Source organism: Aethalodelphis obliquidens, unplaced genomic scaffold, assembly GCF_003676395.1.
Source record: "Aethalodelphis obliquidens isolate GAN/ISIS:26980383/991018 unplaced genomic scaffold, ASM367639v1 scaffold42, whole genome shotgun sequence".
Lineage (NCBI taxonomy): Eukaryota > Metazoa > Chordata > Mammalia > Artiodactyla > Delphinidae > Aethalodelphis > Aethalodelphis obliquidens.
In genome coordinates, this window is record NW_020837986.1 from 13,823,936 (window position 1) to 13,896,024 (window position 72,089).

The window sequence follows — 72,089 nt, forward strand, 5'->3', positions numbered from 1 at the left end:
CCATTTTATTGGCATCTAGTGGCTTGTAGTAATCTCTCATGATCCTTTGTTTTTCTGCAGTGTCAGTTGTAACTTCTCCTTTTTCATTTCTAATTCTATTGATTTGAGTCTTCCCCCTTTTTTTCTTGGTGAGTCTGGCTAGTGATTTATCAATTTCGTTTATCTTCTCAAAACAGCTTTTAGTCTTACTGATCTTTGCTATCATTTCCTTCATTTCTTTTTCATTTATTTCTGATTTGATCTTTATGATTTCTTTCCTTCTGCTAACTTTGGGGGTTTTTTGTTCTTCTTTCTCTACTCTCTTTAGTTGTAAGGTTAGATTGTTTATTTGAGATGTTTCTTGTTTCTTGAGGTAAGATTATATTGCTATAAACTTCCCTCTTAGAACTGCTTTTGCTGCATCCCATAGGTTTTGGCTCGTCGTGTTTTCATTTTCATTTGTTCCTAGGTATTTTTGATTTCCTCTGCAATCTCTTGGTTATTTAGTAGTGTATTTTTTAGCTTCCATGTGTTTGTATATTTGACCGATTTTTTCCTGTAATTTCTATCTAGTCTCATAGTGTTGTGGTCCAAAAGTATACTTGATACAATGTCAATTTTCTTAAATTTACCAAGGCTTGATTTGTGACCCAAGATATTATCTATCCTGGAGACTGTTCCATGAGCACTTAACAAGAAAGTGTATTCTGTTGTTTTGGGATGGAATGTCCTATAAATATCAATTAAGTCCATCTTGTTTCATGTGTCATTTAAAGCTTGTGTTTCCTTAGTTATTTTCATTTTGGATGATCTGTCCTTTGGTAAAAGTGGGGTGTTAAAGTCTCCTACTATGATTGTGTTACTGTTGGTTTCCCCTTTTATGGCTGTTAGTATTTGCCTCATGTATTGAGGTGCTCCTGTGTTGGGTGCATAAATATTTACAATTGTTATGTCTTCTTGGATTGATCCCTTGATCATTATGTAGTGTCCATCTTTGTCTCTGGTAATAGTCTTTATTTTTTATTTTTTTTTTTTATTTTTTTTTTTTTTTTGCGGTACGCGGGCCTCTCACTGTTGTGGCCTCTCCCATTGCGGAGCACAGGCTCCGGACGCGCAGGCTCAGCGGCCATGGCTCACGGGCCCAGCCGCTCCGCGGCATGTAGGATCTTCCTGGACCAGGGCACGAACCCGTGTCCTCTGCATCGGCAGGCGGACTCTCAACCACTGCGCCACCAGGGAAGCCCTAATAGTCTTTATTTTAAAGTCTATTTTGTCTGATATGAGAATTGATACTCCAGCTTTCTTTTGATTTCCATTTGCATGGAATATCTTTTTCCAACACCTCACTTTCAGTCTGTATGTGTCCCTAGGTCTGAAGTTGGTCTCTTGTAGACAGCATATATATGGGTCTTGTTTTTGTATCCATTCAACCTGCCTATGCCTTTTGGTTGGAGCAATTAATCCATTTACATTTAAGGTAATTATTGATATGTATGTTCCTATTACCATTTTCTTAATTGTTTTGGGTTTGTTATTGTAGGTCTTTTCCTTCTCTTGTGTTTCCTGCCTAGAGAAGTTCCTTTAGCATTTGTTGTAAAGCTGGTTTGGTGGTGCTGAATTATCTTAGCTATTGCTTGCTGTAAAGGTTTTAATTTCTTTGTTGAATCTGAATGAGGTCCTTGCTGGGTAATCTTGGTTGTAGGTTTTTCCCTTTCATCACTTTAAATATGTCCTGCCACTCCCTTCTGGCTTGCAGAGTTTCTGCTGAAAGATCAGCTGTTAATCTTATGGGGATTCCCTTGTATGTTATTTGTTGTTTTTCCCTTGCTGCTTTTAATATTTTTCTTTGTATTTAATTTTTGATAGTTTGATTAATATGTGTCTTGATGTGTTTCTCCTTGGATTTATCCTGTATGGGACTCTCTGCACTTCCCGGACTTGATTGACTATTTCCTTCCCATATTAGGGAAGTTTTCAACTATAATCTCTTCAAATATTTTCTCACCCTTTTTTTTTTCTTCTTCTTCTTCTTCTGGGACCTGTATAATTCGAATGTTGGTCCATTTAATGGTGTCCCAGAGGTCTCTGAGACTGTCCTCAATTCTTTTCATTCTATTTTCTTTATTCTGCTCTGTGGTAGTTATTTCCACTATTTTGTCTTCCAGGTCACTTATCCATTCTTCCACCTCAGTTATTCTGATATTGATCCCTTCTAGAGAATTTTTAATTTCATTTATTGTGCTTTTCATCATTGTTTGTTTGCTCTTTAGTTCTTCTAGGTCCTTATTAAATATTTATTGTATTTTGTCCATTCTATTTCCAAGATTTTGGGTCATCTTTACTATCATTGCTCTGAATTCTTTTTCAGGTAGACTGCCTATTTCCTCTTCATTTGTTAGGTCTGGTGGGTTTTTACCCTGCTCCTTCATCTGCTATGTATCTCTCTGTCTTCTCATTTTGCTTAACTTACTTGTTTGGGCTCTCCTTTCTGAAGACTGAAGGTTCGTAGTTCCCATTGTTTTTGGTGTCTGTCCCTGGTGGGTAAGGTTGGTTCAGTGGGTTGTGTAGGCTTCCTGGTGAAGGGGACTGGTGCCTGTATTCTGGTGGATGAGGCTGGATCTTGTCTTCCTGGTGAGTGGGACCACATCTGGTGGTGTGTTTTGAGGTGTCTGTGAACTTATTATGATTTTAAGCAGCCTCTCTGCTAATGGGTGGGGTTGTGTTCCTGTCTTTCTAGTTGTTTGGCATAGGGTGTCCAGCACTGTAACTTGATGGTCATGGAGCTGAGTCTTAGCATTGAGATGGAGATCTCTGGGAGAGTTCTCACTGTTTGATATTCTGTGGGTCTGGGAGGTCTCTGGTGGACCAATGTCCTGAACTCGGCTCTCCCACCTCCGAGGCTCAGGCCTGACACCAGCCAGAGCACCAAGACCCTGTCAGCCACATTGCTCAGAAGAAAAGGGAGAAAAAATAAAGAAAATAAAGAAAATAAAATAAAGTTATTAAAATAAAAAATATATTATTAAAAATAAAAAAGTAATTAAAAAAGAAAGGAAGAAGAGAGCAACCATACCAACTAACAAACCTACCAATGATAACAAGCACTAAAAACTGTACTAAAAATAAAATAAAATAAAGGAAGAGATCAACCAAATCAATAATCAAATCTACCAATGATAATTAGCTCTAAATACTAAACTAAGATAAACATAAAACCAGAAACAAATTAGGTGCAGAAAGCAAACCCCAAGGCTACAGTTACTCCCAAAGTCCACTGCCTCAATTTTTGGATCATTCGTTGTCTATTCAGGTATTCCAGAGATGCAGGGTACATCAAGTTGACTGTGGAGATTTAATCTGCTGCTCCTGAGGCTGCTGGGAGAAATTTCCTTTTCTCTTCTTTGCTCGCACAGCTCCTGGGGTTCAGCTTTGCATTTGGCCCCGCCTCTGCATGCAGGTAGCCTGAGGTCATCTTTTTGGAAGTTGAGTTCTTCTGCCAGCGTTCAGTAGGTGTTCTGTAGGAGTTGCTCCAGATGTAGATGCATTTGTGATGTATTTGTCAGGAGGAAGGTGATCTCCATGTCTTACTCCTCTGCCATCTTGAAGGTCCCTCTCTGTGGCCAGTTCTTAAACAACAAGTTGAAAACCGGTGCTCAGGAGCACTGCAATTCACAAAGCCTGCAGAGTTGTAAATGACACCTATCCTCAAAAAATGTCTTGGGGTAGGACATCTAAGAGGACCCTTCCATAGACAAAATAGGTAATCAACAAGGATGTAATGTACAGAACATAGAACTTGACTCAACACACTGTAATCACCAGAAGAGAATATATATAATACTGGTAACAATTTGAGGCAGCAAGGACCTCCTCTAACTGGCCCCCTCGATTCTGCCTTAAGGGTCGTCGGATGTGTGTGATAGCACAGGCCCTGGATCTCTTTAGTCAGCTGAGACCAGTGCTGCTGGTGTCCCTCCAGTCCCATCCCCCAACCCCCCATACCAAAAAAATTTAAATACCAATTCCCTACCTCATATCTTAGACCAAAATTAATTCCAGGTGGTTTTAAAATGACAGTGTGAAAAATAAAAGTAATAAAAGATCATAGCATTAAATATTTAATTTGAGAGTGAGAAAGTTCTAAGTATGACTGTAAAGGCAAAACTGATACGAATAATCTACTTACATAGCATAAAATATTAGCTTTCTGTATGAAAAAAGATATCATTTTGCAATATATCCATATTGTTGCATGTATCAATAGTTCACTTCTTTTTATTTATGAATACTATTCCATTGTATAAATATACCACAATTTATTCATCCACTGATTAGTCGATGGACATTTAGGTTGTTTCCATTTTGGGGCAATTACAAATAAATCTTCTGTGAACATTCATATACGAGTCTTTGCAAGAACCTATGCTTTCTCTTCTCTCAGGTAAATACCTAGGAGTGGAATAGCCGGGTCACATGGTAGGTGAATGTTTAACTTTTTAAGAAAATACCAACTGATTTCCAAGATGGATGTGTCATTTTACGTTCCCACCAGCGGTCTATGAAAGTTCCAGCTCTTCCTCATCCTCACCAACATCTAGTATAGTCAGTCTTTTTAAATTTAACCACTCCTGGGACATCCCTGGAGGTCCAGTGTTTAAGACTCCGTGCTTCCACTGCAGGGGGCACGGGTTCCACCCCTGGTTGGGGAACTAAGATCCCGCATGCCACACAGCCAAAAAAAAAAAAATTAGCCACTCTAATAGGTGTGTAGTGGTATCTCATGGTGGTTTTAATTTGCATTTCTTTAATAATTAATTACCAAAAAAAAGTGTATTGTGTATGATTCCATTTATACAAAATTCTAGAAAATTCCAAGTAAGCTATGTGGGCAGAAAGCAGATCAGAGGTTGCCTGGGGATATAAGGGGTGGGTGGAGAGGACTGGAGGGAGGGATTACAAAGGGGCATGAGGACACTTGGAGGGGTGATAGGTATTTCATTATCTTGATTGTGGTGATGGCCTAGCAGAGGTATACATGAGTTTAAAGCTTACCAAATAGTACACTTTATATGTGTGCAGTGTAGTGTATGTCAATGATACCTCAAAAAAACAAACAAACAAACAACTTTAAAGGGAAATCCCTGGTGGTCCAGTGGTTAAGACTCTGCCCTTCCACTGCAGGGGGCACAGGTTTGATCCCTGGTTGGGGAAATAAAATCCCACATGCTGTGTGGTGACTAAATAAATAAATAAGTTTTTTTTAAAGCTGTTAAAATAAATCTCAAAGTGAAACAGAAAAATTAAAGTATCATAAATAGTTAAAAGATAAAAGACAAACTGAGACATAGATGAGTATTGATTCCTTTAAAATATAACAGGTTATCATAAAGTAACAAGGAAAACATGAAACCCCAACAGAAAATAGATAAGTGACATGAACTAGCAACTTAACTGCTAAAATAGCCAAAAAGTATGGGGGAAAAAAATCCATCTTACTTGTAATCAAATTGATGCAAATTAAAGGTACAACGAGATCTCGTTTTTTATCTATCAGTTAGTCAGATATTCAAAAGATTTGCAAACCCAAGTTTGACAAAGTATAAATGGAAACAAGTTTCATCATCAGACACTCCTATTTAGGGTTAAATGGGTAAATTCTGGTGGGCATTTAGCTATTCTGGGGAGATGTAGGAGAAATTTTGCATCACCACTATCCAGCAAATCTTCATAACAATTCCCTTTTTTTTCAAGTTCTTTTTCAGCCACTGACACCTCAGCCCATGGGCCCCGGGTCTCAAAGTCACTCTACTCCTCCCCTTAGTCCTCCTCCCCCGCCTCTGAGTCTCCCCCTCTTTTTGCCATTTTGCCCTCTCTCTGCTTCTCATAGTCACATCCTTACATCCATGACCAGGTCAGAATACAATAAATTTCTTAGTATCTAATCTTTTTAGAAAATAACATGGATTATAAATAATTTTTTTATTATATAAATACATTTCTGATAGCAAGAGGCCCTAACTTGATACAAAGATATGGGATTATGAATAGTGTTTTTTATTAAGTATTTATATGTATAATTTAATATTCTAATATTCTTTCAGAAGCACAACTATAATTATAAAGCATATCACAACTCAAATTGGCCAAGTATCCTCCAGCTTTCTACTCATTCCCCTACTTTCTGTCAGGGATTCATAAGGCTCCATGGAGCAGAACGGCTACAAATGCCCCCCCAAAAAACTATATATATATATAAATATATATTCATTGTCCTTATGTTATTCCAAATAATTGATTAAAGAATATAACTACAGAAAGGAACAGTTCCATCGATACATACAGTTTAGGTAAATTGCTTCTTCAAGGCGCAATCCCAAAATTATTTGTGGTACTATCAATGGTGAACAATCAAAGGTTAAGACAAAACCCCCAAGATAGGATACTACAGCTCTTTTCTACCCCCTTCACCCACAGAGTGGGGAGGGAGACAGAATTGAGAGAATACGAGAGACGGTGTTGTAATATTTCTACGTATAACGTTTTTCCCAGCCAGACTGTCTGCCCTAAAATTTCTTCCAGGTAAATCACCACTAATTCTATTAGAAATCAAGAACAAAAATGAAAAAATAAGGACATAGAGAAATTTTACTAAACAATTAACAAACTTGAAGTAATTAATACAGAGAGAATATTCTGCATGTCTAGGGAAAAAAAAAAAAAACACATTTCTTTCAAAAGCCCGTGGAAGATTCATAAGGATTATCAACATTTTAGGTTGCAATCAAAATTTTTTTTTTTAATATTTATTTATTTATTTAATTTTGGCTGCGTTGGGTCTTCGTTGCTGCTCTCGGGATTTCTCGAGTTGCGGTGGGCAGGGGCTACTCTTCGTTGTGGTTCACGGGCTTCTCACTGCGGTGGCTGCTTCCCTCGTTGTGGTCTTAAGTAGTTGTAGCACGAGGGCTCTAGAGCGCAGGCTCAGTAGTTGTGGCGTACGGGCTTAGCTGCTCCGTGACATATGGGGTCTTCCTGGACCAGGGCTCAAACCCGTGTCCCCTGCACTGGCAGGCGGATTCTTAACCACTGCACCACCAGGGAAGTCTGCAATCAAATTTTTTAAAATAAAATTAAAAACAGGAATTAAACACATTGAAGTCTTGACTCAGAGCAAAATAAGATGAAATTATAAACAGAAAAACAAATGTCTACTTCATAGACAGTATGAACAAGGAAATGCTGGAGCTGAAAAACATACTAAAATGGAAGGACTGAAGTAACATCTATTAACTAATGATAAGAGGGCTGGTTCCTTCCCCTTCTCTGCTTCAACTGGGCTGCCTGCCAGGCTTAGATTTCCTGGGCAGGAGATGAAAGAATTCGTTTCTGTGATAGTCAAGGATAGCAAGGGAATTGGGGGAGGTGATAGAGGTGTTCTGTATCCTGATTTTGGTGGTAGTTAAAACTCATACCACTGTCCACCCAAAATATAGTGATTAACTGAATGTTAATTTTAGAAATTAAATAGTTAAAAACACCATCACAAAAATGCCATTTTGGGGGGATAAATTTCTTTGGTATACCAAGATAATAAAGCATTTTAGTTTATACAAACTTGTCCCTCATAAAATATTTATAAAATACTAAAATATAAATTCTCAAAAACTATAACTTAAACTTCTACCTATAACTTAAGCAAACAATTCTCCTATGAAAAGACTTGATGACTCTTTTCCTCTCCCTTTCTCATTTTGCTACAAAGAACAGTCTTAAGACTTACTAAAATAGTAACTGTGACAAGCATGAATGCTTAAAAATGTGGAAATAGAGCTTTAACTATGCTCAGTTTCATAACTGAATAGGTATGTACTTGGCTTGCTCCTATTTCTTGGTTAGTTTTCTGCCTTTCAAAGAAAAAGAAGAAATCAAATTCTAAATTTTTTAATTTCAAAACTAATTATATGATGATTGGCCAAGAAGAAAAGGAGAGAAGAAGAGGGAGGAGGAGGGAAAATATGTTAAGAGGTTGTACTATTAATCTACTTCAAGATGAATTTTAATCAATAAATCAAAATGCTATTTGTATTTGCAGGGAAAATTGATCCTGTGCAAATTGGCAACAAGTCATGAAATTGATAAAAACATGGCATTTGCCATGGCATTATGCCCAGAAAAATGGCACAGTAGCTGCTGTTAAGACATTCTTTTCTCTTTTTTGGGGGGGGGAATTTTATTTATTTATTTTTTATACAGCAGGTTCTTATTAGTTATCTATTTTATACATATTAGTGTATATATGTCAATCTCAATCTCCCAATTCATCCCACCACCACCACCACAAACCCCTCCTCCCCGCTTTCCCCCCTTGGTGTCCATATGTTTGTTCTCTACACCTGTGTCTCAAGACATTCTTTTCTAAGGCTGAAATGCTGAGGTTTTTGAAAATGATTATTTTCCTTTTCTAAAAAGTACATGTAATGGCCCTGGTATTTAAGTTGAAAACAATAAGCTACCACTCTTTAATATAGCCTATGTATAGATTAACTTCCTAATTTTAATAATTATCTTATTTCCAAATTTAAAGGCAAATAATAAAATGTATGAAATATACTGTAAATTTTAATATTTCTTAGTACATTCATCTGCTCAGGCAGCCATAACAAGATATCATAGCTTGGGCTTCCCTGGTGGTGCAGTGGTTGAGAGTCTGCCTGCCGATGCAGGGGATGCGGGTTCGTGCTCTGGTCCGAGAAGATCCCACATGCTGTGGAGCAGCTAGGCCCATGAGCCATGGCTGCTGAGCCTGCACGTCCGGAGCCTGTGCTCCGCAACGGGAGAGACCACAACAGTGAGAGGCCCGCGTACCGCAAAAAAAAAAAAAACAACAACAAGATATCATAGCTTAACAAAAGAAATATATTTCTCACAGCTCTGGAAACTGTAAGTCCCAGATCAAGGGTGTCAGGGTGAGTTTCTGGAGAGTGCTCTCTTCCTGGCTTGTAGATGGCCATCTTCTTGCTGTGTCCACACGAGGTAGAAAGAGAGAGCTTGCTCTCCTGTGTTTCTTCTTATAATGACACTAATTCTGAAGGATCAGAGCCCCACCCTTATGACCTCATTTAACCTTAATTACTCCCTTAGAGGTTCTATCTCCAGATATAGTCAAATGGTGGGGGGGAGGTGGGATTTACAGTTTCAACACATTGTTGGAGGAGATCATGGAGAGGACGTGACCGTCAGTTGACCCTGAGCTGGAGCCAGGCAGTCGGAGGCTCCCCACACTCTCCCCATCCTTGGAATGTACCTTCAGTCCACCATTCCCCTAGCTGGAGCCATTTCATGGTTGCAACCTTGAGAGCAATGTGTTGTTGAGGCCATCTGGACTGTGTACAAGACTGAACCCCATAAAGGCCTCTGAACAAGCTTTTAAGAGTCTGGCAGGTAGGTGTGGAAACCTACTTGTCTTGCAGCCACTCAAGACAAGCCTCAAATGTAAGTTCCCTTGCTTATTTAACCTGCCACCTACCAATCTGGAGGGGTTGCCTTGTTCTCTGGTCTCTCCCTGCCCTCTGTGTACTGGGGCCTGGGTCAGATTTCACCCTGGAAATTCCCAAGTTTGCAAACAGACACATATGAATTTGGATGGGGGATGGGAGATACAAAAGTCCATAACACTCAGTTTGGGTATTTCAATACTTAATTTTACCAACTGGCAAAAAGAAAAATACCTATTGGTAAATAGTTGTAACTGTTTTGAGAAAAATGAATATAGACATGCTTCAATTATGAAGGTGCATTGATTACACAATGTAAAAAGTTTTGAAAGTACAGACATGGCATGTTTAATTCTTTCTTTTTTTAATTAGCTTTTAACACTAAAGCAAAGCTGTCTACAAACATTTTAATTTCCTTTGCCTTTCTATAAAGCTTGAGATTTTCCATTACCTAAAATGACACTCAAGGATATGTAAACGTAATGCAAACATGGATTTTGTGACAAAATTCTAACGTTGCCCCCCTTCAAGATTCCTGTCCCCTGGTTATTCAATCAAACACTGACATTAGTACCATTACGAAGGGACTGTACAGATATAATTAAAGTCCCAAGTAAGTTGGCCTTAATATACAGATTATTCACATGGGCCTCTTCAGTCAGGCCAGGCTTTAGAAGTAGAGTTTTCTCTGGCTGGTAGCAGGAGTCAGAGAGCTGTGAAGCATGACAAGGATCTGACACAGCCTTGCCGGCTTGAAGATGGAGGGGGGCCAAGACAAAGAACGTGGGTGGCCTCTAGGAGCTGAAAGCCGTCCCCAGGTAGCAACCAGAAAGGAAACAAGGAAACAGGGGCTTCAACAACATGAATGAGCTCGGAAGCTGACTCTTTATGAGAGCTCCCAGATAAGAGGCCTGCCCAGCCGACACTTTGATTTCAGACTTGTGATACCCCAAGCACAGAACTCGGCCAAGCCCACCTGGACTTCTGACACACAGAAATGTAAACTAATAAATATATAGGGTGTTTTAAGTTGCTAAGTCTGTGGTCATTTGTTATGTAGCAATGGCAAAGAAAAACAGACTTCCAATTAATATTATTTGCATTGGCATGTTGTATCTTCTGCTTTTTTAAAAATGCCTTTGAGACTTTAATAAAATACAGTGATAAGTACCTGTGTATATCTAAAGACATTTTTAAATTGGAATTTAATTCTAAAGTGATCAAATTATAAAAAGTTAAAAGAAAAGGATATACTGTAACCCCATGTCTCTGGGTAAGCTTTATCAGTATATATAGTCTAAATATAATCACCCTGACTTTTCTAAAACCCAGAAAGAAATAGTGCATTGTAGGTATTATCTTAATAATATGCTTAATTTAGCTTTAATTGTGTTTTTAATTAAGATTGTTTTCAAGTTTTAAATAATGCTATAATTTAAACACATTCTTTGATGTGACAATTTAGATAAGATTAAGACGCTAATAGGATAGTACCTAAGGTTTAAAATAGTAATAGAAGTTATAAGTGAGAGGAAGAATGCGAAAAATCAGAAAAAAAGAAAAAAAGTAATTGAAAAGCTTTAATATTTGGACATTTTTTATTTGTAACCAGAAGTTTGGGTACTCATTCTTTTTCTTCAAGGAAAAAATGACAATGTAGTTACATGGGATAACTACAGCCACCTGCAGCCTCTGACCACATGAAACGTCATCACCTCCGTATCTGTTTCTCCAGTTACTGACTTGATCACAGGGCAGCTGAAAGTGAGGTTACAGCTCCTAGAGCAGAAAGAATACACAGCCCCCTTTTCCTACTAAAAATGACAATTAACTTTTTCCATAAGAAAAGTGACAATATCAGGCTAACTAGTCATCAAAACTAATTTCTTTCCCTCTTGGGTACACCTCTAGACTACATCTCAAGGACTTCTTTGCAGTTAAGGGGCTAATGTGACTGAGTCCTGGCCAAGAGAATACAGGTGGAAGTGAGTTATACCACTTCTTGGTGACCTGTAAAATCCTCCTGTGTTATATCCCACTCTCTTTCATCGAATATCCTTCCAGAGGATGGTGATACCTGGGGTCACCTTGGCAGCCACTTGTTGAAGACGGCAGAGCCTCCATCCACTTGAGTCCCTGAGTGACTGAGTAGAGGAACAAACCCCACCCCTCACAATGCAGATGAGGATGTATGTGAGGAGTAAGCTGCTGAATTGGGGAATTTGTTATACAAGCTAATGTTACCACATAAGGCAAGATACAGAGACAAAATATTTACAGTACTAATCTCTCCTCTGTCAAAGAAGAAAGCCTTCAAATAACAGTTACTAAGATTACCTAGACATAAGAAAATGAGTTACCCTGATAATCATCAGTGACCGCATCAATCTTCCTAGGTTACTATCTCGGGAGATTCTGTGAGTCTAAATTTGGAAATAAAAGAGCATTTGCCACAGAATTTTTAAAAGTAAAGAATTTTTATTTAATGTTGTACTTATGTGTAGAAGTTACAAAGACTTAAGCAGAACTGTTTACTCAGGACCTCCCTGGTGGTCCAGTGATTAAGAATCCACCTTCCAATGCAGGGGACGTGGGTTCGATCCCTGGTCAGGGTACTGAGATCCCACATGGTGCGCCACACCTAGAGAGAAGACTGCATGCTGCAACTAAGACCTGAAGCAGCCATAAGTAAATAAATATTTTTTTAAAACAAATAAAAATGTGTTTATAAAAAAAAACTCCTTACTCTTCTTTTTTTCCATGGCATTTATCACCTTTTTTTAGAACACTTTATTGAGATATAATTGACATACAAAAGCTGTATATATTTAATGTGTACAACTTGATGAGTTTGGAGATAAGTATACACCCTTGAAATCATCGTCACAATAAAAGCCATAGGTTTCTCCATCATATTACCTTCTAATATAACATATAATTTACTTAATTGTGATGTTTATCATTCATTCTCTACCTCCACTTACTTAATAATCAAGATTCACAAGAGCAGGAATCTTCATCTGTTTTCTTAACAGGTATATCTCAAAAGCCTAGAACAGGGCCTTGCAAATAGTAAGTGTTTGTTGAATGAATGAATGAATACCTTCTTCTAACTGTAACATCCATATACAAAAGCCTTTAATATTTCTAAGTATTGGATCTTCTCTCACTTGCCTCATAAAACTGAGGGATAAATCTTCATGATGACAGTACCTGTTGTCTGAGATAATATGAGTAGTAATTAAACAGCCGGAGAGAAACACTATACGTCACATTCTGAAGATGATACCAACCAAAAGTCTCCAGCAAAATAGCTTACATACATCAAATTACACCAGAGAAAAAGTTAGGATCCATACCTAGGACCAGTAGATTATCAGGAAGACAAGGAAAAATTACATAAAGTATATTATTAATAATGGTAAACTATCCTATAATGCTGATTGCAATAAACCAATCCAGTCACACTGGGCTCCTGGGTATTTTGAACATAACCAGTGAGCTCCTGCACTTCCTTGTTACTAAAGTGACCGTTCCAAGCATCCACATGGCTCCCTACCTCACTTCGTTTAGGTCTTTGATCACATGTCACCTTGGTGAGGCCTTCACTGACTGCCCTATGTAAAATCAAATACCCTTACTCCATGAATTCCCTATTCCTTCTTCCTGTCACATTTTTCCCATAGCTTTAATGACATCTAAAATGTTAGAGATGTTACCTATTTGTTTTGTCTATTTTTTGTTCCCCCCTCCACACTAGAATGTAAACCCCATAAGGGTGAATGGTTTTATCTCTTTTATTTAATGCTGAAGCCCCAGGGCCTAGAAGAATAATTGGCATGTAGTAGTGCTCAATGAATATTTGTTAAATGAATATGTGAAGGATTAAATAAAAGAATGTTTAAACTATGTAGCTAAAAATTATAATCCTATCAGTCAGGATAAGCTGGGGCAGCAGGTCTCAAATATTTTTGGTCCAGAGACCAAAAATTATTGAGGACCTAAAAGAGAGCTTTTGTTTATATGGGTTATGTCTATCAATAATGACCACATTTGAAGTTAAAACTAAGAAATTTTTAATATCTCTTTATTAGTTGATTTTTAAATAGCAATAATAAACTCATTACTTGCTAACATAAATATATTATGAAAAATACGAATTTTTTGAAATAATTGAAGGAGAAAAATGGCTTTGTTTTAATTTCTACAAATCTCTTTCCTAGATTTAATAGAAGACAGCAGTACTCTCATATTTGTTTCTGTATTCATTCTGGTTTTCATTTTCATTTGTAGATAGTCTTCTTTGATATTACATACAAACCCAAACAAGTGGTAGTTTCTTAAAAGTTATTTGTAACATGGAGTCTGAAACCATGTCAAAGAAATTTCTTGTGCTCTGTTCCATTAAAATGCATTGGTCTATTTTGTTCTTTAAATGGACCTGTTACCCATGCAAGATTTGGTCACTTCATGCATTGGTCATTTGGAAAAGATTGATTTAATGCGTTATACAGGTCTTCCACATTCTGATATGTTTCATTATACACTATCAAAATTTTATATTTGTACCGTACGCTAATGCACATATATGGAATCTAAAAAACGATACTGATGAACCTAGTGGCAGGGCAGGAATAAAGATGCAGATGTAGAGAACAGACTTGAGGACACGGAGGAGGGGGACGGGGAAGCTGGGACGAAGTGAGAGAGTAGCATTAACATACACACACTACCAAATGTAAAATGGATGGCTAGTGGGAAGCTGCTGCATAGCACAGGGAGATCAGCTCAGTGCTTTGTGATGACCTAGAGGGGTGGGATAGGGAGGGTGGGAGGGGATATGGGGATGTATGTATAGTTATAGCTGATTCACTTTGTTGTACAACAGAAACTAACACAACATTGTAAAGCAATTATACTCCAATAAAGCTATTACAAATTTTTTTTATATTTGTTAATATCACCACTGATCAGAAAAGCCTTTAAGACCTGAGAAGCTTCAAATTCATAGTGGTGGATGCAGTTTGGATTTTGTCAAGACCAACATACACTATCTGTCATTGTCCTTCAAGTGACTGGCTCACTTGAATCATTTGTAAAAACAAAAAAAAATAATAGTCTAGCAAATACCAAATTCTGGATAGCCAGGGCTTGTCTGCAAGTCATTTATCCAAGTGAAAATGATGTTTCATGAACAGAGCAGCTAGTCCAGCTCACCACTCAGTGGCACAAGGGCTTTGTCCTTGAAACACCGTTATATTTCAAAGTTGCTTTTGATGTACTTCCCATTTCATCATACAGAATATTAAAAAGATGTATACTCGAGGAATGAAATTTGATTTTAAAAAGTTATCATTTTCATCAAGGATATTCTTAAGTAAAACTAGTTTTTTGGGTTTGTTTGGGTGTTTTGCTTGCTTATTTGTTTTACTGGGAAGGAAGTGATGGAGAATAGAGCTGGGTACCACCACCTTGATTCATGCTATAGCTCCAGCAGTTTTATTCACTATTGCTTTTGCATCATGAGTGCAAATGTCAGCAAGGCAAAACAAGGCAAATAATGTCTTTGTGTCATTATGAACATAGTTTGGTCCCTCTGAGGACCACCTTAAGGGGTTTGGGGAGCCCTCAGAAGTCTACTGACCACACTTTGAGGACAGCTAGGCTAGGGTATGCTGTAGTAACAACAATCTTGAAATCTCAATGGTCTTAAAGAAAAAGGTTCTTTCTTGCTCATGTGATATGTCCAACACCTGTCAGTGGGGTGCTCTGCTCCTCATTGGACCCAGGCTGGTTGTTAATATTGCCAACTACCATTCCAGAAGGAAAAGGAGCTCTGCAGAGCCTCACCCGGGCACTTAAATGCGCCAGTGCTCAAGTGGCTGCAGGCACTTCTCACAATTCATTGTGAACTAGTCACTTGGTTCCACCAACCACAAGAGACAAAGAAGTAAAAACCTACCTAATTACTACCACAAGGCGCATACACCAAAATTTTTTAGGTCATTATAGAAAATATGAATATTAAAATGATGTTTTAAACCTTAGATTTTAAAAAGTATGAACTTTATTACAGATTTTTGTTTGAAAAAACTTGAGGTTATAAAAAAGATATAGATAGGATGTGGGAAAGCTCCTTTTATTGTTAGGATTAAATCCAACTTCATATAATGGAGAAATCAAAAAGATTTAAGCAATTAGAAGTTTATTTCTCTCTTATGCAAAATAATTCTGTAGAAATCAATCAAGGGAATGATTTGACAGGCCAACCATGTCATCAACAACCCAGGTTGCTACTTTGCTCTCTCACCATCCCTGATGAATAGCCTCCATACTCAAAATCACCTCATGACACAAAATGGGTGCTGGGTCTCCAGCCATCACACTTTTGTTATAAAGAATAGAAGGAATGGAAGAGAATGGGTCCTTATCACCACCCCTTTAAGAGACCTTCCCAAAATTCCCACACAACACTTCTGATTACATACCACTCTCTAGAACTTAGTTACGTGGTCACACCAGCTTCAAGGGAAGCTAGAAAGTGTTGTCTTTATTCCTAGAGGCAATGTGTCGAGCTAAAATTTGAGGTTCTGCTACTAAGGAAAGAGAGAATCTGTCTTTGCCATGGTCCTTCTAGATAGAATGATGAATGGATTAAGGAAATAGAAAATATATTTTAATACACTTTAAATATATACAATTATATTTGTCAATTATTCTTCAATGAAGTTCAAAAAAAAAAAAGAATTGAAAGCAGGATCTGGAAGAGATATTTGCACACCAATATTCATAGCAGCACCATTCACAAACAACCCACGAGTCCATCAACCAACGAACTGATAGACAAAAGGTGGTATGTACATACCATATGGAATATTATTAATTCCTGAAAAGGAAGGAAATTCTGACACATGCTACAACATGGTTGAACCTTGAGGACATTATGCTAAGTGAAAAAAGTCAGTTGCAGAAAAGACAAATACTGTATGATTCCACTTAACTGAGATATATATCTAGGGTAGTCAAATTCATAGAAACAGTAGTAGAATAGTGTTTGCCAGGGGCTGGGGGGAGGGGAATTTGGAAAATTGTGATTTAATGGGTATATAGTTTCAGCTTGCAAGTTGAAAAGTTCCGGAGATTAATTGCACAACAATGTGTATATACTTAAAACAACTCAACTGTGCACTTAGAAATGGTTAAGATGGTAAATTTTATGTTATGTGTTTTTAACTGTTCTTTTAATTCATAATTAATTTGAAATAAAAGAAATTCATCATGAAAAGTAAATGAATGGATGGGTGGATGGACAGATGGATGACGGACAGTATGGTAGCAAGTAGAGTAAATTGTCAAGAGTAGAATCTAGGTGGTGGAGAAAGGGTGTCCACCATAAAATTCTTTCAAATTTACTCTATGTTTGAAATTTTTCATAAGAAAATGTTGGAGGAACTGAATCTCGTATTAAATGAAGGCTTTGAATAAGCTAACCACTTGTGAGGTTATTTCTCAGTCACAAGTATATTTTCCTTTCATGTCAAAAGGAGTTTGAATGTCTCCTAAGGCACTTCTGGTTCTTTACTTGTGCCTCCTGGGCAGCTGCCTTTGATCACTGCCCCTTACAAAAGATGTCATGGCTTCCAAAAACAACTCTGTGAAGGAGGGGAGGGTGCTTGGGGAGTCCCTCTCATGTATCTAACAGTTAGAAAGAACCATTCTCTCACCTGGCATTCAAACTCTCCCAGGTCCCATTATTGGTGCCATTTTTACTTAGACAAAGGATCTCTCTAAGAAGCATCCAACTTGTGAACTATGAACAAAGTGTGCCCATCTTGATATTTTTAGCAAAAGCTTTGGGCCTTATTTTAGCACCCATAACTCTTTGGGCATGCCGTAAATAATTACTAAATTTAGCATGAATGTGAAAAGCTGAGTTCCCTAGAGCAATGCAAACCAGAAGAGAATGTTCCAGCCGTTATTCAAGCTCTTCTTCCACAGCATCATTTATCAGTCAAGCAACATGATGAAAGAAGTGAGAGATGTGACATTGCTCTATGCCCGTGCCCTTAATCATCATCCAGTATGTCCTGAGGCTATGAAACACAACACAGAAATTCACTCATTTTCATAGAATCAGGTGGTAGAATTGCAGGCTGATGGCATAAACCTGATGAAGAATGCATTGAGCTGCTTCTGCAAATCAACAAATGGGGGGACTTAAAGAATATGAGATTCAACTTGTTGGATTCCAATCAGTACGAGATACATAATTCACAGGGCCCAATACGAAATACAATGCAGCTCCCTTGTTCTAAAATTAAGTATTTCAAGACAGCTATTGTAGAATATTAAACCAAGCAGAGAGTTCTTTTGAGTATGGGGACCTGTGTGACTTCACAAGACACCCATGAAGCCAGCCCTGACTCCCATGGTTAACGAGGTAATTATTTTTACTGATGTGACAAATCAGAAGATCTGAACTTGAAGCCATTGTAGTGGTGAAAATTGCTCATTTCTTCACGGGGGTGCTGACATTCGGACTGAGTTGGCACGCCAATTAAGCAAATGGAAACATTTAGAGGGACTTCCCTGGTTGTCCAGTGGCTAAGACTCTGCACTCCCAAAGCAGTGGGCCTGAGTTCGATCCCTGGTCAGGGAACTAGATCCCACATGCTGCAACTAAGAGTTTGCATGCCACAACTAAAAGATCCCATGTGCCACAACTAAGACCTGGTGCAGCCAAATAAATAAATCAATATTTATTTTAGAAAAAAAAGAAACGTTTAGGGACTGCTTTTATTTCCTATGGCTGAGGCGCCCTGACCTTGCTGAAATGGGAACCTAGCACTGTCATAGAGGAGGCTCATAACGTTGGTTGGATTAATCACAGAATGTCATAGCCATGAAGCTGCACTTTCAGAATTTATTCAAGTATTTTGATAAGTAAGAATGCTTCTTTAAACTTTTGCATCTTCCTTTCTTAAGAATGCAAACTGTAGAAAGTGCTTGCTATCAACTTGCAGGCATAATTACACAAGGGAGTGATTAAGCTACGGATCAGTCAAGGCTCTTCAGGTAATCTATTGGTTCACACAACTGAAAGGCCAGGGGCAGTGTTCAAGGGCAGCTGGTCAGGGCTCACATGATGTCATTAAAACCCATCTTCGGGCTTCCCTGGTGGCGTGGTGGTTGAGAGTCCGCCTGCCGATGCAGGGGACGCAGGTTCGTGCCCCAGTCCGGGAGGATCCCACATGCCGAGGAGCGGCTGGGCCCGTGAGCCGTGGCCGCTGAGCCTGCGCGTCCGGAGCCTGTGCTCCGCAACGGGAGAGGCCACAACAGTGAGAGGCCCGCGTACCGCAAAAAAAAATAAAAATAAAAATAAAAAAATAAAAATAAATAAACCCATCTTCCTTTCACCTCCAAAGGTAATATGCTACCTCCTGCTGTATTGGATTCACTGTCAGGCTATACATGATGCTTCAAGCTACAAGAACACATCAACTCTAATATCAAACCCAGTGGGAAAGAGAGCTCCCTTCCCCAGTGGAAGTCCAAGACCTGAACCTCATTAGCCCTATCTGGCCTAACTTGGGTCATGTGCTCATCGTTGAATCAGTCAGTGACTGGGAAATGGAATGCTCTGATGGCCTCAGTCTTGCTCATAACTCCCCCCCCCCAAACCCAGAAATAGAATCAGCTTCTTCATGGACTGAGAATGGGGTCGGGGTGGATTCCCCAAATGGAAATTTAGGAATTGTTATCAAGGGAGTAGAGTAGATGCTGGACAGCAAAAGCAGCACGTGTCCGGCACAAGCAGAGAGCAAGCTACCCCCACCGAGCACATACTGTGTCCCCAGAAACCTGGAAATGAGATATGAAGTGAAGAACCATCCTGAAATCTCTGGTTGTGTTTGTGTTCAACTGACTCTCTAAAGGACCTTTTTTATCTCTCATGAAAAAACTGAAATCAAGGCTGATAGCCAGTGTTAGGGACACGAGTCTGGAGTCACACTGAGATGCATCATGATGGAATACACCCCACTGCCCTCAGAAGTGACTCAGGACTGTGAGAGCTAAGTGTTCTGATTTGTTTTTCATTTAGAATTGTTTTTACAGTAAACATTTCGAAAGAGAAAATTGTCTACTCAATGTTATACTGTGTTCTCATTGAGTTGTTCAAAACGACTCTGCCCATAACTATGCACATCTACATAAAACTTTAGTTATTTAAACACTTATTTTTAATCTATAATTTTAATATTCCCCTTCTAAAAAAAAAAAAAAACAAATCCACCCAGCCCTAAGATATTGACTAGTAATAACCAAATCACCATCTTAAGCAGCAAGAGCTTGTACTGCTGATCTTCCCTCTTGCATTATCTCCTCTATTTATCCTCCTACACAAATCCTAACTTGCGTAAAGCAGAATAAATTCCATGTGTGCAAGGGCCAATTCATAGCTAATAACAATGATGAATATTCACAGGAGGTGGAGGTAACCGAACCCTGCCCGGGTTGGGGGTGGGAGGGAGGAGGTGGGGCACTAGTTGCAGCTTCATTCTCAGGAGACGATTCGTAGGTTCAATCCAAGCAGGGAAAAAAGCTGCACAAAAAAGATTCTGCAATGTGTAACACAGGGACAAGCCGCTGAGAAGATGAGGGACAATTCAGGGTCACAAGTGTTCTGTTCATTGCCTCAGCACAATGAGAGGCATGACCAAAAACCAGCCTGCCATCACAAGCTCACAGACTGGGGACAATCTTCTAAGACACTATCTTAGCCATATACTCCATTTCGCCTCTTCATTGGATCGTTTTCCTTGGGTGGGGGCTTCATTTCCATGGCGATGTGAGTGTCTCTGCAGAAACCTAGCTTTACAATAGATAGAGTCATTCACCCATTAGGTAATGTAATATATATTTACTGATCACCAACTATGTGCCAGGAAGTGCTCCCCACACCACAGGTAGCAGTAAACAAGCATGACAAATTGTTTACCTTCATGCAACTCACCTTATGGTTGGGGAAATCAGACAACAAACATAAAAAGAGTAAATGGATGTGTAATACCAGATAGTAACTGCTGCTATAAAGAAAATAAAACAGAGTGATGCGACGTAAAGAACTACCTTAGACATGGTGGTCAGGTAAGACCAACCCTGAGAACAACCTTCAGAGCAGCGGACCAGCCAGTGCAAAGGCTGAGCAGGAAATGAGCTTGTTTGGCAGGAGGAAGGAAGGCTTGTGGGACTACAAATAGGGACGCGAGAAAAATGGAGACAAAGGAGGATGCAGGCCAGCTCAAGTAGGCAGGCAGCAGGCCATAGCAGTGGGCGCATAACGAAAGCCTCCCATCACCACACTAACAGCCCAAATGTCCAATTGCAAAAACTCACCAAGGGCGATTTACAACCTGGGGTTTCATTCCCGGAGAGCCCGCCCTTACAAGTCGTTAACAGGTTCCTTTTATTGGGCCTTTACCGTCATCTGCTGGCAGTATTCGGCATGCCCAGGCCGTGGTCAACACAGCGGCTTAAGGCGGGCATATACCTGACACTCCGAGTGGGACGCCACTGTTCAGGGCTCGCCTAATGCCTACTGGTGCCCTAAACTGGATTCAGATCAAGGGTCACAATGCACTTTACAAGATACACAGAGTTGGGCCTGAGAACAGGAAACTTCCATTTATCCGATTAACTGACCTCACTGAGCACCAGAATAGGCTTTTCAAACAGCTCCTATTAAAATTAAAAAATAGTGCCCTGGGCTTCCCTGGTGGCGCAGTGGTTGAGAGTCCGCCTGCCAATGCAGGGGACGCGGGTTCGTGCCCGGGTCCTGGAGGATCCCCACATGCCGCGGAGCGGCTGGGCCCGTGAGCCATGGCCGCTGAGCCTGCGCGTCCGGAGCCTGTGCTCTGCAACGGGAGAGGCCACAACAGTGAGAGGTCCGCGTACCGCAAAAAAAAAAAATAGTGCCTGGTCATATAATAGCACCTGGTTCGTGGCTGCCCGCAATACTTACTATGCTAAATTCTCCCCCTTCCGGGCGTTCTGCACCTTAGCAAAACGCTCTGGAGACACCCCAAAGGTGAAACCTAGTCCTCATTTTCCCCTCCTCCTCCGGATCCCCATACACCTATTCTCTCACTCCTGTCGCCTTCCAATACTCCAGTAAAGGATGGCGGACCACCTCCTCCCACCAGTACCACCACCCCAAGTATGCTGACTTGGAATTCTAATCTGCCTAAGGCAGAAGCTTTGCCTAAATTCCAGGATACAAGGGCCACTCATAGCTTATAATAACGATGAACTTTCACAGGAGGTGGAGGGAATTGTACCCAGTGATTAGGGCTAGTGATTAGGAAGCAGAGTAACTTAAAACTGACACATGTGAGAAATATCCTCAAATGATATCATCTGGACCCTCCCTGCAAAGTGGTGTCACCCGGGATCCACACTCCTGCTGGAGCCCTGGGTGACTCCCCTGGCCCCTTCCCATGCTCCTGACAAGAGTGAAAGAAGGAGGGAGTCCCCTACAATGTCCAAGGCCACGAAAATGCCTTTTTTGCTATGCTTAGCTGTGTTGGGTCTCATTTGGCTCCTGGCATGGGTATGGGACAGTCCCAAACCAAACTGCTAAGGTCAGTGGGTCATCTCTCATCCTCATTTGACAGCAGGTTGAATTGGGCCAGCCACTCTCTGGAGCCAGTTCTACCAGGTAGATGGGCTCCTCCCACCCACACTAGGAACTCCACAAGCCTGAATGCAAGAGTGACCTCCCAGACAAATGGGAAGGTTATTAACATGCGGATTAAGTGTGCCTGGGTCTGTGACTCCCTGTCTAACAAAGACTCTATGTCTCAAGGTCGTTCAGAGGCCAATTCCCATTATTACTACACCTGGGCTCAACCAGCCCCTAATGGCCTCCATTCAGGACCTGTCCAAACTTGCACATGAGATGACATCCCCTCTCCATAGGATTTCACCTAAGGTGACATCACCCCTCCAGAAAACTCCACAGGACACAGCATTGCCTAGGACCCCACCCTGAGCTGGGACCCTAATTTGGACTTTGGCACAAAAACGACCCTGCCTCTCGAGTGCCCCGTGCAAGCCCTCTCTTTCCTCACAAGATCTTCTACCTGTTGGGCTTTCCCACCAGATGACACCCTGGGACCACTGCAGCAGTTAGATTGGCCGGGCTCTTTTCACAACCCGTCGAGCATGTCCCATGTCTCTAGCAATGGGGAATGGCCCCTGCCACAAGCCAGCACAAATACACTCAGTTAAGACAGGTAGAGTCCTGGCACAACTGTCCGGCAGCCCTGCTGCCCCAGATAAATAGTGACACTTTGGTGCATTGGACCATTGTGTATTTAATCTTTGGCTTCTGCACTTAGCCTCTGAAGATGTGTCTGCCTGCCCACCCAAGGTAGCTCGCTGTCCTGCCTTTCTGTTCAGTGCCTCTTTGGTGCAAAATTCTGAAAGACAGAATTCCCTAATGGGATCCCCCATGGACGCAACAGCCCCTAGGCAGAGAGAGGAAAGTGGAAAAAGCAGACCCACTCAGGCTAATGACTCCCTGCTAGAGTGCTTTACACAAACCTGCTTTACAGATCTACCCCACAAGACCTAAAGGCTTTAAAATGTTTGGAGGCAGATCTAGATCCTCCAGATTATCTAGATAGGTGTGACCACCACCTCCCTTCCTTTTAAAGAGCAAACCAACTGCTGCTCCCTTCTGTCCCTGGTGGATGATTTCCAAAAATTAAGAATTTCCACTACTTTTGTTCCTCTACCTCCCATTCTTTGCAGGATACCAAGGACCACTTGACTGCCGATCGCACACCCCTGCCACTGCCTCCCTGAAAACTCTGGCCTCTTCTTCCATTTTTTTTTTTTTTTTTTTTTTTTTTGCAGTACACGGGCCTCTCACTGTTGTGGCCTCTCCCGTTGCGGAGCACAGGCTCCGGACGCACAGGCTCAGCGGCCATGGCTCACGGGCCCAGCCGCTCCGCGGCATGTGGGATCTTCCCGGACCAGGGCACGAACCCGTGTCCCCTGCATCGGCAGGTGGACTCTCAACCACTGCGCCACCAGGGAAGCCCCCTCTTCTTCCATTTTTAAGGACTCTGTGATGACACAAGCCCAGAGGACTATTCCCAGGCCTAGAAAGCAGCTGAATTTTGAAATCCCTTGGGACCAGTGACCCCTTTTTGCCTTTCATTTTCTCCCTTTTGAAGGGAGACTCTATAACTTTTATGCCCACCCCACCATTGCATTTTGGTGGCAGATAACTTGTTTCTTGAGTTTCACATGTTCACAGGTGGGAAGGAATTGTGCCCACGGATGAAGTCTTCTCATAGCCTCCCTCGACCTGGTTTAGATGATATTTGGGACTTTTGAGCTGATAAGATTTGGATGAGTTGTTTTTACTTTGAGTTGATGCTATAATGGGATGAGATTTGGGGATGAGGTGAATGTATTTTGCCCGTGGGGTGGACATGAATCTTTGGGGCAAACTATATATAGGCAGACTAATAGCCCCTAAAGATGTCCACATCCTATCCCCGGAATCTGGGAGTGTGTTATGTTACATGGCAAAGAGGAATTATGATTGCAGATAAAACTAAGATTGCCAATCAGCAGACCGTAAGAAAGAGAGGGTACCCTGAATTATCCTGGTCGGGCCAGTGTCATCACAGAGTCCTTAAAAGTAGAAGAAGAGGCCAGAGTGATGTGATGGGAGAAAGACTCAACCTGCAGTTACTGGTTTCGAAGGTGGAGGAGGGCCCCACAAGCCAAGGAACACAAGTGGACTCTAGAAGCTGGAAGAGGCAAGAAAATAGATTCTCCTCTAGTGCCTCCAGAAAAGAAGACAGCCCTGCTGACACCTTGATTTTAGCCTTCTGAGATCTGTCAGACTTCTGACCTACAGATAGTTCAGGTAATACATTTGTGTTGTTTTATTTCAGTTTGTGATAATTTGTCATAGCAGCAATAGAAAACTAATACCAGGAGCTCAGTCCCTGCCTCCATAAGCAGAAAAGCACCATCGTTCGGGTTACTGTGCAGCAAACATCCACTTCCCTTACCCTCCCATGGGCAGGTAAGGGGAGGTGCACGGGGCGGGGGAGCTACTTCTCCGCCTAATTGATTTGGGAACTGGACGTTTAACTTCCTTTGCCCAGTGAAATGCTAGCACATATGCAAGCAGAGGTCTTAAGTGTGGGCCTGACTCGTTTGCTCCTGTGATCCTCCTTGAGAAAAGCACACCCGAGATAGCCCCAGAGCCCAAGGGCACCCCTGAACCTAACCCAGAGTCTGAAGCCAAGCCCAGCTGACCCGCAACCTACAGCAGAGCCACCCAACCAGCCTAGCTGAGTTCAGCCAAAGCGCGGTCGACCTGAGGACCCCGAGTGAAGAATAAACTCTTACCGCTGCGATCCACTGAGTTCTGCAGTTGCTTCTCACGCAGCAGTGTTACTGGGGCTAAAGCTGACTAATACAGAGAATTCCTGGTGAGACACGCAATCAGTCCTTCTTTTATCGACGAAGGCAGTCCTGGTGTGTACCCGCGTGCATACGCATCGATACCTGCACATGTGAGGATAAGCCCACGTGCAACTCTGAAAAGTGGGAGCACATCCATGTACAGCTGTGCACATGTGGGGTTACTCTCCATCACATCTGGAGGCGCGATGGCTGTGTGTGATGTGAGGGAATCTGTGTGCTCTTAGGTCGTTTCTTGGTTTTCCTCCTCAGAACTCAGTCATCCCTTCACTATAAGGAATCCAGCTTCCGGCCAAAAACCTATGTCTGATTTTTTAAGTATTTTTTGATTGAAGGATAGTTGATTTACAGTGTTGTGTTCATTTCAGGTGTAAAGTGATTCATATATACACGTATACACTTGTTCAGATTCTTTTCCATTATAGGTTGTTAGAAGATATTGAATACAGTTCCCTGTGCTACAGGGTAGGCCTTTGTTGTTTACCTGTTTTATATATAGTAGTGTGTATCTGTTCATTTCTTAGGCACAACCGTAGGCCATTACAGGGGCTCTCCCCGGCAGGCCTGGCAGGGAGGGTTAGCCTCCCCACACCAGCGTGGTACGCCGCCCGTGCACGCGGTCTCTCAGTGGGTCACAGCCAAGGACTCAAGCCCCTGCCCCAACCTGCATTCCTATCCCAGCTTTCTTCAGAGACCTTTAGTGGGAAGGGGATTGCCTTCGGCCGAGGCCCTCCTCGGGTGCCTCACCCTTATGGGGGGCGGGGGAAACCTGGAAGACACGTCTCCACTCTGCCTCAAGAGTCAGGACCCTCTTGCTCCTAGCCCTTCCCACACTCCCTTCCCCACCCCAATCCCCCCACTCCCCGTGGCCCCCAGATCCATAAAACTGAAGGAGCCTTTAGTTCGGGGCTCCCCCAGCAGTGAGAGCATCCCCAGCTTCGATCCACCTGATGGGATGGTGCCATTTGTTCCAAGGGGAAAATCCAAGGAAGGGATGTCAGTGCTTCTCCAGTTTGGCCTCTTCCTTACATGTGGAAGTGAACGATTGAAGCCTGACTGTTCCTTTAATTTGGACTTGTCTTAATTGGCTCCTATGACACCTGGCGGCTCAGCTCTGCACCACTTACAGACATTAGCCTGGTGACTTTCGAAAAAGTCACTTCACCTCTTCATGCTTTGGGTTCTTCATCTGTAAAATTGAAATGCTCACATACCTACCTCCTAGGGTTGTTCCTGTGAGGATGTGATGAGTTGACAGACGTAAAGCATAAGTAAGTTCTAGCTAATAAGCATTTGCTATTATGATGTTCAACACTGTCCATTTCTGTTTGGAGATCCATATGGTTCTGGGAGTGCCTATTGGCTTAGCCTGGGTCATGTGCTCTACCCCCCCAACCCCTTCCCCTGCTCTAGGGGTCCAGTACATGATCTAGACTAAATTAGTAGGCACTCTCCACCCCCTAGGCTGGTTCCCGGTGGGCGTGTGATATGAGCCTGTCCAGTCACAGCAATCTTAAGACTTGGGCTGAAAGTTCTGGGACAGAGACCCTGCCTATTTCCAGCAGGACAAGAACAAGGAATCCTACACCCCAGGAGGTGCTGGCAGCCATACTGGGACCACAGGGAGTGCCGACCTCAGCAAGAGGAAACACCCTGGAGAACAAAGGAGAGAAAGAGAAACTAGGTCCTCAGTGCCATCGCTTGACTTCTGGTTAAAGCCCCGCCTCACCTAGAATATTTATGTGCCTGAGCCCTTTATCGTTTTGGCCAATCTGACTTGGATGTTCTGTTACCTGTAACCGAAAGTCTCCCAACACAGAGTGGATCTGTGAGCGGCCAGAGGCTCTTGGGAGTGGGAACAGTCTGGGTCCCCAGGGAGGCCAATTCTGAGACAGAGCACAGGGTACAGGACATTGACTACTGAGTGTCCTTGGGACCCGCTGAAGGAGGGAGGAGAGAGAGGTGCACAGGGCTGGGCAGAGGGAGGAGTCAAGCTGCAGTGCCGGTCCAGGGGCAGTTTCAGCCAACCCTCCAAGCAGCCCTGGAGCCAGAACAGCCTTTGGTGTTGGCACCTTAAGCATCATGGAAGGTGGGAAGAGGCTCGGCTCTCTGCAGCCAAGGCAAAGCCCGAAGGCACTGGCAGCTGGAGGCCACCTGCCAGTGGCCCTCCTGGTAACCGGAGCAAAAGCCGTTGCTGGAGAGGGGTCCAGGCAGCGCCCCTCTTAAGTCCATCGTGAAAGAGTATGTGGCAGGGAACAGCGCCTGACTAGGCACCTGAGGATGAGTTGGTGTTCACGTCCACACACCGTTGGGGTAGAAGCGGTGGACAGACAGACGGCTGGACTGGAAAAGAGACGGCCAGCAGCAGTGAAGGTCCAGCAAGTTCCCAGGTGTATCCAACTCAAGGAATCCCCCCTCCATCCCGGAACTGGCCTCAACAGGTCTGGGCACAAATCAGGTGAGAAACTGGAGTCGCACTGCACCAGGGAGGGGGTGGCCCGGAGCCACAGAACCATGGAGACTCAGGCAGGGGGCGGCGCTCCAGCACTTCTCAAGAAGTTTGGAGCCCCAGATGCAGGCAGCACAGTTGCCCACCCCTAATCTTAAGACAAAATCCACTTCTGCCTAGGCTTCTCAGGAAGCCCCAGGCACTGGCAAAAGGCAAACCCAGCTTTATTGGTAAAAAGGACTTGACTAGGAATTCCTACCTGGCTCAGGTAGAAGCACCAACCAAAAGCATGGAGGGAGAGGGGGACGCAGGAAGCGGACAGGAAACAGGAAGCACGCAAGGGAGGAAAGGACGGAGGGAGGGAGCAGGAGGAAGGAAGGAACTGCAGACCAGGTCTGGATGGGGACGTGGGCTTGGAAGGAGAGAACTCAAGGCTCTGGGTGTGGGGAAGAGACCAGGGAGGGAGGGGTGGCCCATCGCCCCGCCATCTAGAAGGGCAGCAGCTCTTCCACAGGGATGTTGAGGATGATGTCCATGTTAGGGGTGCACCTGGTAGGAAACAGCAAAGAGGGGTGTGAGACACCAAGCAGGGGCGCCAGAGCTGCAGGTAGGGGAGCAGGGCCTCAGAGGAACACAACCTGTGACCTTACAGCAAACACACACACACACACACACACACACACACACACACACACACACACACGTCAAAATGGAAAAGGAACTGGTTTGGCAGGACTCATGTTGCCCCACAGAGCTCTGAGGCCAAGAGGAAACAAGAGCTCAGCTCTGAAGTGCTGGGGCCCCTCAGGACGAGCGCTCTCTCTGGAGTCAGGATGACTGGTTTGGAAGCCTAACTCTGTGTCACCTTGAGCACACTGCTTCTCCCCTCTGAGCCTCTGGACATCACTGGGCACCTATGTAACAAGCACTCACTATGCGACAGACCCCAGGCGAGCCTCGTTTCCTCATCTGTCAAGGGGGGAGGGTCCACCTTCAGTCACTGATGGGAAGATTAAATGAGACCAGGCCAGCATGTAATAAGTGCTCAGTAAATGACAGGCATTATTCTTTCCGTAACAGTAGCAAGAGCAGTGGGTTCCCATCTGCACTATCTTCCCATCTCAGTGACCAGCACGAACATTTCCAAGGCTCCAGGATTACATTCTCCCTCCCAGTTCTCTCACCCACTCTCATGGTACATACTGACGCACGCTGAAGGATTTAGACATGAAATGTCAGGATGTCTGCAATTTACAACATTTCAGAAGAAAGAACAAGGAAGAAATGAAGATGAAGCCAATATGGCAAAAATATAACTATTCCTAAATCTAGATGGGTAACTGCGTATTCATCATAATACTCTCTGGACTTTTCTGTATATTTGAAATTGTTCAAAATAATAGTAAAAAAAAAAAATGCATCTCTGTACTGGCAATGCCCAAATTTCCATCTCCAGTCAGTATCTGTCTTCTGATATCTACACTCGTACCCCCAACTGCCTACCTGACAGCTCCACGCTGAGGTCTCTGTAAATTAAACTCAGTGTCCCAGTCAACTGCAGACTGACCTGCGTAAGCATCCTTCACCCCCCCGGCCCCAGCCTTCCCTCTCTCTGGATCTGGTACCACTACCCACCCTGTGACAAAAGCCAGAAACCCAGGGGTCATTCTTGACACCTCCCTGTCCTTGACTTCCCACATCCAAATATCACCAAGACCTACGGGTTTACCTTCTTCAATTCTTCTCCACTCCAACCATCTCTCCTCTCTCTTCTGCCACCCACCCTGGCCAAGCCACTCCCCAACCCCCCCCCCCCCCCACGATTGCCAACCAGACTCCCAGCACCTCCTCTGGCCCCTCTCCAATATCTCCTCCACCCTCTTTTCAAAGTAACTCTTCTTGGAATGCAAATCTGATGTCACCACTCAGCTTACAATTTCTTTGCTTTCAGGGTCAAGTACCAAACTCTTCCCTCGGTCTACCGGGCCCTGCGTGGAGGTTCCTAGGGGCTGAGCTGTCCTGCTTCCTCCCCGTTACTCTCCCCACCACTCTGCATTCCAGCCTCATTCAGCCCCTGGTAAACATCAAGTTCCCTCCTACCACACATGCTCCACAGCCTCACTGCTCCGCTTGTGACCCAGGGACTGGCAGCGTCAGCCTCACCCAGGAGCTTCTTAGAAATGCTGACTCCTTAGCCCCACTCCAGACCTACCGGTTCAGCATCTGCTCTGTAACAAGATCTCTAGGGGATTCCTGTGCACGTTCTGGTTGGAGAAGCTCTGCCTAGGGATGCGCCCCTCCCACGTTTTAGGAGGAGAAAGCGTCTTCCCATTCCCGGTGTCTCCCTGCCCGTGGAGGGGCAGCAGCAGCCATACTGCTCCTGGCCTCACTTTACTCACTCTGCCCCCGGAAAGGGGTACAACGACCTGACCAGTGAGTCTGGAGAATAGGATGGGGCATGGGTGCCCTGTTGCCTCTCAGCCACGAGCAGCCTGCAAGGACGACACTCTCCTCTGCTCCAACACAGCTGACCAAGGAGCTCGACTTGCCCAATTCTGGGTTCACTATTCAGAAGCCAAGATATCTGGAGGTAGAAGCTGTTGCTACCTTCTCTAAAATCAGCTTCATCAGAATAAAAGTGAGCGTCTGGCCCATGTCCGCCTTGCTCCTTTCAGTCTTATTTCAATGTGTTCAGAGCTCAGATAAGGACGACGGTGCCTACTCACCACACCCCCAAGACGCCAGCACCACCACCTGGAAATGTTCTTCCTCCAGTTTCCTCCTTCAGCCCCTTTTGCCCAGTGAACTTCTATGCATCATCCTTCAGACCCTGGTTTAAACTGTCACATTCTCAGGGAAACCTCTCTTGACCCTCCAGACTCCTCTCTGTCCGGGCTACGCTCTGCCAGCGCCACATCTATGCCTCTGCTTCAGCAGCTCTGGGGTCAGTTGCCGCGGGACCTTTGTCAGTGGCTCGTTATCGATTAATGTCTGGTCCCCTCCTTGGCTCCATGGTGTTAGAGCCCAGGGTTACTGGCACTCACAGTGCCTGGCACTCCATAGGCACATCATAAATCTGACAGTACTTTTTAAGGAAAATAAGAGGAGAATGAAGAATAGGAGGTAGAGGAGGAGGAAAGAAGGGGAGAGGAAGAGAAGGAGATAGACATAGAAGATAAGAAGAAGAAAAATAATTTGCAGATGGTAAGATCTGCCCCACATAGAGAGGCGTGGCCTGGTAGGATCCTCACCCTCAGACCCAGAGGGCCTGACCCAAGGGAGGGCAGGCAGCGAACTGGTTTTGGAAGGAGGGAAGTCCTTCCTTTGGGGCCCAGAATTCTGCCCCACGGAGAGAACACCCTTCTTTCCCTGCAGTGTGCCTTCCAGGCCATTCGTCTCTGGAGCCGACCACCCCACTCAACACTGTCTTCCTGAACACCCCAGGAGCTTAGGGGCGGACCCACTTGGTTGAAACGTGGAATGTGGAATTGGAAGGGTCCAGAGAGATTACCTAACTCAGCCTGCTGTGCAGAGATGGGACACTAAGGCCCAAAGATGGGAAAGGTCACATCTGCTACACAGTCAGGGGCAAAGCCAAGGCAAAAACCCAGCCTCCTGCCTCCTCCACCAGGCTGCCTTCCCCGAGAACAGAGAGCTTCTTCGAGTCCAGAGCGTGGCTAGTTTAAGAGGTAGCTACACAAGGATCACGTACTTGGATCTCCGAAGCAGAACGTCCGCAAACACAATCTCTCGGGGTTCCCAGATCTGAAACTGGAGCTGCTCCACCTCAGCCCTTAATACGGGTATTTCCTCCTCAAAATGGTCTATAAGCTGAGGAGAGCAGGGGAAAGTGAGAAACGAAACATTCCCCAACCAAAGGGAGAAAAGGGCAAAATGAACAAGGATTACTGCTCATTCATCTACAGAAATGGCCTGGGCTTTGTCACTTTTGTCACTGGGACTTCCGGACTCCAGACGGGGGTCCTCGCTGTGCAGGGCAGGGCTGGCTCACAAGTTACCGACGATGTTTGATGGTTCCGGTTAAGGGTGAGGGGATCGTGGAGAAGGGAGACAGGTTGCAAATGGGTGGCAGCGCTTGACAGTGAGAATTAACGGGGGCTGGTGGAGGTGATGAAGGCCATTCACTCGGATAACTGATGAAGGTGCAAGATCACGAAAATTACCGCGAGAGGGTGGTGATGGTGGATTTCATTAACACTGGTCATGAGTGACGGTCAATGACAAGAATTAAAGAGGTGGAGACCGGGGCTGGGTAGTGAAATTAAAGTGATGGTCATGTGGTGATGCTTGGCGATGGTGCTGCTGGGTCATGGCTGGCGGTGTTGGTTAATGAGGCAAACCCTAGGCCAGCACAAATCCCCTTCTCAGATGAATGACAAGTGGCATTAATGGCACTGCCAAGGAGGAAGGCTAACACCAGAGTCAGAGACCTCATGAGCGCCACATCAGGACAAGCCTGGCTCCCACAGGTCCTGGGGACCACCCACCCTCCTGCTCTAGCACAGGGGTGACGACCACCTTTGCTGCCCACTCACTTCTCGGAACTTGTCCATGTATTTCAGTATGAGCTGGCTATTCCAAGTCTTCTGCAGGAGCGTTTCCTGATGAGCACGCTGGATTTTCTGCAGAGGAAGGAGAGGTCTGGCTCCCAAGTCTGGCCCCAGGGGCGACCATGCACTGGGTAGCATGGTGGGTGTGGGGGGGGCCTGGAGGCAGAGGACAGGGAAAAAAGCAGGGCTGGGGGCAGGACCTGGATACCTGCCACAGTGGCTGGCTACTCACCACCACCAGAGACCTCAGTAGGTTTTTTTTCTTATTCTGAATCTGGTTGGACATAGATGCCAGGACCATTCTGCACATCTCACTGAGGTCATCCAGCTCATCCTGGGGGTCAGCAGGAGGGTGTTGGCCACCAGCCCTGCCTCCCACATGGTCTGGCGAGGCAAGGCCATGGGCTCACCTACCTGCTGGCTGTCCTTCACCTGCTGCAGCTGGCGCACAAGGTTGGCAACCTGGACCGACTTGATGGGATACTCACGGTCCATGTAAGTGCTCATGAAGCTCACTTTCTTGTGGACCTTCTCGATCTTGGCATCCAGCTGTTCCACCTGCTGCTCCAGGTCTGAAGAGATCAGGAGGGACAGAAGGCAGGATCCTCCCTCAAGAACCCCCCTGGGGAGACCCAAGAGGCAAAGCTCTCCTTGACCAATGAATTGGGGTCTGGGCTGAAGCAAGGTCACACAAGGCTGGGAGGTGGTGGACAGTTAAGCCCCTAGAGAGCTCTTTACCTTTACAGGAGAAGAGGCAGTACCGGGTAGGAAAGAAACTATCCCAGTGCAAGATCCCGGCTCTGCCAATGCCACTGCATGACCCTCACCAAGACCCTCCCTCTCTGGACCTCAGTCCCCTCACACACACGCTCCCAAGGCAATGAGCCCAGTGAAATGGGGCAACACTGGCTCCCAAGACATGACCAGGGCAGGATTAAGACAGTCTATCCTGCCACCCTCCATGGAGGGGATCCCCAGCGTCTGAGGCTGCCTGACACACTGCCCCTCCCCTCAGAAGGCTTCTAGTCTGCTCAGGGGAAAGAAACCACAGGCTCAGCAGGTCTGTGGCCAGTGACCTATTCCAGCCACTGACTCCCAGAGGGACGCTGGCAAGAGAGAGGGAGGCTGGGATTGGATGCTGGCTCCTAGCTGTATAACCTTCATTTCCCTTACCCTCAGTTGCCTCATCTGTAAAATGGGAGAAAAGGAAAACTTCCCTGCCTTACAGGTAGTCGGAATGACGGAGAGTGAGCCCGTAAAAACAAAGCACGTAGGGCCTGCAAGCGCTAAGTGCTTGATGAGTAAGCTGTCAGCTGTGCATCTTAGCAGAAGGGAGGTGATGGGCCTGATGGTTTCCGAAAGGGAGGTGCAAGGGGAATGCCCGGCGGCTGACCTCCACAGAGGGCCAGGCGAGGGTCAGGGAGTCAGCCCCAGGGATTCTTACTGTGTATCCTGGATTCCTCCTTCTCCTCCCATTCCTGAAGCTCACACTTCATCTGGTGCAGCTTCTTCTTGTTTGAGTACTCCAAGATGTCAGCGATGGTCTGTGGGAGTGGGGGGCGGGGAGGGGGGTCAGCTCACCCCAAGCCTCCACTGGTGCAGCCAAAGCACGGACTGTCAGAGGACTCAGCACTTCCTCAGAGGAGTCTCCAAACCCAACCCCACACATACTGTGTGCCAGGCACAACTCCTCTTCAGGGTGGGTGCAGTTGTGCCCCAGTTTTACAGGGCTCAGAGGTTAACCCAAACTCTTCCAGCTAATAAGTGCTGATGGGGATGAGTCCCCACCCCCCGCCACCCCCAGTCTGATTCCAAAGCCCAGGTAGGTGGGCGGGGGGTGGGGGTGGGGGCCGGAGTGTGTAAGAGATGTATCCTCCACATGGAGGAAGCAGCTTGCGCAATGGGCCGGGAGAGGCCGGGAGAATGCAGGAGAGGGCGCCCAAGCGCTCAGGAGGGCGGCGTCGCGGGCTGGACCGCAACGCAGGGCAGAGGCAGGGCTGCGGGGCCACGGTGGGGGCTCACCGTGAAGACGTCCTCCTGCTGCAGCATCACCCGCACTTTCAGGGCCGAGCTGTCGTCCGTGTCCTGGATGGTCTTGATCAGTTCCCCACAGAGCTTGGTGAGGAAGTCCTCGTGGTTGCAGAGCTCCTGGTGCGCGGTTCGCCGGTTCCTGAGCATCGTCTGCAAGCGGAGGAACAGGGAAAGGGGGCAGTGTTTCGTGATACGCGGAGCTGGCCGGAACCTCCGGGAGCCTAGGGACCACTTCCCTCCCGCCGCAATCCGCCCCCTCGTGGCCTCGACTGGTAAATGCCACCCGAGCTGGGCGGCGGTTCCCCATTGTCTGCGGGTCAGAGCACCTTGAATTATTTCATCCTTGCTGAAACACCCATTTTCCCATAATTTTACACTCTGAGGTGGGGATATATCTTACAGTTGGTGGCGTGTTACAGTCTAATTGACAAATATTTTATTAGTGGGTAATTAAGATAAAGGTACACCTTATTATCAATGGCTTCTTAGAATCGATGAACTATATAGTACTAGCAATAATAGAAAACGCCCAAGTAGGAAAGAAGATGGCCGAGGTTATGGGCCTTGTCTGGAGAAGAAGCAGGAGAGGCAGAGTGGATGATAATCGCTACCATTTCTCGTCAGGCAGCTGAGCTGAGTGAGGACTGTTTCATACAACAGCCCCTGGGAAAAGAAGGAGCCTCTAAGGGATTAAGGGACTTGCCTAAGGGCCCCCAAGCAGGTACACATAACCTACAATAATAATAACAACAAGAACAATCGCTGAGGGTGCCTCACTCAGCAGGCGGCTCAGGGTATCAGCTTACCCTCCAACAACCCTCTGTTCCCCAGCTCTATTTTACTCATAGGTGGATGGATGTTCAGGCGGGTTACATGACTGCCCCAAAGTTGCACAAACAGGAAGTAGTGGCACCGGAACTCGAAAGGCAGACTTCCGACTCCCAATGTCTATCTTTCCACTACATTAAGATGAGGAGCTGAGTGGGCCTAAGGCTGCAAGGCGGGCTGAACCTCACAGTGATCAAGGCTTGGATGTTAGGCCTCGACACACCTTGGTTCAAATGCCAGCTCTGCCACTTCCCACCTAAGGGAACCTGGGCACGTTAGTTAGCCTCCCAGAACCCTGCTCTACTCATTCCGTATGTTAGGAAACTAATGCCGGCTTCAGAGAGCTGCTGCTATAAAAAACAGATGAGGTAATATTCACAGTCAAGCCGCTTAGTGGCGCGTCTCGCACACTCAGTGACGAGTCACCATTCTCACCGGTTCTCACCCTCCGCCTCTGCCAGGCTATGTGCTCTCTGCTTTATTCCTTCTGTTCTTCATTTCTCTGTCCTTTGCTAGAAACTACCTCTTCCTAGCCCTCAGCTGCCATATTCCTCACGCAATAATGAGTAATAGTGCAAATGCACAGAGTACTTATTATGAACTCTAAAGTATGCTAAGCACTTCCCATGCACTACCTCACTTGGGACTATTATTTTTGGCTTTGCTTTTTGTTTTTTTTTTGCGGTACGCGGGCCTCTCACTCTTGTGGCCTCTCCCGTTGTGGAGCACAGGCTCCGGACGCGCAGGCTCGGTGGCCATGGCTCACGGACCCAGCCGCTCCGCGGCATGTGGGATCTTCCCAGACCAGGGCACAAACCCGTGTCCCCTGCATCGGCAGATGGACTCTCAACCACTGCGCCACCAGAGAAGCCTACTTGGGACTATTATTATCCCCACTTTAGAGAAGCAGAACTTGAGGGTCAGAGAGATGCAGTACCTTACCCAAGGTCACCCATCGCAGAGCCGTTGTCCTTGAAGTCTGGGCTCCTAGCCACTCCACCATCTTGCCTTCACATCTCCAGACCAAAACATCTCCAAATATGGCCCACGGGGACCAGAAGCATCTTGTGAAAAATGCCAGTCTCTTGAGTCTCGGGCCCACTGAGCCCCACTCCCAGGTGATTCTGATAAAGTGTACAATTAATGACCTCTGCTCTAGAAATGGATCTTCGCTGACCACCAGCTCTAGGGTAGAAACCCTACTTTGTGCCGTCCTGACCCTTACCCAATTTGTAATTACATAATTACAGTTTGTAATTATGTCTCCCCTTTTCCCAATTTATTTTTCTCCTAGGACTCATCGCTACCAAACATAACATGTTTTTCTTATTATCTTGTTTCGTGTCTGTCTACTCAACTAGAATTTTACAGCCAGGAGGGCAGGGGCTCTGGTTGTTTTGTCACAGCTGTATGTATCTCCAGCACACAGGACAGTGCCTGGAGCTCCACAAGTATGGGTTGAATAAACTGATGAGTACAATTCTTTGGGGGTTTAAATTCATTTATCATGTGTCTCCCCACTAAAGTATAAGCTCCATCATAGCACAGATTCTAAGGGCCATGTTCACAGCTGTGTCCCCAACACCCGGCTTGGTGCCTGGCATATCGTAGGCATTCTCTCAGGAGTTGTTGATCGAGTAAGTGACTGTCCTAAGGCTGAGGGGCAGAGTCAGGATCCTACTTCATATCCAAGAACAAACCAACTGAGTCATTTCTACTCCCTTGCTCTGTTTCCCCCTTGTCCCCACAGCCCGTTCTGCACACAGCAGCAGCAGCCCAAGGACTCCCGTGAAAATCTAAGTCAGATCATTTCCCCACTCTACTCAGAATCCTCCAGGGTCTTCCTGCCTTACTCTATGCAAACACAAAGCCTAATCATGGACTACAGGGCTGTATACAAGCTATCTCCTTCCCCCCACAGCCCACCATCTTTCTTCCTCATCACCTGGCCCATCACTGACCTCACACCAACCTCAGGGCCTTTGCACTTCCAGCTTCTTGGCCTGGAACATTCCCCCTCAGATGTCACCACCTTAGCAGCCTTCCCTGACCACCCTCCTAAAACAGTCATGGCCACTCCATCCTCTGTGCCTCTTAAGCCCCTAACCTTATTTTACACTTCTTCATAGCTCTTAACCCTCACTACACATATTACATTTTTATCTGTCTTACTTATTGTCTGTCTCCCCGAGTAGAATGTGAGCTCCCTAAGGTCAGAGTCCACATCACTGGTGAATCCCCACACCTAGAACAGGGTCTGGCACATAGTAGGTGCTCAAATATTTGTTGACTAAACAAATGAATGATTACAAGAGACAGTATTAGGAACTGGTTAGGAGCACAACTTTTAGAGCCAATTGTCCAAGTTCATCTTTCAGACAAAAACACATAAACCCTTCTAAAGTCAGGATAAAAATAACATCAGAGGGCTTCCCTGGTGGCACAGTGGTTGAGGGTCCGCCTGCCAATGCAGGGGACACGGGTTCGTGACCCGGTCCGGGAAGATCCCACATGCCGCGGAGCGGCTGGGCCTGCTGAGCCTGCACGTCCGGAGCCTGTGCTCCACAATGGGAGAGGCCACAACAGTGAGAGGCCCACATACCACAAAAAAATAAAAATTAAAAAAATAACATCAGAAATATGAGTTCCTACTTTACAAATGCAGGGCTGCCTCTAAACCATTTTTGCAAAATTGAAGGTTAAAGGAAAAAAAAGGTTTCAAGGCAAATACATTTTTCCCTATTTCTTTATATACAGTCCTTGTTCATTGACTCATATTAAAAACTTTCCTGAAGAAGTTAAGAATTCTTCTATAGTATTTTGTAGTATTTATAGTATTTGGTATTTTACTTTCTCCTATGGACACAAAAGCCCCCTCTTCTTCTAGTCATTTCAAATACTTTGAAACAATGTTCAGAAGCCATAAAAAAACAATGGATGGTAAGAAAATCAATTATCAAAAGTTCTATTAGTTGATGTGAAAATTTTTAATAGTAAGCTCCTAAGCCTTTCTTTAAGATGCACTGTATTCCGTAAAAGGCTAATTTACTGGAAATTTTAAAAGGAACAAGCCACTAAATTGTGTTCCTAATGCAGTAAAATAAAAAGTGATTCTGCTCAAAGGGAGCACAGTCCTGCCAACACATTGATCTTGGACTTCTGGCCTCCAGAACTGTGAGACAATAAATTTCTATTGTTTTAAGTCAAAAAAAAAAAAAATTAGTGATTTGTTTCCCTGGGATCCTCCAAAGGTGAACAGCGAGTTGGTTTTATTTGTTCTTTCATAGATGTTCATATATTTCATGTTTTAATGCATTGCAGTCATTAATGTTAAAAAAAAAAGTGATTCTGATCATTTTCCTGAGTCTTAAACACAAAAGCAAGGGACTTCCCTAGTGGTCCAGTGGTTAAGACTCTGTGCTCCCAAAAAAAGACTCTGTGCTCCCAATGCAGGGGGCGCAGGTTCGATCCCTGGTCAGGGAACTAAGATCCCACATGCCTTGCAGCGCGGCCAAAAAATACAAAAACAAAGGCAAACTACTGTTTGCCTAACTGGCTTTGACCCCTGGTACTGCATTTTCTAGCTGCGTGGTCTGTGTCATCTCCCTGCACCTCGGTTTCCCCATCTGTAGAAGAGGGATGATGATAAGCGTGCCCACGGGGTTGCTGTGGGGATGAGGAGTCAAGTCGGGCACCCATGAAGTGCTCAGTGCGTGTTTGCTATCACCATCCCCCGCCCCCTGCCCTGGGCCCTGGTGCCTGCGGAAAGATGCTCGTCATACTCTCACTAGTCGGATTTTGGTCTGTGTCTTCCCCGAGTCCAACTTTCCTCTGCGCAGTTCTAGTGGATTCCTCGGCTGACTTGTCATCCACAAGGTGGGCTTGGATTGCAACCCTAGGGTATAGGAAAGGACAGAGAGAGTGTGAGGGTAGAGGCAGGTCTGGGGTCAGGTCCCAGAGAAGGCACCAGCCATGAGAAACCCCAATGCCATCCACTCATGTCCTTATAATGTACGACAGTGAGACTGAGGAATGAAGCTCACATCCATCAGTTAGCTCCCAGGCCCCACTCTGAGCCTTGTTATAACGGACAGAGAAGCCCAGGAGACTTCCACATACCACAGTGACGGTGGGGTTGAACAGAGGGGAGGAGAGGGGTAGCAGCAGGAGATGGCCAGACATCCCCAATCTCTCCCACCAAGCTGGCCGGTGGCAAGCTCAGAAGGGGTAGGGGTTAATAGCAACAACTAATGAAGCAGACAGCCTGGGTTTGAATCTGAATTCTGCCTTCTACTAGCTATATGACCTTAGGTAGGTCACATGACCTCTCTGTCCCTCAGCTTTCCCATCTGTAAAACAGAAATAATCATCATGCCTACCTCACAGAGTTGTAGTGAAATTAAAAAAGAAGTTACTATAAAGTATTTGGAATAGTGCCTAACCCATATTCAGTGCTAAATATAAATTACTAGCTGTCACTGTTATTACCAATGACCTGAGAATTGGGATCAGGACCACAGCATCAGATAAAGGCACAGGAGCCGTGCAAAATGCTAACCAGCTGTCTCTGGAATACCTGTAAAAGCTGTGGTCCTGCCGGATGAGAAGTACACGAAAATAATTCAGATCGGAAGAAGGCATTAGGAGGGCATGTTCTGAGAATGCCTGCCTCCTCTCTACGCATCCTGCGCAGTTATGAGGCAAATCACACAGATGATCACAAACACTACTGCTGCCTTGTCAGCCCCCGCCAACATCTCTGTTGGAGGTGCAACCCAGTTCATTTTTGAAAAATATTATTTCTTTTATGGATCAATATCCTTAATTTAGTATTAAGTGTTGAAGTGACAAAGTAAAATTAGAGTAATTTTGTGTTAAAGTTATGAATTATCTGTATGTATCTGGTATTGAATTGTATTGTTTGAGAGATGGAGTGATTAATAGATTAATTTTGTGGTTCTAATTTAAAATGTGTAAGTGAGATTTTGATTTAGATTTGTTTTGAGTTGAAAGGTTTAATACACTCTTATTAAATGTGTATAAATTACAATTTTTAAATGAACATAAGATTATCCATATTTAGAAGTTTATTTATTAGATATACAAGAATTACATTAAATACCCAATGGTTTTGTTCATCAGAACAAGTGAACTCTTTGAAAATGAAAGTGAATATATTAAATTTTAAAGGTGGCTTAAACGATTTAGGAGAATTAACCAACTTCCAAAACCCCCTTCACAAGGGTTTTTAAAAATTATAACATTTGTAAGCTGAACTTAAATACTTAGCAAGATTTATTGCTTTAATAAGGAGTATTTCTTTTCATTAATGGTGGTAGCCCTGATTTATTATTTTTGTAATTAAACTTTTTATTTTTAAATAAATTCAGATTACATTTACTTAAGAAATAATGAAGAGAAACCCTATGTTCCCTTAACCCAATTTTTCCCGACCGTAACATCTTGCAAAACTAAGTACGATATCACAACCAGAACACTGAAAGACAGAACATTTCCACAACCACAAGGATCTCTTATGCTGCCTTTTATTGCCACACCCACTTCCTCCCCTTCCATGCTCCCCCTACCTATGTCAATCACTAATCTGTTCTCCATTTCTACAAATTCTGTCATTCCCAGATGGCTATACAAATGGAATCATACAGTATGTCACTTCTGAGATAGGCTTTTTTCACTCAGCATAATTCTCTGGAGATTCATCCAAGTTAGTGAATGTATCAAAAGTTCTTTCCTTCTTCTTGCTGAACAGTACTACATGCTATGGAATGGATGTACCATCGTTTGTTTTTTGTTGTTGTTGTTTTTTGGGGGTTTTTTGCGGTACGCGGGCCTCTCACTGCTGCGGCCTCTCCCGTTGCAGAGCACAGGCTCCGGACGCGCAGGGTCAGCGGCCATGACTCACGGGCCCAGCCGCTCCGCGGCATGCGGGATCCTCCCAAACCGGGGCACGAACCCGTGTACCCTGCATCGGCAGGCGGCCTCCCAACCACTGCGCCACCAGGGAAGCCCATCATAGTTTGTTTAACTACTCACTCATTAAAGGACATCTGGATTGTTTCCAGTTTGGGGGTATTATGAATAAGGCTACTCTGGAACTTTCATGCACTTTTTTTTTTTTTTCACTTTTTAAAATTGAAGTACAGTTGATTTACAAGTTGTCTTAGTTTCTGGTGTACAGCAAAGTGATTCAGTTATTTATATATATATATATATATATATATATATATACTTTTCATATTCTTTTCCATTATAGTTTATTACAAGATATTGAATATAATTCCCTATGGTATACAGTAGGACCTCGTTGTTTATCTATTTTATATATACTAGTTTGTATCTGCTAATCCCAAACTTCTAATTTATCTCTACACCCACCTTTCCCCTTTGGTAACCATAAGTTTGTTTTCTATGTCTGTGAGTCTGTTTCTGTTTTGTAAATAAGTTCATTTGTATCATATTTTAGGTTCCACATATAAATGATATCATACGATATTTGTCTTTCTGATTCACTTCACTTAGTATGGTAATCTCTAGGTCCATCCATGTTGCTGCAAATGGCATTATTTCATTCTTTTTTATGGCTGTGTAGTATTCCTGTGTGTGCGTGTGTGTGTGTGTGTGTGCGTCTGTGTGTGTATACACACCACATCGTCTTTTTTTTTTTAAACATCTTTATTGGAGTATAATTGCTTTACAATGGTGTGTTAGTTTCTGCTGTATAACAAAGTGAATCAGCTATACATATACATATATCCCCATATCTCCTCCCTCTTGCGTCTCCCTCCCACCCTCCCTAACCCACCCTTCTAGGTGGTAACAAAGCACCAAGCTGCTCTCCCTGTGCTAATGTGGCTGCTTCCCACTAGCTATGTATTTTACATTTGGTAGTGTACATATGTCCATGCCACTCTCTTTTTGTCCCAGCTTACCCTTCCCCCTCCCAGTGTCAAGTCCATTTTCTACATCTGCATCTTTATTCCTGTCCTGCCCCTAGGTTTTTCAGAACCTTTATTTTTTTATAGATTCCATATATATGTGTTACCATACAGTCTTTGTTTTTCTCTTTCTGACTTACTTCACTTTGTATGACAGACTCTAGGTCCATCCACCTCACTACAAATAACTCAATTTTGTTTCTTTTTATGGCTGAGTAATATTCCATTGTATATATGTGCCACATATTCTTTATCCATTCATCTGTCGATGGACACTTAGGTTGCTTCCATGTCCTGGCTATTGTAAATAGAGCTGTAATGAACATTGTGGTACATGACTCTTTGAATTATGGTTTTCTCAGGGTATATGCTCAGTAGTGGGATTGCTGGGCTGCATGGTAGTTCTATTTTTAGTTTTTTAAGGAACCTCCATACTGTTCTCCATAGTGGCTGTATCAATTTACATTTCCCCCAACAGTGCAAGAGGGTTCCCTTTTCTCCACACCTTCTCCAGCATTTATTGTTTGTAGATTTTTTGATGATGGCCATTCTGACTGGTGTGAGGTGATGCCTCATTGTAGTTTTGATTTGCATTTCTCTAATGATTAGTGATGTTGAGCATCCTTTCATGTGTTTGTTAGCAATCTGTATATCTTCTTTGGAGAAATGTCTGTTTAGGTCTTCTGCCCATTTTTGTATTGGGTTGTTGGTTTTTTTGATATTGAGCTGCATAAGCTGCTTGTAAATTTTGGAGATTAATCCTTTGTCAGTTGCTTCATTTGCAAATATTTTCTCCCATTCAGAGGGACGTCTTTTCATCTTGTTTATGGTTTCCTTTGCTGTGCAAAAGCCTTTAAGTTTCATTAGGTCCCATGTGTTTATTTTTGTTTTTATTTCCATTTCAGAAGGTGGGTCAAAAAGGATCTTGCTGTGATGTATGTCATAGAGTGTTCTGCCTATGTTTTCCTCTAAGAGTTTTATAGTGTCTGGCCTTATATTTAGGTCTTTAATCCATTTTGAGTTTATTTTGTGTATGGTGTTAGGGAGTGTTCTAATTTCATTCTTTTACATGTAGCTGTCCAGTTTTCCCAGCACCACTTATTGAAGAGGCTGTCTTTTCTCCGCTGTATATTCTTGCCTCCTTTACCAAAGATAAGGTGACCATATGTGCGTGGGTTTATCTCTGGGCTTTCTATCCTGTTCCATTGATCTATATTTCTGTTTTTGTGCCAGTACCATACTGTCTTGATTACTGTAGCTTTGTAGTATAGTCTGAAGTCAAGGAGCCTGATTCCTCCAACTCCATTTTTCTTTCTTAAGATTGCTTTACTATTCAGGGTCTTTTGTGTTTCCATCCAAATTGTGGAATTTTTTGTTCTAGTTCTGTGAAAAATGCCAGTGGTAGTTTGATAAGGATTGCATTGAATCTGTAGATTGCTTTGGGTAGTATAGTCATTTTCACAATGTTGATTCTTCCAATCCAAGAACATGGTATATCCCTCCATCTGTTTGTATCATCTTTAATTTCTTTCATCAGTGTCTTATAGTTTTCTGCATACAGGTCTTTTGTCTCCTTAGGTAGGTTTATTCCTACCTAAGGTATTTTACCTTTTGGATATGCTCTTGCACTGGTTTTTTTGTGACCATAAGTTTCACGTCTCTGGAACAAATGCCCAAGAGTGCAATTGTTGGATCATTATGGGAAATGTGTGTTTAGTTTCATAGGAAACTGCCATATTCTTTTCCAGAATGGCAGCTCCATTTCACATACCCACAAGCAATGTATGCATGACCCAGTTTCTCCTCGTTGCCAACATTTGGTGTTCCATTTTACCCATTCTGATAGGTGTGCAGTGACACCTCATTGTGGTTTAATTTGCATAGCCCTAATGGATAATGATGTTGAACATCTTTTCACGTGCTTATTTACCATGTGTATTTCCTCTTTGGGTGAAATGCCTCTTCATGTCTTTTGCCCATTTTCTAACTGAATTGTTTTTCTAGTGAGTTTTGATGGTTCCCAATATATTCTACAAAGCAGTCCTTTGTCAGATATGTGGTTTGCAAACATTTTCTCCAAGTCTGTAGCTTGTCTTTTCATACTCTTAACAGAGTCTTTCAAAGAACAAAAGTCTTAAATTTTGATGAAGTCCAACTTGTCCATTTATTTCATTTTTCTTTTATGGATCCAGCTGTTTGTGTAAAGTCAAAGAACTCTTCACTTGGCCATCAGTCCCAAAGATTTTTCTCTCCTATGTTTTTTTCTAAAAGTTTTACTGTTTTACATTTTACATTTATTTTTTACTTCATTTCTCCAGTGGTTGACTGTGGGTCCTGGAGCCAAACTGCCAAATATCACAGTCTGGATGTGCCCATCCTACCTGTGACCTTGGGAGTTACACCTGTCTGTGCCTCAGGTTCCTCATCTGTAAGAGGAGGTGATAACAACAGCACTCACCTCATGGGGTTGTTGGGAAGATTAAATGAAGTGACAGGTGTAAAGTGTTGAGAACAGTATCTAGCACATAGTAAGTGCTTGGTATACGGTAACTGCTCTTGTTCTGTTTGTGGGTGTGTCTGTTACATACCTCACCGCTTCCCCAGTGAAAGAAAAGGGCAAGAGTTTCCTTGTAGATGCTGTTTGAATAGGGTCTAGGACCAAAGACAAAAATTCTGTCACTACCACCAGGTCTTGGGCTTCCCTGGTGGCACAGTGGTTGAGAATCCGCCTGCCGACGTAGGGGACACGGGTTCGGGCCCTGGTCCAGGAAGATCCCACATGCCGCGGAGCGGCTGGGCCCGTGAGCCATGGCCGCTGAGCCTGCGCGTCCGGAGCCTGTGCTCTGCAACGGGAGAGGCCGCAACAGTGAGAGGCCTGCGTACAGCAAAAAAAAAAAAACTACCACCAGCTCTTGTGCTCATCACTTTATATCAATGACTCTCGACAGGGGTGTTTTAGATATATTGGCGGGGGGGGATCTATGGGTTCTCATTGGGGGCCCAAGTGGCATCTATAGGTGGGGGCCAGGGACACAAGATATCCCCCAGAACAGGACAACCCCATAGAACATAGAATTCTCCTGTCCTGCATAACTCTCCTAAGTCCTACTAGATATGACATAGGTAAAACCCCTATTTATAACAATCCGATCCCAGAACCTGACTCTGTTTTACATATAGCCACAAAGAATATTTTTCAGGGTTTTACTATAATGCTGAATTTTCCAAGAAAGCAGCTACAATCAAGGGAAGATTGTGCTCTTTTTGTTTAGAACTTTACCAAGACATGGGCACCACTTTGGAAATCACAGTTGCAATGAAAAATCCCTCTTGGTATTTTGAGTCCCTGATTTCCCACCGTGTGTCACTCTGCATTTGCAACTGTTATGTTCACCATGACTCCACATCTATGAGTAAGCTTCTGAAGACTTTCTAATGTCTTCTAACGGACTCCATCCTGAGCATTTACATACTGAAATATACTTTATTTAACTATAAATAACTTTCCATTTCCTTTACAGTTATGGTATTAAATTAATATTTAAAAATTATATATGTAGGTAGGTTATATTATCTATGAAGTTTATTTCAGGATACTAAAGGAATATTACAAAATATTTGTAATATTTGTCATTAAAAGGAGTGTTGGGTCTGAATAACAATGCTTTACACAGATCTTCTCATTTAATTCTCACAACAATCCTATCAGGTAAAGATTAGTGTCCTCATTTTACAAATGAGAAAACAAAAACTCATTCATCTTTCTCACTTTCCCAAGAGAGCAGATGGGAGAGCCAAGGTCTGAACCCGTGTCTGCCTGAGCCAAGGCCTCAGAACTCCCCTGGAAGGCATGACAGTGATGTGGCAGAGATTATCCCAAGTTCACCAAACCCTGTTTTCTTTTCCTCCTGGACACATAGCTGGACTATATTTCCCATCTTCCCTTGTGGTTAAGGGTAGGCATGTGACTGAGTTATGGACACTGGAATATGAGTAGAAGTGATGTGTGTCACTTCAAGTCTATGCCCTGAAGAAGAAATACCCACAGGATCATCCATACTCTTGCTCTCTCTCTTCTCTCTCTGCTGGATGCAAAAGTACCCAGCAGAGGACTTCAAGGCCTTAAAAAATGTCATTGTCACAAGGTGAAGGAGCCTAGATCCCTGAATGATCACATGAAAAAGATTACTCCCTCCCCGCTAGATCCACAAATGTACTTCAACATAAATGAGAAATATGTTTCTGTATCAATACTTGAAATCTGGGGATTGTTTGTTATAGCAGTTAGCCTACCCTGATATAAATGTTGTCACCAAGGGCCAAGAGCATCCACTCCATCCTGTCCCCAACTCCACCAGCACCCAAGTGCCTCTGCCCACCTGGCTGGATGGTAGTCCAGGTCTTCATTTTGCTTTTCTGAGTGTTGACAGCTCGTGGGATCGGAGGCAGAGTAGATGGCTTGGCTTTCTGCTTGGACCGCTGCCATGGAACATAATCCTACCAGACATAACACAAATCAGTCACACAACTCATGGGCTCAAATCCCAGCTTACCCCCTTACAGATATCTGTAACCTTGATCAAGTGGATTTACCTCTCTGAGCCTCAATTTTCTCATCTGTAAACTGGATCTAATTATAAAAGCTACCTCCACAGGTTGGTACAAAAATTCCAAAAGATGATATTTGTAAAGCATGTGGTAAGTGTTCCATAAGTGTTAGCTATCACTTTTTCAGCAGCCAGCCAGAATTTACTAAGCACATCGGCTGGGAGGTGCTAAGAACTGTGAGAAACAGAAGGCATGGAAAAGACCCAACAGGAAAGCAATCAGAGATAAATAAGAGAGCAGCATGATACACTCTTACATCCTGATAGGTGGTGAGAAAACTGAGCTTCAGAGCCACGCCCCGGGTCCCACAGCAAATGCATGACAGAGCCGGGCCTGGAATTCAGGTTTCTGGATTCTATTGCCCAGGACAGTCACCGCCGTGGGCGTTGAGAGCAAGCTGACTGCAAGCCCAGGGTCAGCAAGCCCCACCCACATACCTTCCCTAGCCCTCTTGGACTCACCAGAACCTGGAACTGGGGGACTGTGGAGCAAATCCCAGCGTGGTTGAGTCTGGATTGGGGCGGGAAAGAACTCCCATCATTCCCAACCCATGGGATGCAAGCAGCAAACGTGAAACTGGCATGGGGTCTCGAAGCCGAAATCTCACCGACTAGGGACACAAGCCAAGCAGGGGCTGGAGAGCTCGAGGGAGAGGCGGGGCTCGGGAGATGGGGCGGGCGGGGGGGGAGGGCGGGGTCAAAAGGCCTTGGGACAACACCCGGCGAGGACCCAGCCAGAGATAGGTTGGGCGCACGCATGCGCGGTCCACAGCCCCTCCATACGCCTTTTACGTACTTCGGAGAGACGCGCGCCATTAGGGGGAATGGAAGAAGAGTCCGGAGGCCTTGGGGCCCCGATTTTTTGGGCAGCCTATTTGTTCGGCTTCTCCAACTTCCTTGTCTCAGCGTGGGTCGCGCGGTAACCAAGGCCACTCAAACTTCCCAGCGAGACCTGCCGCTTTCTTGCCTGTCTTGGTCTCCAAGGAAACGGACGCAGACTACCGAGCGCCTAGAGGAACGAATATCGCAAAGGAAAAAGTAGCTCTCTCCACATTCTTCTCATCGTGGTTTCAAATTCCCCTCAGCTGGCCCAGCCTATCATGCTAAAGACTCAAGTCATATTTCTCCTCTCAGCAAACCTCCATCACTTCCTTCTCCATCCTTACTCTTGGCTAATGACGTTGCTTCCTATTTTACGAGGAAAATCACGGGGCTCAGTAAACTCATAATTTCACATCACTTCATTTACCCACCTACATGCCTCCCTCCTGAGACTATGTGTAAACTGCCTACTGACACCGATTCCTACAATTGTGCACTGAATCCTGTCCTCACTCATTTTCTCTATGATATTCCCTGGGCAATTCTCCCTGTTTTCTCCATCACCCCTTCCTCTGTATTATTCTCATCGCTTTACCAACATATTTTAATTTCTCCTATTAAAAAAAGTGACCACTTAGCATCCAGCTACCCTCCTGTTTCTGCTTCACTTTACAGCAAAACTTCTAGAGAGGTTTGCCTACTGTTTCCCATTCCTTTCCGCCTGTTCAGTCAGGCTTTCACTCTCCACCTCTCCTCTGGAACTGCCCTTGTCAACACTACCAGTGACCTCCGTTTTGCTAATCCCCACGGTCACCTCTCAGCCCTCATCTTACTGAGCCTGTCTGCAGCATTTGACACAACAGATCACTCCCTCCTTGACACACTTTCTAAACTGGTGTCCAGCAAACCACTCTCTTGTGTTGCTTCCTACCTACTTCTCTTCTCCTTTCCTGGTTTCTCCTCTTCTCCCTTTACTCCCAGGTCGCCCCAGGACTCAGACCGAGCCCTCTCTTTTTCTCTGTCCATTCTCACTACATTTGTGCTCCCTTCCGGTCTTGTGACTTCAGATGCCAACTCTAGATGCCTCCCAGACTCAATTCTCTAGCCTCTCCGTTGAATTCCAGACACATACATCCAACTGCCTATTCAACATCTCCACCTGGGCGCCTAAGGGGCAACTCTAACATTGAATATTTCCCCAAAAGCATTCTTCCCCAACTCAAAGTGGCAACTCTTTTTCTGGAGTCATTCTTTTTCATTCTCCACCTCCACTCTTCCGCACCACACGGCATGAGGGATCTTATTTCCCCCCACCAGGGATCAAACATGCTGCCTGCAGCGCGGAGCCCTAACCACTGGACCTGGACCTCCAGGGAATTCCCCTGCAGTCATTCTTAACTCATCTTTTGACTCATCCTCATCCCACAACCAAATCTGTCAGCAATACCTTCAAAGTAATCTGGAATAAGACTGCTAACTACTACCACCACCCGTACAAATATATACCCCACTTTCACTCTGGGACTACAGTACCAGCTCCCATGCTTACCCCACTCCAGTTCTCTCTCCACACCCCAGATTTGCTAGATAGAGCACAGATTTTAAAGTGCGTTCCAGTTTAAAAAATAAATTGGAAATTAATTAATTTAAAAAATAAATTGGAGGGAGCAAATAATTTAAAAGCACTCACACTCTAATAGAGGAATGTTACTATAGACCACAAGGCCAGAGCTCCCAACCTTCTCCCCCTCTTAAAAATCATAGGAAAATGTTATAAATAGCACTGCACGCTGTGGTCAACAGAAGGGACTGCTATGGCAAAAGCAATCAGCATGGATACTCTGGCCAATCAAGACCCTCCCAGCGGCCCCTAGGGCTGAGGGAAGCACTATGTCAGGCACCCCATTTGCAGAGCCACAGCGCTGCAGCAGGGAGGTTCTGCCAGGAAACCGATAAGAAGGAGGAGGTAGCAGTATGTGGTGGACCTGGGGGGTTGTCTACCCAGCAGCCATTCCTCCCCTTCATCCCAGCTAATGGACCCTCATCTTGTTCAGGTGCTCACTTGCTTTAGAGGAGGCAGGTCCCAGCCCCAGCCCCAGTTCCAGCTCCAGTTCCAGCTCTGGTAGTCATGCCTGGTCTGAGCTAGGCTTGGTGGGCCCATTTCCCTTGCCATTACAGGTTTGGTTATAGGCATGGGATAAAAGTCTGACCAAGGAGACAAGGTGGGACGTCTACTCAGCAACTTTGGGGAAAGACTGTCATCACACTTTTATAAAAAGACATTGCAGAAAAACATTCCCTTGTCTATTACTAGACATCATCATATCTGTGTGACATTGCTGGAATTGTGGGACTGTGAGGACAGTTAGCTGAAGAGGACATCCTGGAAATGGAAGAAGAAAGTTGAAGAAACTTGTTCCTTAATAGCAATGCTGAGTCATTAAATTAACCAATCCTGTCACGTATTTAGAAAGTACTGGAGGTTAAGTAACAAATCACCTTATTGGGTGTGCCATTGTGAGTTGAGTTTTCTGGTACTTTCAGGCCAGAAACATTCTAATGAAAGCTACATGTGAAAGAACAACATTGAATTCACGCCCAGGTCTCATCTCTCTGTTGTCTTCCTGTTGCACATGGGTGCTATTCTTCAGTTGTCTCTGTTCCCTCTTCGAATCCTATCCGGTCCTAAGTGTAAGCATAACTTCCTGGGGTGACTTGGAGTTGCCAGGCCAAGCCTGGCTTTGCAGACAAACATGGCTTCATGGGGGCTGTGGCAGATAACCTTGTGGTAAGTTGAGTTTTTCATCATCTGAACAAACTACAGACCCTGGGGCTAGTGCTGTGTGTCATTGCTCTGCGTTTAAGCCGTCAACAGTGCACTGGGTTGAATGGTGTTCCCCCCAAATTCGTGTCCTTCCCAGAGTTTCAGAATATGACCTTATTTGTTTTTGTTTTTGTTTTTTTTGCGGTACGCGGGCCGCTCACTGTTGTGGCGTCTCCCGTTGCGGAGCACAGGCTCCGGACGCGCAGGCTCAGCGGCCGTGGCTCACGGGCCCAGCCGCTCCGCGTCATGTGGGATCTTCCCGGACCGGGGCACGAACCCGTGTCCCCTGCATCGGCAGGCGGACTCTCAACCACTGCGCCACCAGGGAAGCCCAAATATGACCTTATTTGGAACTAGGGTTGTTACAAATGTAATTAGTTAAGAGGAGGTCATACTGGCAAAGGCTGGGCCCTTAATGCAATATGACTAATGTCCTTATAAGAAGATAAGAGAGACCTAGACACAGTGAGAATGCCATGTAACGAGAGAGGCAGAGATCAGAGTGGTGCATCTGCAAGCCACGGTGCCCTGTCATATTCCTGGGCCATCTTCAGCTTGGCCACATCTGTGTGAGCCCTTGTCAATCTGGATGAAGAAATATCATCAATACTAGTCTGCAAGACTCTGGGTTCCCTGAGCACAGTGAAGATGTCCAACAGGGTGTCCTCCTGGACCCACTTGGTGGTGAGAGGATATAGGAGGACAAACTTAGTCAAGTAGTCCTAAAGAGCCAGAATCAATGTGCGTAGCCTGATAGGATTTGCTTGCATGCTGATGGGATAGATTTGGCATCTTCAGTTGAGCATCTTGGAAACTATCAGTTTGGACCCCAAGTCATACTCTGCAAGGTGCTCCTTTGCTGGCAGTGTCTGCTGAGAGTCCAGTACAACCTGATGATATCACAGAAGGTGCTCTTGTACCTGTATTCCAGCTCGCTCCCCATGCACGTGCACCAGCCACACTCAATGCCAAGACAGGTCTCAGAAAAATGTCAAAGAGTTTGTCCATGTGGACATAATACTGGGCTTCTGATCATGTCCCCTTCATGGACTCTACCAGCTTCACATTCCCATGGAATAGGCTGATGTTGATTCAGGTCCAGACCCTGAGAGTCAAGTGGCCTTTTCTTCTCTTGGCCTTGGCCTTCTTCTCTTGGGTCGGCTGGCTACACTGCTCTTTCATGAAGAGGTTGCAGTTTATAGACTTGCTTTCCAACATCTGTTGCAAATACTGAAGTAACAGCTCACACATGTGGCCCCACGGCACCCAGCCTTTGCAAGTCCACGATCTTCTCCCTCTGGGACATGATTATTATGCCAGAGAATAAGAATTTGGAGGAAGGCTCACAGCCCAGAGAGTGTAGACATCCATGCTAACATTGCACTACCGAGTGAGAAGGAAACAAAAGAGAAGCAGCAAAACTCACAAAGGAACAATTTCATTGGGGAGGGAGTAGAACATGGTGAGTCAAACATGAGTCAGGGTTCCAATCCCAGCTCACCCTTAAGCAAGTTGCTTCATTTCTCTGAACCTCAATATATTTGTCAGTAAAATAGGCATAATAATGCCTACTTCACTGTTTCGTTTTAAAGACTGACTAGCACCATTGTGGTAAAGACTGCTAATGGCCTCCAATATCCACTCTACCTTCTTCTGTAGTATTAGAATTTTTACTGGGCACATGGGCTGACCATTTCACGATCTCATTTCCATGGATGGACCTAGAGATGATCATACTAAGTGAAGTAAGTCAGTCAGAGAAAGACAAATATCATATGATATCACTTATATGTGGAATCTGAAGAAAAAAAAGATACAAATGAACTTATTTACAAAACAGAAATAGACCCACAGACGTAGAATTTATGGTTACCAAAGGTGGGGGGGATAAATTAGGAGGATGAGATTAACATATACACACTACTATATATAAAATAGATAACCAACAAGGACCTACTGTATAGCACAGGGAACTATACTCAGTATTTTGTAATAACCTATAAGGGAAAAGAATCTGAAAATGAATATATGTATATGTATAACTGAATCATTTTGTTATACACCTGAAACTAACACAAAATTGTAAATCAACTATACACCAATAAAATGTTTTAAAAATTTAACCAAAGAAGTGAAAGATTTGTACAATGAAAACTACAAAACACTGATGAAAGTAACTGAAGAAGACACACACATGGTGTGTGTGTGTGTGTGTGTTGGAGGGAGGGCAAAGTTTTCCCAAAGTTAGGAAGACTATTTAAAAATAATTATATGGATAACTTCCCTATGTGGAGGAAATCCCAGGGGAAATACTTTTATGACTGTAACAGTTGAAACCAAGTTTTTTACCTGAAAAAATATTGTAATAATGTATGATGGAAAATCTTTATAAACAGACTCCTAATAGCAGTAGTACTTCAATGTGTCTAATTAAATAAGTTTCAACAGCCTTTCTTGTCAGTATCTGGCTATCAGAACTTGGAGGACTTTCTCGTGTTAGGCAGACTCTATAAAGTGATGAGGTTAATAGGTGAATCCTGTCCATCAGGCAGTGGGTGTGGCTCGGTTGTCCTGAACAGAGTCTTTGATTTGTATGTGCTACTTATTTACCTGATGACCTCACCATAAGGCCCTCTTGGTTCTGGGTCCCTAAACATTGACTGACAGTTTATAGTTTTGTCTCAGTTGTCAATATAAAAATAGCCCAATTATCACCTATCTTAACAAATGTTTTTAACCTGAAATTTATCTGAGTATTGAGTCTCAATATTGATTAGTACCACCTCCCTGATGGAAACAGCTACTGGCCTATTCTTGTAAACACACCCTGCCCTTTATTGTCCTCCAGATCTCTCCCAGAAAACAGAATAATGTCTACATGCAGTTATTTTTGCTGGAGATTAAAATTTTTCAACAGAAGTACATTAATATGTCTATATGTCCAGAAAAATAACTTCTGGTTGAATATCATTGTGTAATTTCTTTATAATTGCTTAGGCTCTAATTAGCAATGATTTAATAAAGTACATTTGAAATGTATCTGTTATAATGAAACCTTTTAGTTTTAAGGAAAAATTTTTAATGAAATATCAAGTGCATAATGTAACAGTTTTCTCTGGACCATGTTACCCTGTTAAAATTGTTGTATTGTTAATTAATTAAACAGGTGTAATCAGCATCTGGGGAAAAAAAAGGAGCCTAGCTTTTGTGCTAATACAACCATGAATGTAAGTTGTCAGTAAACAGTAACTTTGATGTAGGCATGGTTATCTCCATTTCACAGACATGAGGCAGAAGCACGTAAGTGGCTAACCATTTAAGCTTTAGAGTTGGGCTGATGGGGGTTCAGATTTTGACAATCACTAAGCTACTACAAGCTTTGTGACACTGGGCAACTCACTTCCATGATCGAGCCTAATTTCCTCATCTGTGAATAGGAACAATAATTCTAACCCACAGACTTTTTTTCTCTCTTGCTCTTCAGAACCTGTTCTTTCAAAGTCCACCTCAAATCATGCCTCCTCCCCAGTCTCCCAACTAGCTTTTTAAAAATAGCACAAATTCCAAAACTCTGTCCATAAGAACCCAGACTGAGATGCCAAACTGACCAATTCTGATAACCCTCTGTGGTGATAATCTGCCAGAAATGAGTAAAGGCTGCCATCTTCAGATGGCTTCGGTGCCCATCTGCACAGCTTTGCTCGCAGGATACCTGCCTGGCCCCGCAGCTCCTGGTTCAGTGATCTCTGCAATAGACCAAGGTGACTGCTGGAGCACTGCTGAGGACAATGGCTGACAATTTTTGAATAAATTCAGTGAGAAATAAATATAAGTGTTCAGTCTTTTATCCAATTCACAGTGCTCATAGTGATCATCAACAAGAAATAAAAGTAAAAAGAGAATATAGAAAACCTGGATCTGTAAAAGTTGACTTGAGAAAAATGGCATTGATGGAAAGAATGGCCATACCCATACCAACAAAATCTTATGATAGAAGAAGATATGGTTAGTAAAATTGAGATGGAGCCAGACCCCAGTCCACAGATCAAACCTTTTCAAAATACAAACAGATATTTTAATAGTCAGAAACAAAACAAAAATGCCTAATATATGTTGGTTACATAAGGGGTCCTGTCTAGTGCAATAAGACAAGAAAAAGTGTAAGATCTAAACAGAAAAAGAAAAAAACCTTCGTTATTTGCAGACAATATGATTGTCAACATAGAAAAGCAAATTGATTCCAAAAGCCATTGGAAATCTTAAAAGATTTCAGCATTGTTGCTAGATATGAGTTCAATACAAAAAATTCAATTATGTTTCCTTTAAATACTGAAAACAAATATGTGATTTCTAAATATACCATTTACAACAGCAACCAAGGCACCTTGGAATGAATGCCCTACAAAATCTTTAGGAAGAAAACTATAAAATGTTATTGAAATTCACAAAATAAGACTTACATAAATGAGAAATCCAGGAGGGTCACTAATGGGGAGAGTCAGCATTACAATATGGCAATTCTGTATAAATGCAATGCAAACCCAATTAAAATCCCCAGAAGTGGTTTCCTGGAATTTAGTAAGCTGGTTCTAAAATTTATACAGCGGATCCAAATATAGCTGAGACAACCTCGAAGAAGAAGGAGAAGGAAGAGAGATTAGTTAAAATACATGGGTTCGGTTTGGCTATGTAAATACCCTCACCATGGAAAGATCTGAGCAGGCAAGCAGAAAGAATAAAAGAGTGGAATGTGTGAACCTAAGACTTTGATGCTTCTGGTTAATGATCCCAGTACGATCCTGGGGATGTGTGGCAGAGAAGGGATGGATGAGAGCACGTCGGGAGTTATAAAGTGAGGGAATCGGAAGGTCAAATAGCACAAGAGTTGGAGATGCTGTCTTCCTGAAACTAGTACTGGAATCCGAGTAAAGGGAAAGATCTTAAGAACTCACAGGGACTCCCAGATGCTAAGCAGAACTGCAAGAGAAATAGGAAAAAATCCAACACCGGTAGAAAGGAAGAATAACCTTCACTGGAAACCCATTGTGGACTAAGCTCTTTGACACAGGTTATCTCCTTGGACCTCCACATTCGTCCTCTGAGAGTAGATATTGTAAGGCCAACTGGCCCGAGGCAGGGGAACGCAATCAGACTCACAGGTTGCATCAGCCCAGAGCTCCCACCCACCCAGTCCCAGGAACTGACCTGGTGACTTTCCACCCGGCCCAGCCTTCCCGCCTTTTGAGGGGCGGGACTAACGGTCCCAAGACTGATGCGACCGGCACCAGATATTGCCACGATACCCGAAGAGACCACCAAATAAGGACTACTCTGCGCCCTCCCGGATTCACCACACCCCTTTCCCTTCTTCCCCTATAAATTCTGCCCAAACCCTCGCCCGGGCGCGACTTCTCTGGCCCCCTTTCTCTTGGACCAGTGAACCTCGCCCGGGAGCGTACCCAAATAAAGCTTGTTTAAGCTCTCCTCCGTCTTTGGTGCCGTTCCTTACATTTGGTGCCGAAACCCGAAACCCGGGAGGGGTACCAAATCCCGCGGGTTACCGTGCGGGCCGCTCCTCCCCTCCCCCAGGAGACAACCAGGGAACCTCTACTTATCCACCCGATCCGGCAGAAAACAGGGTAAGTCCCCTCCCTTGTTCCCTCCGACCCCCAGAGTCCCTGCCCACCGGACTCCTGTCCCTAATCACAGCCGCGTCAGGGACTCCTCCGTTCTCTCTCCGGGCCTCGGGCAACTGTGGAGACGTCCCAATCGCCTGACCGCCCTGCGATCTGCCGTGAATTGGAGACTGAGACCAGGGACGCCTGTCTCCCTCTCCGTTCACTCAGGGACAGACTGGGGATCATGGGAACCTCACAATCGAAACCAGATCCTAAGACGCCCCTGGGGTGTCTCCTAGCCAATTTTACAGCCCTCGGTTTCTCCCAAGATCTCCGTCGCCGACGGCTTATTTTCTATTCCACTGTGGCCTGGCCACAATATCCTCTAGACAATCAATCCAAATGGCCTCCTGAAGGGACGTTCGATTTTAACATCCTCCGTGATCTAGATAATTACTGCCGCAGGACGGGCAAATGGTCTGAGGTCCCCTATGTCCAGGTTTTTTGGGTTTTGCGCTCTCGCCCCTCCCTTTGCGTCAATTGTTCTACCTCTCAAATCCTCCTTCCCAAACAAACATCTCCTCCATCCAAAACCTCAATCCCCTTGGACGATGATTCCTCCCCACTAACCGACCGTCCCGAATCTCTCGCCTCTCCCCCCTCCAGAGCTCTTCTCCAAGAAGAGAAGAGCCTACCCTACCCTAGACCGGCCCCTCTCCCTCCATGAGCCCACTCCATCGCCCCCCACCGCTCCCCCGCTCCCCCCGGCAACCTCCCCCTTGGCCCCCCCTTCCCCCGCTTCCTCTCCCTCCGTCTCTCTCTCATCACCCCTCTCCTCGCCAGTCAGCTCACACACCCGCTCCCACCACCACGACTCCCAGGACCCAGACCTTCTAGTTCATGTTCCCTTTTCCCTCCAAGATCTCTCTCAAATAGAAAAGCGACTAGGCTCCTTTTCTGCCGACTCTTCCCGCTACATCAAAGAATTTCGCTACCTCTCTCAAGCTTACGATCTAACCTGGCACGATATCTTTGTGGTTCTGTCCTCTACCTTAACCCCTGACGAAAGGGAAAGAATTCAAACTGCTGCCCGAAACCATGCAGATCAGGTTCACCTTACCGACAACTCCATCCTGTCGGAGCGACTGCCGTACCTGACACCGATCCAGGCTGGACTTATCAGGACGGCCAGGATGGCCGTCGTAAACGCGACCTCGCGATCCAATGCCTCCTGGCTGGCATGCAGGCTGCCGGTCATAAGGTGGATAATTTTGAAAAACTAAAAGAGATAACCCAAGAACCTAACGAAAATCCAGCTATCTTTCTCAATCGCCTTACAGAGGCCTTAACTCTCTACACCCGGCTGGATCCCGACACCCCGGCAGGGGCAACGGTCCTAGCCATCCATTTTATTACCCAATCAGCCCCGGACATCCAAAAGAAATTAAAACGGGCAGAAGACGGCCCTCAAACCCCTATTCGAGATCTGGTAAAGATGGTCTTTAAAGTCTATAATGGCCGTGAGGATTTGTCAGAGTCCAGCCGACAGGCTCGGATGCACCAGAAGGTGGCCCTCCAGACCCAAGCCCTCATAGACGCCCTGCGGCCGGCCATCTCCCATGGACAACATCCACGGGACCCGCCGAAGGCAACCCCACCAGGGGCCTGCTTCAAGTGTGGAAAAGAGGGGCACTGGGCTCGCCAATGTCCCAATCCCTGACCTCCTTCTAAGCCCTGTCCCAGCTGCGGGCTAATGGGCCACTGGAAGAGTGACTGCCCTACGACTGGCCCTCCCCCAGCGTCTCCACGCGGGGGGCAGGCCGTCCCAACGGCATTACCACTCGAACTACTGGGATTGGCTGACGACTGACGGCGCCCGGACTCGAAGACCCCCATCACCCTCGCCGAGCCCAGGGTAACGCTACAGGTAGCGGGTAAGTCCATCTCATTTCTGGTGGACACGGGGGCTACCTATTCAGTACTGCCTACCTATTCCGGGCCAGTTTCTCCTTCCCAGATCTTGGTCATGGGTACTGATGGCAAACCATCCTTCCCACTCCAGACCGGTCCACTCCCATGTCATATCGAAGGACTCCCTTTTACTCATTCCTTCTTAGTCATACCATCCTGCCCAGTTCCCTTGCTAGGCCGAGATGTCCTTTTCCACTTAGGGGCCTCCGTCCAACTGGTTAGACTTGATCCTAAAGTCCCCTCCTCCCAACTCCTGCTTCCTCTTCTCGGCCTGTCTCTAGAACCCTCCCCCTCCTATCCCCCTCTTCCAATCACACCGAACCCAATCAATCCCCAAGTCTGGGATACTTCTAAGCCCATAATAGCAACACACCATTCCCCCGTCCTCATCCGCCTAAAGGACCCCTCCAAATTTCCATCAAGGCCCCAATTTCCCATCTCTGAGACTCACCTTAGGGGCCTACAACCTATTATCACCAGACTCCTAAACCAGGGACTCTTTATCCCCACTGACTCTCCCTGCAACACCCCCATCCTGCCTGTCCGCAAGGCCTCTGGGGATTGTCGCCTGGTCCAGGACCTCCAACTAATCAATGAAGCCATAATTCCTCTCCACCCAGTAGTACCAAAGCCATACACCTTGCTCTCCCATATCCCCCCATCCACAACCCACTTTACGGTTCTGGATCTCAAAGATGCCTTTTTCACTATCCCCCCTACATCCCGACTCCTATTTCCTCTTCGCCTTTACCTGGACGAATGCGGATACTCATACTTCCAGTCAGCTCACCTGGACAGTTCTTCCCCAGGGATTCCGCGACAGTCCTCACCTCTTTGGTCAGGCGCTGGCACGGGACCTCACTTCCTGCTCCCTTACCCCCAGCACACTCCTTCAATATGTAGATGACCTCCTCCTTTGTAGCCCGTCTCTCAGCCTCTCAAGACAACACACTGCAGATCTCCTTAACTACCTTGGCTCTCGTGGTTATTGGTTATCGGGTCTCCCCAGCCAAGGCTCAGTTATCTGTAACTTCTTGTAACCTACCTGGGGCTCCACCTTACCGCTACCACAAAAGGTCTAACAGCCGACCGCACCCGGATTATCCGTGAACTCCAGCTTCCGGAAACAGTGGAACAAATTCTCTCCTTTTTGGGCCTTACAGGATTTTTCCGACACTGGATCCCTAACTTTGCTCTCCTCGCTAAACCTTTATATCTAGCCGCTAAAGAAACCCCTCAAGGACCCCTCACCTCTCCTTCCACCGTTCGACAGGCCTTTCTCACCCTCCGTAACGCTCTGATATCTTCTCCTCCCCTTTCTCTGCCCAACCCAAACTGACCTTTTCACCTTTTTGTGGATGAACGGGCCGGAATAGCCACTGGACTCCTTGCCCAGCCTGTAGGGCCTTCCTACCGCCCCGTGGCTTACCTCTCCAAACAGCTAGACCCAACCATTCGGGGATGACAACCATGCCTTCGGGCCCTAGCAGCGGCAGCCGAACTGACCAAACACACACTCAAACTGACCCTGGCCCACCCACTAAGCGTGCTTTCCTCCCACCGGCTGGTCGACCTCCTAGGCCACAAGTCTCTCTCTCTCTTGGGTCCCTCTCGCATCTAGGAATTCCACCTGCTGTTCATCGAAAACACTGCTATCTCCCTTGACCTTCCCCCGCACCCCCCCACCCCCCACCCCCCCCCCCCCCGCCTAAACCCGGCCTCCCCCTTGCCCCATTCCCAACACCAGGACCTCCCCTTCCCCCTCCTGCCCCCAAGTCGTAGAGGCCCTCAGCCCGCCGAGGGAGGGACTCTTTGATACTCCACTGTTAAACCCGGACCGCACCCTCTTCGTAGATGGCAGCTCAATACTCGGTCCTGACAGATGCCGACGGGCAGCCTACGCGGTGGTAACTATCTCAACTATTATCGAGGCTAACAGCCTCCCAGAAGGAACGACCTCCCAAAAGGCTGAACTGATCGCACTTACACGAGCCCTTAACCTTTCCAAAGACCAAAGGGTTAACGTCTACACAGACTCTAAATATGCCTTTCTCATTGCACACAGCCACTCAGCACTACGGAGGGAACATGGATTTCTGACCACTAAGGGATCCCCAGTGGTCAACGCTTCCCTCATTGCAAAACTGGAGGCCCTCCAGCTTCCTAAAGAAGTAGTAGTTATCCATTGCAGGGGTCATCAACTCCCATCCAACCCAATAGCACAAGGTAACTCCAAGGCCGATTCCGTGGCCCGAGAGCTTACAAAAGGGGATCCTCCAGCTCCAGTCCTATTTTTCACCAGTCCTACCCAACCCACATATACCCCGCACGAGGAAGCTGCCTTACTCTCAAAAGGGGGACACAAAGACAACAAAAGGATGGATTTGTATAGACAACAAAATTGCCCTACCTCTGGCCCAAGCAGCTGGCCTCCTATCAGACATCCATAAATCCTTACACATTGGTCCAGAAGCAATGTCCCGTTTTTTGGACCCCCTCTTTCATCTGCCAGGACTTAGAGAGGCCATCTCAAAGACTCACATGGCCTGCCAAACCTGCGCATCCGTCTCCCCACAAGGAGGCCTACGGCCCCGAATTCCTACACACCAGATGCATGGACATTAGCCTGGTGAAGACTGGCAGATCGACTTTACCCATATGCCCCGCTGCAAACGCTTCCGATATCTGCTCACTCTCATTGACACCTTTTCAGGTTGGATCGAGGCCTATCCAACAACTCGAGAAACGGCAGACACGGTCGCCACCATCCTGCTTCAGTACATCATCCCCCGATTTGGTCTGCCGGTCTCCATCCAGTCGGATAATGGACCCGCCTTTGTCTCTCAGGTGGTTCAACAGGTATCCGAGGCTCTCCAGATCACCTGGAAACTCCACATCCCCTACCACCCCCAATCATCCGGTAAGGTTGAATGCTCCAATGGGATCTTAAAAGACCACCTCACCAAACTGTCCCTTGAGGTCCATGTCTCATGGCCCGACCTGCTTCCTCTAGACTTTACCCGAATCCGAGCCTCACCTCGGACTCCTACTGGCCTCAGTCCATTTGAACTACTTTACGGCCGCCCTTTCCTCCTTCACGACCTACCAACCCAGAGTCCACCCCTAGCCTCCTACCTTCCCTGCCTCTCCCTGCTTCGCCGTCTTCTCCGCGAATATGCTGACCGTCATCTACCGACAGTGGCTGTCTCTGAAACTTCCTCTCTCCCTCTACAACCTGGAGATAGTGTCCTCCTCAAGGACTTACACTCCCAATCCCTTAAGCCACGGTGGACAGGCCCTCATACAGTGGTCCTCACCACCCTCACGGCGGCCATACTTCTAGGACACTCCTCCTGGTACCATGTCTCCCGTCTTAAAGTGGCCCCAACCTCAGAAAACTAGTCAACCCAACCGCTGGGTCCCACAAGGTTACGGCTTATCCACCGCCCTGCCTCTCCTCCTGCTACTTCTCCTGCCACCCAGGACTCATCAGACGTCCCTATGGCACTTCTACATCCACGGGACATGGCAAGCTGATGGTCGAGCCCATGCCCAGGTCCTGGGGACAGGAGACTGCCAACCAGGCGGATGCCAGGCCATGGTGACGGTTAACTTTTCCTTCCCACATTTAATTTGGCAAGGTAATTGGCTAGGCCAGGAATCTCCCGTTGTCTGTTTCACCTACAACCAAACTAAAGACTGCTGTCACTGGTGGACAGACACATACGGGGGGTGCCCCTACCGCTCATGTAACATCCACGTGGCAAAATTAGGCATTACAGACTTACTCTGACAATCTTACCTAGTACCAAGGATGGCAGGGGTAGCCTATCCCTTAACATCAAGGATCCCTGGGATACAAGGTAGGGACAAGGGGTACAAGGAAAAATTTACCGATGGGCAACTGATATTTATCCTGTAGGGTCTTTTAAGATTTTTCGCTCCTACATTAGCTTGATTCCCAAAGTTATCCAACAGTTGAGCAAACAAGCCACTGCCATCCAGGAAACAGAACAAGCCCTAAGACATCAACTACCCCACCCCGAACACAAAGAGGATCCTTTTTCTTGGTTGACCCTCATCCATCAAGCAGTACAGATACTCAACCACACAGGAATAGGTAACATCTCCGATTGCTTTCTATGTGCCTCGCTTGGCCGGCCACACTTGGCTGCTGTCCCACTCGACCAGCCCTTCAATTCTACTTCCTACACCTCCCAAAACCCACCTTTTTCCCCGTTAAAAGTCCCCATATTCCTTGATTCAAAAAAATCTCACCATCTGTTACGGCAGCCGCCCAAATCTAGCTGATACTGGGCTTCTTTGCAGTTCATCCCTCACGGTAAACACATCAATTGAAGCACCACCAGGCATGTTTTTGTGGTGCAATGGTTCCCTCACAAAAAAGGTCAATTCTTCTTCCCCCTTCTCATGTATCCCCGTTACTCTCATCCCACAACTCACACTGTATAGCCAAGTCGAATTTTCCTCGCTAGTCACGCCGCCCTTTACCCGACGGAAAAGAGCTATTTTTCTTCCTCTGGTCGCAGGCATCTCTCTCGCCTCCTCCCTGGTCACTGCAGGCCTGGGGGGGGGGCGGGGTGCGGGGAGCTCTGACACATAGTGTTTCGACATCCCGCGACTTAGAATATAAACTCCAGCTAGCCATTGAAGCCTCCGCCGCCTCCATCTCCTCTTTCCAGCGCCAAATCACCTCCATAGCCCGAGTCGCTCTCCAGAATCGACGAGCCCTGGATCTCCTGACGGCCGACAAAAGAGGTACCTGCCTCTTCCTACAGGAGAAATGCTGCTATTACATCAATGAAACAGGACTCATCGAAGACAACGTAAACGCCCTCCATCGCTTAAGAGAAGAACTCCAACGCAAACACCCAACAGTCCACCTCCCCAATTCCCGATTGGTGGCGATCCACCCTCTATACCTGGCTAACACCAATCTTAGGCCCCTTAATTCTCATCTGTATCTTGTTCATGCTTGCTCCCTGTTTTCTTAGGTTCCTTCGCAGGCACATGGAGGAAGTTTCTCGGGTGGCCACAAACCAAATGCTCCTCGGCCCTTACACCTTGCTTCCTACAGAACCCCCCACTGGTCTCCCTTAAGCCTCGGACCTCTGGTCGCCCAACTCCCCTTTTGACGCCCCCATTCAGCAGGAAGTAGCCAGAGATCAGAACGCCACCCCATTACACCAAAGATGTCGGGATGTAAGGCCAACTGGCCCGAGGCAGGGGAACGCAATCAGACTCACAGGTTGCATCAGCCCAGAGCTCCCACCCACCCAGTCCCAGGAACTGACCTGGTGACTTTCCACCCGGCCCAGCCTTCCCGCCTTTTGAGGGGCGGGACTAACGGTCCCAAGACTGATGCGACCGGCACCAGATATTGCCACGATACCCGAAGAGACCACCAAATAAGGACTACTCTGCGCCCTCCCGGATTCACCACACCCCTTTCCCTTCTTCCCCTATAAATTCTGCCCAAACCCTCGCCCGGGCGCGACTTCTCTGGCCCCCTTTCTCTCGGACCAGTGAACCTCGTCCGGGAGCGTACCCAAATAAAGCTTGTTTAAGCTCTCCTCCGTCTTTGGTGCCGTTCCTTACAGATATTAATATCCCTTTGTTATGGATGAGCAAATTGAGCTGTGAAAACTGAGGTCATTGGCCCCACGTGACAAAGCTGAGATTTGAAGCAGTCAGATTCAAACTAGGGTCTCCCTGAGTCCACAATCCTTTTCTTTCACTAAACCCAGAAAGATCACTGGAGCACCCTGAAACACAAGCAGCTATGGTAAAGAAAACAAGATGACAAAAGGTGGTATTAACCCCACCCCCTCAACTACCCAAATTTTATCAATGCTTCTGAAGCACCAGTTGAGACAGATGAGGTAGGAATAAGGATTGCGTCCAGTGCTAACTTTAGTTAGGGAATCTGTGTGAAGGCGTTTCTTGGAGAGTCTGATCCAAAGAGTCCTTTATCCAAAATGTCAGAGCAAAGAAGTAGAAGTATAAGCCACCTATGCGTGGAGGCTGCCTGCTAACTCTGCCACTTGGCCAAGTGATTTAACTCCCATCTCCAAGCCCCTGCCTCCTGTAAAATGGGTATAATTACAACATTGTTTTGGAAGATTCCATGTGATAAAGCTTGCAGTGTGCTTAGAACACTATCGAACACTTAAGCGCTCAATATAATTGTCATCATGAATATGATGGAGGTCTTCTTAAAAAATAATTCAGTATGACTTACTTGGAAATGTATCAAAAAATAAGGAGTGATGGATACAGGCGTAGTGTGATAAGGTATAGTAAAATTTTAATGAAAGATAAAATAGTTAAAATGTTCACTGCAAAATTCTTTCCACTTTTTGTATGTTTGAAAATGTCCATAATCCAACGTTGGAAAAATAATGCATTGTGATCTGCTCTGGGAGGAGGAAGGGCTAAGTTTTGTCTTTGTTTTTTTAATAGAAAAGGTACAAAAATGAAAACAAAATGGGCGAAATCTTCCTCAACTCTCTCCCGCCTTCGGGCTGTGGGCCGTTAGTAAAACTGCTTGAATGAAATCATCGAGGACCGCTTGCGAAATACCAAATCCTCGAGAGCGAGGCCCAAGGCTGCCAAAACCTCGCGAGGGACAGGGACGCGATCCAAGCTCCGCATCCCACTTCGGTGCCGAGGAGGTAGGGTTGGAGCGAGCACTAACGGAAACGCGGCCTGGCCGTTAGCAGGGGGTTCCCGGCCCGCGGCCGCTGACCGCCGAGCGCCGGAAGTAAATACCTTAGCGGGGCGGGGGAGAGAAGCGTCGAATTTCAAAAAAAAAAAAAAAGCCCAAACCCCCACAGCCCCGGGCGGGCGGGCGCGCGCCATGGGCGCCCTTTGGCTGCGGGAGTGAGTGGAGGATGCTGGGAAGGAGGTAAAATGGCCACCGGCGGCGGCGCGGAGGAGGAGAGGAAGCGGGGGCGGACGCAGCTCCTGTCCCTTGCGCGCCCGGCGGCCCGGGCCGAGGAGGCCGAGGGCGGCCGCGAGAAGATGGGCTGGGCCCAGGTGGTGAAGAACCTGGCCGAGAAGAAGGGCGAGTTCCGCGAGTCGCGGCCTCCGCGGCGGGAGGAGGAGGGCGGTAACGGCGCGCGCGGCGGGCTCAGCGTCCCCGCGGGCCTGGCGGCGCCAGGCCTCGGTGACTTTCCCCCGGCCGGCCGCGGGGACCCGAAGGGCCGCCGGAGAGACCCGGCCGGCGAGGCGACGGACGCCCGCAAGAAGAAGGGCGCAGCCGAGGCGGGCAGGAGGAAGAAGGCCGAAGTGGCGGCCATGGCGGCCCCGGCCAAGCCCGACGCGGCCGAAGACGCGGCCGAGCGGCCCCCACAGGACGAGCAGGCGACGCCGGCTGGCCCCGCGGCGGGCCCGGGCAAGGGCCGCTTCCTCGTGCGCATCTGTTTCCAGGGAGACGAGGGCGCCTGCCCAACCCGGGACTTCGTGGTGGGCGCGCTCATCCTGCGCTCCATCGGCATGGACCCGAGCGACATCTACGCGGTCATTCAGATCCCTGGCAGCCGGGAGTTCGACGTGAGCTTCCGCTCGGCGGAGAAGCTGGCCCTATTCTTACGCGTCTACGAGGAGAAGCGCGAGCAGGAGGACTGCTGGGAGAACTTTGTGGTGCTGGGGCGGAGCAAGTCCAGCTTGAAGACGCTCTTCATCCTCTTCCGGAACGAGACGGTGGACGTGGAGGACATCGTGACCTGGCTTAAGCGCCACTGCGATGTGTTGGCCGTGCCGGTGAAAGTGACCGACAGGTTTGGGATCTGGACCGGGGAGTACAAGTGCGAGATCGAGCTGCGCCAGGGGGAGGGCGGGGTCAGGCACCTGCCGGGGGCCTTCTTCCTGGGGGCCGAGAGGGGCTACAGCTGGTACAAGGGGCAGCCCAAGACGTGCTTTAAATGTGGTTCCCGGACCCACATGAGTGGCAGCTGCACACAGGACAGGTGCTTCAGGTGCGGGGAGGAGGGGCACCTGAGCCCTTACTGCCGGAAGGGCATCGTGTGTAACCTCTGTGGCAAACGAGGACACGCCTTTGCCCAGTGTCCCAAAGCGGTTCACAATTCTGTGGCAGCTCAACTAACCGGCGTGGCCGGGCACTGAACACCCGCCTGCCTGCCAGGGTGAACACAGAGCCAGCTTACCCCTCTTAAGTGCCAAAACTTTTTTTTAAACCATTTTTTATCGTTTTTGAAGGAGATCTTCTTAAAACTACAAGAGACATCTCACTTTGCCTTCCTAAACTGAGTTTACTCCATTTCAGCCTTTCCTGAATTTGGTGACTCTGTCATCAGTAACGACTACCGACCGAGAACTGTAGTGTGCAGATATGTCTCCCCTCCCTTGTTTAAAATTTATTTTCATTTTTGTATTTGGAGATTTTTTTTCTGGTACTTTTTACTCCCCACCCCTTGTCTTCTCCCCGGATTTTCATTCTTCGGCTGCCTTGCTCATCTTTGTGCCCCAGTGCTAGGTAGGGGCCCAGCACATGGTCGGCACTCCATCAATGTTTGTTGAATTGAGAACATTGTTGACCCTGGCTTCTGTCAGGGTGTCTATCTTTTGCAGCTCATCCCGTCCCCTTTTAATTTGCTGCTTCTAATCTATGTGGTCTGAGAATTTGTGAAACCAGTGTTGTTAGAAGTGTATGTAACCTGAGTCAATAGGCTCTGAATGGTGGCCAAGGGCCTCTCTTATGGCATTAAAATGCATGGACTTTGTGACAGCGCTTTCAGTGGCTCAGAAACCATTCTTCACAGAATCATGGAATCTAGAATTTTCCTGCTGGAAAAGACCTAAAAATTGGTCTAGACCAATCCACTGGTTTTCCAACAGATGAAACAAGACCAGAGAGGTTAAATGACTGGATCAAAATCACATAGCTGTCTGGTGCCAGAGCTAGCCTAGAGTAGAGTTCCCTGACCCCAAGCCCGGTGCTCATTCCACTACCTCTCACACCTCACAACATTTTCCTCAACACTTGAGGGCCCAGAAAGTCTGCTCTTTCCAGAATAATAAGCCCAGGGGAATGCTAAGAAATCATCTGGGGAAGGAAGCAGAAGATTTGGCAGGAGCTTCAGAATACTTGGGAGATATGGAAGGGACAAAGGAACATAATCCAGGGTATACTCATTGCCCCCTGGGGTACCATATCTGGATTAAAGTGGCCCTGCTCCTTTGTGGCCTTCCCCTTCCCCGTTCATTGCCATCAGTGAGAAATAGAGGTGCTCCTGAGTAAAGAAAGGTTTACATTTGCATCTTAGCCTCAATAGCTAGTGTCCCCAGAGAAGCAGCCGACTGGAGCTCATCTGCAACCTCCGGACTCTCAGGAGAAAAACAGAATTCCAATGAGCTGTTAACTCTAAAATGTACTTGGGAAATAGGCCAAGCTGGAGGGCATTGGGTCTACTAAGTGTTATCAATTTAAAGTAGAAAAGACAGTTCACTGCTTTTCTTTTAGTTTTTGTCTTTCCTTTATGTTTTGCTATTTTCTTGTGGCTTAGAATGTAAAATCGATTGTTTAAAGTTTTGTTCTGAATAAATATTTATCTTTTGTATTGCTAACACTGCTGCACTATTTCCTTTCAAAATGTTAGATGCATAGGTTCACAGACCCTAGTTCAACGGATGCTTCCCACACACCATTTGTTTACTCTGCATATACATTTCCAGCCCGCAGGCAACACTTAACACCTACTATGTTTTCCCAGGCCCTTGGGAATTGTTACCTAAACCTTTGCATCAAAATCACTTAGCATACTGTTAAAACTAAAGTGTTAAGTCCTAACTCAGTTCCCAGCAATGGGAATCACTGGAGTGAGTGAACTATTTTTAGTAAGCACCCCAAGCAACTCTGATGGGCAGCCAGGTTTGAGACCACAGTTCTGAATGGTACTAACATGACTGAGAGGGACTGCCCTCCGGAGATTACAAACCAGTGGGAAAAACTGAGGTAGGATGTCAGTTTCATCATCTTAACAGTTATTGGAAGTGCGCTGAATTGGATACAAAGTGTTCATGGGCTTTAGAAAAAATGCCATCTCTTCCAACTATAAGGGAGGAAGAGAGAAAGGGTCCAGGAAATTTCCCATAGAGCTGACTCACTCCTCCAATCTAGCCCTGGAGACTCCAGACACAACCCTCTGAGGGATTTTCTAGCCCTGAGATGATAAGATGATCTGATCCTAAGAATTAATGTTCCCAGTATATTGATTCTCTGACTCAGTGATTTGAGGGGATTTCCAGAGCTGATCTGGTACAGTTGAGGCCTGGTTGGCTCTTCAGAATCCTGCCTTTCAGCCAGCTCAGCCTTTCTCCTTCCTGTCTCCCAAGGCAAACACAGTCTTCCCTCCTCCTTCCTTCCCTCCCTCCCTCTGTCCTCTCTCTCCCCCTCCTCTGCCACGGGTTTCCCTCCCGCACTGTGCTGGAGGCCTGACGTGGGGGGAAAAAGCCTGTATTCATCATAGTCCCCTCCCCCTTCCTCCTAGCAGGCACTGTGCCAAGGAGCCTCCTTGGAAGGAATCTTCCCTCTCTCTGCCCCTCCCCCCCAACTCTACTGGAGAGAGCAGAGGAAGAAACTGTTTCCCTGCCCTTCCCCTCCCCGCCCCCCTATCCGCTTCAGGGCCTCCAGCCTGGCAGTCTGGGGACTGAGCCACGGGCTGGAGCAGAACAAACCTCCCCCAGCTTCCTCTCCTGATCTAGCAGCCCCCAAATTACAATCCCTCACTGTTCATGGGCTCCTGGGAAGTGTGTGGAGATCCCCAGCCTGAGGCTGGCTGACTAGCTGACATTCATTCGTTCAGCTTACAACAATACTGAAGGCCATTAAGAGCCAGACCCGACAAAAGGCACTCTGCATACGCCCGTGAATAAGACTGTGCACTTGCAGAGGGAGCTACAGATAAGTAATAAGGAAGCAATTTTTAAAATAATATTAAGTATTTTTTAATGTTCTAGAAAAGAGTATAGAATTGTCTCAAATGCAGTTCTACTAGAAGAGATGATGTCTCGACTGAAACCTGCAAAATGAAGGAGTCAAGTGAAGAAGGAGAAGATATTCAAGCAACAGAAGCAGCCTGTGCAAAGACCTGGAGACTAGAGCACAGGGTGTGTTCAGGCTGGCTGGAGAGTCACAGGAAGATGTGGTTGGGAAAAGGCCAAGAGGAAGTGACAGGGTTTGTCAGTGTATTAAGAGGCTTGATTTTCTCCTAACACCCTCCACTCTGGCCGCCTTCATTCCATTCATTTAACACTCTAACATTCGTATGTTAAGCACCAACTCTTTCAAGGCAACGAATTGCAGCAAAATAGTCAAGCACTTTGGGGCTGGAATTCTAGAGTCACACAAATATATAATCTGTAATAATGCATTGAAAGAAACATACAGAGTGACATGTTTAATAAGGAAAACTGATCTGTTCTTGGGGGGGGTCAGGGATAACTTCCCAGACAAAATGTTTGAACTGAGATCAAAAGATTATATAAGAAGTTAATTGAAAGGTGGGGGTGGGGGTTAAGTGGTGGTAAGGGTATGAGCCTAGGTTTGCGTAAGGATAACAAGTATAACAACCCTATAGTGGGAGGAGGCACAGTGGATTCTAGAAACCAAATGAAAGCCAGTGTTTAGAAACAAACCACTCTAGGTATTGAGGAAAGTGATGGGCTCTAGGCCGGATATTAGGAATGATTCCTAGAACACCATGGGAACTGACCTACCAGGGGAGCTACTACCTCTTTCACAGTCAGAAAGGAGCCAGGAGGCCATCACTGGAAAGGCCGAGTTTGAGAACACGCTGTGGAAGCTGCCACTCAAGGACAGGATGCCACTGCCAATGCTACTGCTAGAACAGTGGAATGTCAAGCCCTTGAAGCCAGATATCATACACTAGAGTCTCCACAACCTTACTTAAAAGCAAAATCAGCCAATATTGTTTGACTTCTGCCTACTACCACCTTCCAAACCTCATGTAAGTGTACCTAATTGCTGGAGCCCTAGCTGCAAGGGAGTCAGGAAATGCTTTTGCTTTCCAGCATGAGTAGCACAGAAAGCACACTAACAGTGGGAATGGGAGCTGTTTGCCGACCATCCACATCTGGCACAGCCAGTGTGGCTACAATGCAGAGAGGGGGAGGGAGATGATGGTACGAAATAAGACTGGAGATCTCTTGGGGAGGTCTGGTCAGCCATGTTTAGAATTTGAGTCTAAGAATGATGAGGCGCCGTTGAAAAATTTTTGAGCAAGGAAGTGACATGATCACGGTTATATTTTTAAAAGACCATTCAGGATACTTTGTAGAGAATGGGTCAGAGAGAAGCCCAGGTGTAGAGAAGTCCAGTTTACCAAGGTGACAGATTGAGGGTACCTTGGACCTGGATGATGCAGATAGAGAAAAGCAGGCAGGGTAAAGAGATTTTTAGGAGTTTAAGTTAACAAGACTTAGACATAGGCTGGAGGGAAAGTAAGTACCAAGGATGACACCCAAGTTTCCAGCTTCTGCAATTGGATAGATAGTGGGGCCACTCCCTGAGGTGTAGAATAGAGGAGAAAATCCAAGTTTGGGATGAAGGTCTTCAGTTTGCTTTTGGCTGTGTTGAGTTTGAGATCCCCGTAGAGGATGTCTAAAAGAAGGTGTGGGATGGGTGGTTCGAGATCCACAGGTCTTAAATTCTAAGGAGAGCTCTGGGCTTGAGATATAAACACAGGTGTCCTCTAGCAATGGTTTTCAAACTCTTTAACCACATTCCACAGAAGGTATACATTTTACATTGCAGCCATCCAACAGATACATATACATGTGTATACTTATATATAAATAAACAAGTTTATATATAGAAACAAGTTTCTATAGAAACAAGTTGATATATAGAAAGAAATAATATTATCTCTGTGGGTGGTGTGCTCTGATCTTTTCTATTCTATTGCTTCATTCTTTTATAAATGCTTATATGACCCATGAAATTGATTTTATAATCTCCTAATGGGTCATGAGAAAAAGCATAGGGGAGAAAGATTATAGCAACTCGGACCATACCTTATGCAACTCTGACATGTGAGAATTTTCCCTGATGGAAAAAGATATCGTGACAAATTAATAAAGGACAGCCAGAAAGGGAGAAGGAAAAGAAGAGTGCAGAGACACATAAACCAAGGGAGGATAGTTACAAGTGGCAGGGATTAAATGTGTTGAGTGCTGCAAGAGGTCAAGTAAAATTGGCCTTGAGAAATGTCAAGATTCATAAGTCAGGATTGAAGAGTGCCCATTGGATTGAATAATGTGGAGGTCATTGGTGAAGGCCTTTTAGAGTGTTGGGAGAAAGAGGTGGACTAAGGAACAAGTAATCTTCCTAAAATGCCAGTGTAGCACTCTGACCCTTTTACTCCCTCTGGGGCTCTCTACTGCTCCAGGGAGTCAGCCTAGCATACAACTCCTTTTGCAAGAGGCTTCTGGGTCCCTTTGGGACTTTATTCTCAGCCAGAGTGCCCATTTCCCTACTTCACGTCAACTTCAGGTGTGGCTGACAAAGAGCAACCAGGAGTTCAGTATGATGGAGTGTGGAATGGTATAAGAGGAAGCTAAGGAGTCAGATCATACCAAGTTGAAGGTGGAATTCCACGAGAGCGAGCGTTACCAGACGTGGGCAGAGCCAGTGGATCCATACAGCACCACTTGCTGGCTTGTCAGCGTGACTAAGAATATTTGGGGGAGGACATGTTTCATGAAAATAAACAGATATATTATGGAGGAGAATGCAAACTGCAGAGTTTTAAAATAAAACATGGACCAACATCTTTGGAAAGCAGTTTGTTTGGCACTATCAAAATTTTAAATTTACATAATCTTTAACACAGCAGTCACAGGAAATGAATCTATAGCTAAACTTGGACAGGTGCACAAAGATGTTATATGTCACATGTTATGTATGTTCACTGATGCATTACTTAAGGTACCAACCTGATTGTCTATCAGTTATGTATCAATAGTAGTTAGGCTATGGCACATTCAAATGGTGTCACACTATGCAGCTGTTAAAAAGAACGGCTATTTAAAACCATCTAAGACACTTTTTTTGTTTGTTTGTTTTTGTTTTTGTTTTTGTTTTTTTTCGGTACGCGGGCCTCTCACTGTTGTGGCCTCTCCCGTTGCGGAGCACAGGCTCCAGATGCGCAGGCTCAGCGACCATGGCTCACGGGCCCAGCCGCTCCGCGGCATGTGGGATCTTCCCGGACCAGGGCACGAACCCATGTCCCCTGCATCGGCAGGCGGACTCTCAACCACTGCGCCACCAGGGAAGCCCTAAGACACATTTTAAAGTGAACAAAGCAAGGTATAGTATGCTACTCTTTACATTTTAATTTTACTTTTTTCAGCTTTGTTGAGGTGTA

The 72,089-nt window shown here is 45.6% G+C and overlaps 2 protein-coding genes across 2 annotated transcripts; one reads left to right on the top strand and one right to left on the bottom strand.

The window, feature by feature from the left end:
- Positions 1-27,157: 27,157 nt before the first annotated feature.
- Positions 27,158-47,184, bottom strand: CUNH20orf96 (chromosome unknown C20orf96 homolog). Its single transcript, XM_027078059.1, has 10 exons — positions 46,888-47,184; positions 46,198-46,315; positions 38,645-38,757; positions 34,026-34,184; positions 33,448-33,547; positions 32,418-32,575; positions 32,236-32,337; positions 31,989-32,075; positions 31,145-31,263; positions 27,158-27,981 (listed from the first exon to the last, which is right to left on the bottom strand). The coding sequence occupies exons 1-10, from the start codon at positions 47,182-47,184 to the stop codon at positions 27,921-27,923; spliced, it is 1,314 nt and encodes a 437-aa protein (XP_026933860.1). The 3' UTR covers positions 27,158-27,920.
- A 16,805-nt stretch (positions 47,185-63,989) lies between these two features.
- ZCCHC3 (zinc finger CCHC-type containing 3) lies at positions 63,990-67,269 on the top strand. Its single transcript, XM_027078660.1, has one exon. It carries the CDS (start codon positions 64,594-64,596, stop codon positions 65,806-65,808), a length of 1,215 nt encoding a protein of 404 aa, XP_026934461.1. The 5' UTR covers positions 63,990-64,593; the 3' UTR covers positions 65,809-67,269.
- Positions 67,270-72,089: the final 4,820 nt, after the last annotated feature.

Excerpts from the sequence above, each read along its gene's own strand:
- CUNH20orf96 (XM_027078059.1), bottom strand. The coding sequence starts at position 47,184 with ATGCGTGCGCCCAACCTATCTCTGGCTGGGTCCTCGCCGGGTGTTGTC. Across the intron at positions 32,338-32,417 it reads AGGTGAAGGACAGCCAGCAG|GATGAGCTGGATGACCTCAG; the intron begins GTAGGTGAGCCC and ends GCTGACCCCCAG. Across the intron at positions 31,264-31,988 it reads ACATGGACAAGTTCCGAGAA|CTTATAGACCATTTTGAGGA; the intron begins GTGAGTGGGCAG and ends TGCTCTCCTCAG.
- ZCCHC3 (XM_027078660.1), top strand. The coding sequence starts at position 64,594 with ATGGCCACCGGCGGCGGCGCGGAGGAGGAGAGGAAGCGGGGGCGGACG.